Source organism: Acomys russatus, chromosome 32, assembly GCF_903995435.1.
Source record: "Acomys russatus chromosome 32, mAcoRus1.1, whole genome shotgun sequence".
Taxonomy (NCBI): domain Eukaryota; kingdom Metazoa; phylum Chordata; class Mammalia; order Rodentia; family Muridae; genus Acomys; species Acomys russatus.
Window position 1 is genome coordinate 15,055,667 of NC_067168.1, and position 71,456 is coordinate 15,127,122.

Below are 71,456 nucleotides of genomic sequence, written 5' to 3' on the forward strand. Positions count from 1 at the left end.
GAGAGAAACACTGCAGAGAACAAGAGAACATTTCGAGGTTCTGGGTTCTGGCCACTGCAGTTGTGGTTGGGGTCACTTTTGCTGAATTTCTGGTTTGCACTTTAACAGGTCATCTGGAATCCTGACAACTAAGCGTGAAATTGCCCCCAAGGAACTGAATCTAAAAAAGTCTACTTTCACTGTTCCCATTAACCTCTTTTTCCTCCTATCTAGGGTAGGCGGGTTGGAAGGGAAGTATACTTATTAAAGAACCCCAAAGTAGGTTTGTAAAAGATCAAAGCCTACAGATGTTCAATACTACCCACCCTAGAAGCACAATGTAATATTACCTTTTTATTGACAGCCTTTCTCTAAAAACTCAGTAAGGCGGACATTGAAATTATCTTGTTTACTTATATATAAAACAAGTCAGGGGCATAAATATCACAACTAGTGCTACTCACTGTGACTCATACTGTCACCACTTAGTATGGGTGATCACTATATATGGGATACGTCACTCTTATTGGATCTGTCTGAGGTGCCCAGGATTAACATTAACTTCCGGGTTTGCCATTGCGTGCTTTATCGTATTCCAGACCCATATTCACTTAGAAGAGCCTCCAGTGTCCTTCATGCCAGGATAAACCTGACACACAGAAGGAGTGTATGAGGTGAGTTAACGGATAAATCATCTCAGGGAGATTATTTAGTATTCATCGAGCAATACGAAATTCTGAAACTTAGGCATAGGAAAAAGAACAAGGGAAGAGATGGGACCCACCAATCAGACCCAGCCTATGAAGGGAGCTCTGAGATGGGGGAACTCTGTAAGCCTGTGTAGGACAGCGGACTCCAAACAGCTGTTGCCAATATTCCCCCCACGATCTTGTGCACAATCTCTGACCTTTTTCTCCTGCAGAGAAAATGTATCCCCAACACATACATTGAGGACACAATGTGTGCATCTTTTTGTTGTTGTTACAGAAGTAGCATTTTTAAGACAGAGAAGAAATCGACTGTATTTAAATCTTGTGAATAAAGACGCTGAGCTGGGGAGATATGGGCCAGAATTTGGATCCCCAGAACTCAGGTGTAAATGCCAAGTGTGTCTGGTGACATGCCTGTAGTTCTGGCACTGGGGACGTGAAGAGAGGGGACGCCAAGGACAAGCTCTGGGTTAGACTGAAAGCCCTTGACTTCAAGAATAAGGCAGGCAGCTGAGGAAGACGGCCAGTGTCAGCCTCGGGCCTTGGCACCCCCACGCTTGCACACACATGTAACTGCACACATGCAGACACCCATTCACACACAGGCTCACCACACTTAGATATTCATGAGGTAGGCTAGCAGAGTGAGGCAGGGCACAGGCCTGGGCTCGAGTTGAATCAGGTGGGTTGGGTGACTTTGGGCAAGTTCTCCTAAGTTTGTGCTCAGTCTCCTGGAAAATGGAACTGAAGTCCATGATACTATCTGATTAACTTCACATGATAGTGAAGGAAACAGAAAAGATTAATTTGTATAAGACACTTATAGCAAATGCCATATAAATGTGCATCAAACTCAAACAGTTGTCTTTGAGGGAAGGAAGCTAAAAATGTTACGATGTGTGTCAGCCACCAAGGCCTCTTATTTTGCTGCAAACAAACATGCTATATTTTATAACTTCTTTGGGGGTGTACAGAAGTCTATCATCTCTATCTGAGATTCCCAGAAGCATGGTTTATTTCTGTGAGCCTTAAACCTGGTAAAGAATCAACCTTCTCTCGCCTGGCGAGACATCTGAAAAGAAGCCTGCAGTTGATTACTCGTGGATGGCTTCTTTTCATCACAGCACTGGTGGAATATCCACTAGGCACCGAAGAGTCTTTTCTGCAGTCAGCGTGGCCAGCCTTTTGTCTGCCTCCTGGGCTAGAGAGGGGAACTGGTTTTCAAACCATCTAGTTTTTATCTGTAGGCACACATGGCTCAGCTCGGTTTATGAGCGAAATGTTTTCACCTGCTCCCATTAGGGAACGGACAACTCATCCAGTCTCTCATCTCCATTCTACAAATAACTGTTTCTGGTGGGCCCAGCAACTGCATGAGGATTCATATTCTGGAATCAACAGACGTCCACGCTTCTCATGGACTCGGTTGAGACTAGCGGGGGCCGGCTCTCCTAGCTTTGTGAACTTGGTTTTCTTCTTATAAAGTAGGTATCTTGCTGAGGTTGAACCCAGAGGGAACTAAAGTGACATGCGAGAAGATGAGCAGAAAATAAAAGTGATTGGAGTCTGAGGATAAAAATATTAACAACGTGTTCTGGTGGGTCAGAGCTGGAGTGTGTGGCCTGCAGGCTGCCGATCCATACACGACCAGAAAACAGAATTCCTACCTGGATGTCCTGGATCCCTTGGATCCCCTAGATCTCACAGATCCAAAGTTTGTCCACCAGAAGCAACCCAAGGCCGCTTGGTGAGCACAGCTCAAGCTTTCTGGGAATCTGCCAACAGCAATGCCATTCTTCCTTCAGCTGGAGATTTGTCACCGGCATCTCAACATAACGATGAAACAGATCATCTTGGTCTTAGTTGCATCTCTGTTTCTGTGATAAAATACCATGGCCAAGGCAACTTATAAAACAAAATGTTTAATTTGAGGTTACTGTTCCAGAGGGCTAGAGTCCATGATCATGACGGCAGGGGTGCATGGCAGCAGGCAGGGAGACATGGCAGCAGGCGGGGGCGTGGCGGCAGGCAGGGGCGTGGCAGCAGGCAGGCAAGCATGATGCTGGAGCTGGAGCTGAAAACTCACACCTTGTGACACAACTACCCACTGAAATGGCGTGAGTCTTTTGAAACCTCAAAGCCCAACCACCCCAGTGACGCAACTTCTCCAACAAGGCCCCACCTCCTAATCTTTCCCAAACAGCTCCACCCTCTGGGGACCAACTATTGAAATATATGAACCTATGAGGGCAATATCATCTAAGTTACAATCTCATGTTTTGCTTGGTTTCTTGTAAAACATGGCTCTGAGGTATCCACATAGCCTGCATATCTTATGAGAAGAAGACGTATATACCTCTTCTGCTTCAAGTTGTATGAGTCTTTCTCAAGCGATGAGCACTTGAAGGCAGAGTATGCTGTCATCTTTTCATTCACTTCTGTCTTTAAATGGAAACCTGCCATAAACCCGCCACAGAAATACACACCACATCTCCCTTTCTTAATTTCCAAGTGCTAGGAATGACCTTAATGTTGAAATATGACTCATTGGCATAACACAGTCATGTGATTATTATGAAGCACTTGTAAGGACCAGATTTTAGTTGAGAAAATACTGAAATATACTGGAAAAACAAACAAGCAAATGAAAGAAACCCTACAAAGTTCTCAAATGTTTTGGAAAGAAGATGAAACCAGGGGGGTGCTCTCTGGATCAGCCAGCAGAACTTTCACTCACCCCCTGCCTAAACCCACCCCCACCTAAAGCCTCTAAACAATTTTCCTCAGGTCCTCAGTTCAAGTGTTTGATGCAGATTTCTTGTGTCTAGACTAAATGGAATGATTTCTCATTCATAAACTTATGGTCCTAATTATATTTCTGGTTAATAAGATAGGAAGATATTTATTGTTAAATACATAAACACTTACTAGTATGTGTCTTCTCCTATGCAGTAGCCTCTTGCTTGTGAAAGTGGACAGGGCTGGCCCTACTTATTGGCAGGTGCCTGAAAATGCCGACAAATATAAAATAAACATGAAGGGATGGAGAAAATAACTACTTTGTATTTTCTCATAGATAGCATTAAATAAGATAAACACCATTTTAGGAATGCTTATGATGGAAAAATCTGGCATCTTCCTAAAGTTCCACCAAGAATGAGTTAAGTGGATCATCGTATATACTCAGTGAAATATCACCACTATTCAAAGGTTTTGTTTCCCTGGCATGGTGCTATACACCTATAATCCCTGAGTCAGAAGAATTGATAGTTTGGGTCCAGCTTAAGCCATATAACATGACTCTATCTAAAACAAAACAAAATTAAACCAACAATAAAGTTGGTTGTAAATATTATCTAGTAAGACATAAAATACAGTAGAGTAGAATTTACATGAAAAATTAATAGTCTAATTATGGCTGCCATATCTGCACTGTTTAGGCGCTATGAAAATGGTCCTGATGCACAGTTGCCTAAGACTAATGAGAAAGCTGCCTGCCATTGGTGAGCTTGTGACAGTGAGGAACAGGTGATCTTTTTATCTATTAAAACTTGATGCTATCCTTAAAATAATAAAAATTTTCAATGTCTGTATATTTAATATAACTGAGATTTTAAGCACACACACACACACACACACACACACACACACACACACACACAGAGAGAGAGAGAGAGAGAGAGAGAGAGAGACAGACAGACAGACAGACAGACAGACAGAGACAGAGATAGAGTCATCTCACTGTTACCCATCTTATTTACATTTGGTTCCACAGAACAAAGACGTGCATTCTAGTGAAGAGCCATCTTAGAGAGAATTTGGAGAGAGGCAGAAGTGTGGGACTGCTTTTACCAAACTACATAGGCCCCTGTCCTTGTAAGCATTAGTCCCCCCTTTGCATGAAGAGGAAAATGATGAAATAGTTCTTTAAATAGCTAGCACCTGTTTGCTAGGAATTCTGCACAGTGTGGAGCAGTTCAGAATGCTATTGTCTTCTGGTCAAATTTAACTGTAAAACTGCACTGTATTAAAGATGTGTGTGTGTGTGTGTGTGTGTGTGTGTGTGTGTGTGTGTGTGTGTGTGCACATGTATGTGCACATGCGTGAGTGCAAATTTGAACTGTCAAGGGAGGTCCAAGGAGGTCACCGAAGACAATGGCTAAGGCAAAGGAGTCAGGGCAACTGCCCAAAGGTAATTGTTAAATACATTTCTGCTCCTGAGGGCTAGATAGGGAGGACCTGGACCTTAGATCAGACTGGCTGTGCTAAGGCACGTTAGGTGTTTGGTGGTGGCTCCTGATTGAACTTTACAGGTGACATTTGGGGACTGCAGCTGGATTGGTGAGGGTTTAAGATGGCAGAGGTACAGAGGACGGGTCAGAGGCTAAAACCAGAAATGAAGAAGCAGCCTTCCTGTGAGGGTGTTGAGTACAAAGGAGGGAAGGTGGCTTTATTCGTCTCACAGCTAGTGCTCACCAGGAAAGCCTGCTGACATGCAGGGAAGACCAGGGGTATAAACACACATGATACAACACCCATCCAACTCCTAGTGTTGGCTGGAACCAATTGAAATTTCCATTTCGGAGTAGTTCCAGTGTGCCTTATAATTGACTGTGATGTAATGCAAGGATTAACACAAAGGGAGAGCCAGAACAAGCCAGGCCGTTAGCCATTCTCTGTCAGAAAGCAGAGGAGCTCGGAGTCAATACACTGAAGTTTCCTCATTACTGTGTGATAGTAAAGAAACTAACTCCCAAAAAACATCCCTCTCTTCTCCTCCCTTTCTGTCCCCAACCGTGTGTGTGTGTGTGTGTGAGAGAGAGAGAGAGAGAGAGAGAGAGAGGAGAGAGGCGAGGAGAGGCGAGGAGAGAGAGAGAGAGAGAGAGAGAGAGAGAGAGAGAGAGAAGAGAGAGAGAGAGCGAGAGACAGACAGACAGACAGACAGACAGACAGACAGACAGACAGATGACAGGAGAGAGAGAGAGGGAGAGAGAGAGAAGAGAGAGAGAGAGAGAGAGAGAGAGAGAGAGACAGAGACAGAAGACAGAGACAGACAGAGAGAGAAGAAGAGAGGAGAGAGAGGAGAGAGAGAGAGAGAGAGAGAGAGAGAGAGAGAGAGAGAGAGAGAGAGAGAGAGAGAGACAGGGGGGGGGGCGATAGTCTACTTGCCATTTCAGAGCTCCCAAAGCTCCATCTTCCTGTCTGAATGTCAAGTATGAACAGAAAGCCCTCAGCTTTTTTCTCTACCTGGGCTACACTCTGTGGATAGATGTCTGTGAGGTTCTAGAGGAGGAACAGCAGGACCAAGTGCAAAAGGGAGAGTTTGGGTAAATGCCCAAGCATCAGACAGTAGGGACTGAGATTCCCAGGACCTATGTGTAAGCTCATGCTGGGTTATAGCTTGCCCGGATGTGTGATCCTTAGAATTAAAAAGACACAGCTTGCAAGTGAAAGCTAAGAGCTCAGACTTGGGGATGACTGTGCTGATTTGAAAAGAGCTCCAGAAAACCAAGACAAGGCAAATTAAACTCAATTTGAGACAAAAGTAATAAAAAAAATATTATAGTAAGTGGTAACCTTGAAATTTGTTAGGAAAAACAGGGTTCTGCAGGAAGAGGGCGGGACATGGTCTTGATTGACAGGAGGACACTGAGCCCATGCTTCTTGCAGTCTAATTTGGGTTCCTGGAATGCTCACTCTCTTGCTTGGCTTCTGAAACCCCATAGACAGCAGGAGGGAACTGTCCTTGAGGAATGGCGTTTTGTTCTCTTGGGTGACTTTTGCTGGCAGTATATGTAGATGTATGCCTTTGTGCTAGCTAGATGATAAGAGTATCCTGTTCTGGAAAGAAAACAGCCACGTCAGAGCAGTAAATGTATTGTTTTATGCATCCTAAGATCTGGGAGCCATAGCAGTGTTTCTATCTCACCACTCCCTTTAGCCGTCCTTGCCTCGCTGTTGAACACATTGGAATACAGCCAGGTTGCCTGGGCCAGACACATTATTTGTGGTGTATCCTCTGAGACAGGTGTCGGTTTTACTGCTTCCTCCTGGGCTGGCTGACATAGGTCTTAATCAACTGGAAAATAAGCCACACCAGCAATGAGCCCCCACTTCTGGCATCCTCAGAGCTGTGAGCTGTGCCCTGCCAGCAGGCCCAGGGAGAGTCCTTTTCCTCACATTTCCTGCCTCCCCTTCTCTTCTCTCTACCTCTGCAGTGATGCCTCTGGGTCATCTCCAGGTTCATTCTGTCTTCAAATCATTTCTTGTTTACTTGGATGCTTGGGTACATCCCTGCTGTGTGTCTCATTGCTGGTTTGTATTCTTATTTTACACACACACACACACACACACACACACACACACACACACACACGGAAAAGACCTTCTTAATAGATATTATCACCTTTAGCAAACAGAAAGGAACAAACTGGATGTTTTCTTTCATATCCATCTTATCTCTGCATAAAAGTTTTTAATCTTCAGGAAGGCAATAAATAATGCCCACCATTGAATGAATAAGTAAGTGGAGGCTCAATTCTTCCCACAGTCTTCTCTTGATTTATTTTCATATTCATTTTTGTCTAGTGTCTTATTTCAGTAACTGTTTTCTCCCTTGATTCTGTCCTCTAGTTCTTTCTTCCTTTGGGAAGGGTTGCTCTCCATCCTTAAAAAATGTTTGTCTCTAAGCTGAAAAGAAAAAAGAAAATGAGTAAAGAGCTAAGTAAGCGCAGCTCAAGCTGACACGTTGCATCTCGTTCATCTACTCATCATGTTGGCTGTACCTACTGTGTGTGTCTCTGGCATTGCTCCTGGTGCTGGGTTGAATTAATGAACTATGGCCATACACCAAGGCTAGGGCATCAGTGTCTTTATTGGAAGACCTGCCATTGTATTCCTTCCAGTAAAATGACTTAGCTTGGTGACCTGCCCTCCTTAGGCCTGTGGTCCTGTCCTCTTCCTTCTTTCCAGCTTCCTTGTAAGGTTACCCTGTGATCATATGACCAATTCCTTACCAACAGCAGTCAGATGGCCACCCTGCTAAGGCTCATGGGCTATGATCTTCATCATGTGTCCTTGATTACCCATTTCCCCATATATTCTAGCATCTCTCATTTGCCTCCTGTTTCCCTAGCTGCTCTTTCTGACATCAGGCCTCGTCTCACTTCTGTTTCCAGGCATCAGTTTCACTAATGCCTTGCTCCAGCCACTCCACCCCTGCATCCCAAGTTGTATTCAGATTTCCATTCCCATAGCCCTACAACTGGTTTTTCAGGAGCATGTGAGCAGTGTGGTGGTAGAGGGCTCTATGCTCACACAGGCCAATTCCTGGAGACTTAAGGCTATTTGACTGTCACCTTATGTTTCATAAATACATTATTTTTGAGATATGGATTGGTGCTCTGTCCATTGGTCTCCTGGGTCTGACCATAACAAAATGCCACAGTCTAGGTAGCTTTAATAATAAATTTATCTCCCGCCCCAAAGAGACTGGAAATTTCTTTAGAGGGCCACAGACAGAGCTGTTTCAGATGTCTTCTCTTGACTCCAGATGACCAGTCTCTTCTTGTCACATGACTACTTTTCTATGCTCATATGCACCCACTGCTTCTCTGTGTATTAATTTGCTCTTCTCGTGAGAACACTGGTCCTATAGATTAAGACTTACCCACATGACCTCATTTAACCCAATCATCTCTTTAAGGCCCTACTTCTAAATATTCTGAAGTACTAGAGATCAGGACAGATGAGTCTGGGGATGCATAACTTAGCAGTTAGTGAAGTCAGATGGGGCAGTGGAGGAATCCAAGCACCAAAGGCTCAGTGTCTCAGCAGACTATGGTCCTACTGCCGGCTCCCACTGCATGACAGGTCCTTGGCTATTAGCTCGCTGACGTACCTTCCAGCCTCACTTAGGAAGGACTGGTGAGGTGCTGGAGGGTCCAGCTATTCTTATTCAAGGATGACAGGACCACTTCATGTTTGCAGGCATCTGGCAGAGCTGAGCCCTTCCACAATTCAGGTGTCCTGCATATTCTGAGTGATGGTGCAACTCATTTCAAGAAGGAATCGATGTCCCATCCATCTGGCCCCAGGTCATGTAGGATATTTGAAAATCCTCAGTGGACCTTCTCCACTGAGAAGATGACATGCGTAGACATAATGACTTTTCACACACGTTCAAGGATGATGTAGTCCGTGAAGCATTTCATAGAGCTCTGTGATCTGGCCCTGCTGGCTTTGCCAGACTCATCTGCTGTTGCTCACAACAACCGCACACCCCCTGCCCTCCACCCCCTCAATCCTTCACCCCTACTCCATCCCCAATAATCAAAGACAGCCTCCAAATTCATCTCACTCACCCAGCCTCTTGTTCTTGCATATGTCCCTCCTCTCCCTTCTGCAGTTTTCTTCAGTGTCCATGGTGCAGCAAGCTTTTATAATTCTGTCTTCTCAGTGAATCCTAACTGCCAGCTCCACTTTCCGAACACTGTGGGCGAAGAAAAGAGTTCCTTTGAGCTGATTTCTTTCCCCATCTTTCCCTTCTATTAGATCCTGAGGGTAAAATCTATGCGCTCATTATTGCAATTTTCCTGGCAGCTGTTACAGAGCTGAGGCAAATAATTGTAAATATCTGTAGAAAGGACAAATGAATGAATGATTGGGGGGGTGTGAGCTCCTGGTGAAGATAATTTACACCCTTTGAGTGTGAATACCAGCTGTGCCACTAACTAGAGTTGTGACCTTAGGGGAATGACTCTCGAGCCTTAGTTTTCCAATCTCAGGGTGGAGTAAACATTTTTTTACCTCAAGACAAACTGACATCAATTTTTATTGATAATGGCCATCTATAGCTACATGCACCTTAGCCTATCACTAACTTTCATTGAATTGGAAAGGTATTTTTGGAGGGAAATGATGGAATTAAAAGACCGTAGATGTGTAGCTTTGCAGATCCATTTATTACTTGTAATAAAAGCACACCCATTAAATGCCCACTGTATGCAAAACATGATCTTGTATAGCAACTGTGGGACAGGTCTCTAAGAGGCATTAGGGTATGCTTGCTGGACTCTAAAGTAGAAAGGGAGACTTGCTGTGAGAGAGGTTTCCAATTTTAACATAAGGTAGTGCTAGGGAGGTAGTTATTTTGTAAAGTGCCCATTGTGCAAGCTCAAGGACCTAAATTTGGATCCAGTAGCATGTGTCTGTTATTCCACTCTTAAAGTAAGATAGGGCACAGTGCAGGCCCATAGATCAGCGGCCAATGACAGATCCTGTCTCAGACAGGGCAGAAGGTGAGGACAGATGCTTGAGGTTGTCCTTTCACTTCCCCACACTCACTGTGGCATGCATGAAGCTGCATGCACACTCGGCACACTCAGTACACTTGGCACACTCATAGCAGACTGGTGAGGGAGGATTTCTCGGAGAAGTGATCCAGAGGGAAAGGAGAGAAGATGTTAGCGACTCTGGGGAAAAGAAGGGATGTGTGTCTCAAGGGACAGGTAGACTTGCCTAGGAGGGGCATGTGAGCCTCCTTACTCTCCTAATAGCATTGCTTTCTGGTTTTGGCTTCTGAAACTAAACGGTTAGGCACCTGCCTTTGCCCCCAAGCACAGTGTTCCTGGAGTGAATCCCTGGCCCTCTAACTTGGTAAAAGGCCACCTTCTGTCCCCAGCTAAGGTGGACACTGGCCTGTTCAGTAGATAACACTCAGTTCTGAGTGGCAGTTCTGATGCTGTTCTGCATGGTGTGACCAGGCTCTGACAGTGGTAGAGGTGTCATTGCTTGAGTGATGGGACACATCCCCAGAAACAGAATTCTGCAAAGGGAATGAGTCAACGTATGGTCTTGGGAGCCACTGACAACTCTCAACCACAGATGTTAAATTGCATCATTTAGATGAAACTGCCTGCCAGTGAGGCAGGAGAACACACTGAGATGCTATAAAAAACAGTGAAACTACTTTTTAAAAAAAGCCATGGATCAGATATCACCAATATCATTTCCAGGAATCCGTTCCTGGAACCAACTTCCCATGCAGTTCTCCCTCTCCCTCTCCCTCCCCCTCTCTCTTGGTTTTCTTTGTGTAGCTGTTCTGGAATTTGTTCTGTAGACCAGATTGGCCTTGAACTCAAAGAGATCTGCCTGGCTTCATCTTGGTGCTGGGATTAAAGGTGCACCACCACCGCGGCCGCCGAGTTTGAATTTTCTTATTTGTAAAATTGACATGGTCATGGACCTTTCTCGTGTGGTACTTACAGCACAGACAGATACACACACACACAGAGAGAGAAAGAGAGAGAGAGAGAGAGAAAGAGAGAGAGAGAGAGAGAGAGAGAGAGAGAGAGAGAGAGAGAGAGAGAGAGAGAGAGAGAGAGAGAGAGAGAGAGAGAGAGAGAGAGACATCTTAGTGTTAGTGCCTGCTAACTTTTTGGAATCAGTCTGGCGGATGCTTGATGATGCCCCTTGGCAACTGTACCTATAGGCTGGAGAAGGCACTCAAAACCCAACAGAGTAATTTAAGTGGTGTGTTATGGAGGAACGTGAACCCAAGGCTGAGAATAACTGGCAAGCCTCTGTTTCTGAGGCCCATTTCCTCTTGTTCAGCTCCTGAGAGCTTGGTACCCAAAGCTGGCCTAAGAGAGCCACTACACAGTCAGAGAGGGAAAAGTATCCGTGGGCATCCTTTTTCCTTTCCTTTCCTTTCCTTTCCTTTCCTTTCCTTTCCTTTCCTTTCCTTTCCTTTCTTCTCCTCCCTTTTCCTTTCCCACCCCTCTCCCTCCCTTCCCCTCCCCTCTCCTCTCCTTTCCCACACTGAGGGCCAGCTGAGGGGTTGGAGAGGCACCTCAAGAGCTCAGCCCCAGGCTCCCCGTGACCAGCGCCGCCTCCGCCTCTAGAGCGCGAGCGCGCGTCTCCACCGCACCGCGGTGCAGGGCGCGACTCCCACCGCACCGGCCAGTAGCTGCGGAGGCGGCGGCGGCGGGGGCGAGGCTCGAGCACCGAAGGAGCCGGACCGTGTAGAGCCTGCGGTAACCCAGGGCAGAACAGGGCGTGGGGCTAGCCTGGGTTTCGGGTCCCTTTCGGTCTACACCTCGTTGGGATCGGAGTGGGTGAAGATGGGAAGGGCCGGAAAGAGCGATCGGGGTTCAGACGGTACCGAGGGCAGCTTGCAGGCCTCTTGAAGGGCTTCCAAGTTAGAAGCTTGCCCTGCAGCTGAGGTCAGCCCTTCCAGATCCAGGGGTCAGGAAAACCTGGATACAGCTCAGCGGCCTGAGCTGAGCACGCAATAAACGCGAGGCACCACGACCCGGCCACACCCTCTCCCGCAGGTGAGAAACTTTCCCGCCGCCAAAGGGTCTGCAGGTCCCCTGGCGCATCCACAGAGCCTCAGGGGTTGGGTACTTGTCCCTTCGGACCAAGGGCGTGGTCCCTTTGCCCTAGATGTGTGCCCCTTGCAGTAAGTCTGTTTCTCAGGACTAACGTGCGCTGACAGGTTTGTTCAGACTGGGGAGAGGGTCGTGGGTCACCTTACTGGTGAGGCGGCAATTGCAAGTCCCTCTTGTATTCTTCTCTGCCCAGTTCTGTGTACTGAACTGAGAAAGGCCTTCGGAGAGCATGTGCGACAGAAAGCTGTTCTGATGTTTCGGTTTCCACAGCGCTTTAGATGCCAGGAGCCCGGGATATTGTACTCGATTTAATCTGGCACCCATGAAGCAATCGGGAATGTTCTGAGAGCAAAAGAAAGCTTGGAAGAAAGTATCCTTGCGGATCCAGGGAAGAGAGAGCCAACTGCCGCACATAAATTAATCCTTACCAACTGGCCCCTCCCCAAAAGTAAGTAGCACTATTTCCAGCGCACAGGTGAAAAGGAGACATTTTCCAACCGGTCTCCACCAGTTAACAGTTGGGGCGGAGGTTGATCTGGAAACTAATGCTGTGATTCCAGGAGTGGAGCACAGTGGCAAAACCTGGTACAAAAGAATGGTCTGGGCTCCAAGGATCTAGGGACAGTGTTTATAGCAATGTTTATAGCAGGGAGGTGATGGTGACCTGACCAGGGTGGGGGTGGGTTGGGATAAGCAGCTCCTTTGGGAAGGCAGAGAAGCCCAAACCGCTTGGGGAGGTGTTGAAACCCCGAAGGGGACTACTTGAAGCTTGCATGACCAGCGAAAGCACTTTCGAGTCACCTTTGCACAGATGTGAGGGAGGAGAATAGAGCCAGGAGACTTCTCAAAAGGGGGAATCATTGCCTCCCAGATAAACGCTTCTAAAAGACCACCCAGGAAAGCACTCCCAGAGGTAATTTATGACTAGCTGAGCTGTGGATTGGGAGTGTGCCATCTCCACACTTTATACAAATGTGAGTTATGTCTCATTAGGATAATGATGCTTAGCCTAGTAGGTGGCAACCAGCACTTTGAAGACATGAAACTCAGTATAAGGGACGGGAAAGACATTAACATGAGCCAGAGCCAGAGTTGATCTTGACTTGTGAGCGTGCTCTGTGCGCATGTGCGTTCCTGAACATGCTTCTGTGTTGTTTATCCTGCTGTTTCTACAGTTTTAGCCCTGAATACTCCTAGCCTGCCTTCTAGTCTGACCCCTCTCTGCTCACCCAGGGTCCTCTATTACTTTGTAAATGACGTCATCCTCATAGTCTCTCAGTCTCTGTTGGCTGACAGATACTGGGACATTTGATCACTCAGAATCCACTTCTGAATGTTTTTGCATTTGTCAGGTCTGCAGGGTAACAGTAAGTTGCTGAGGTGCTTCTTCGTGTATGGTCTCCTTTAGCCCTCAGGCCGAGGTGACTGTTACTTCCGTTTTACATCAGAGGACGTACAGATGCGTTGGAGTCACCGACTCTTAACCATGGTGGACAATAGAAAGCGTTCTTGGCTTTGCAGAATCATGGAAGGCAGTCTCCTGCTATGTCAAAGGACAGGGGTGGGGGTAGGGGAGAGTGAAATGAGTAGAGCTCTGTCTCTATGCCTTCTCTCTCCTGGTGTCACTTACTGGGGCAAAGATATATGGTGGTGGGAGGCACTGGCTAAAATTGCAATGACTATAGCTCCAAGGGGAGATGTGTCTGCAAAAGATACAAATCCTAAACCGGGTGTGGTGGCGCATGCCTTTAATCCCAGCACTTGGGAGGCAGAGGCAGGTAGATTGCTGTGAGTTCGAGGCCAGCCTGGTCTACAAAGCAAGTTCAGGACAGCCAAGGCTAGCACAGAGAAACCCTGTCTCAAAAAACAAAACAAAACAAAAAAAGATACAAATTCTAGAATTTTGGGCTCACAGTCAGGCTGAAGCTCTAAATCTGCACTGAGGTTCAGAGACAGGTTTAAAATAGAGGACAGAGGGCTGGAGAGATGGCGAGGTGGGTAAGAGCACCGGCTGCTCTTCTAGAGGACCTGGGTTCAGTTCCCAGCACCCTAACTGTAATGCCAATCCTAGAAGATCTGACACTTCTTCTGGCCTCCCTGGGCACTGCACACACATGGTTAGGAGAGTACTTGTCGGATAAGAGAACTGAATTGGGATCCCCGACACCTACATTAAAAAAAAAATGTCAGCTGTGGTGGCTGTAATCGAGTGTTACAGTGGTAGAGACCGGTGGGTCCCTAGGGGCTTGCTGGCCAGCTTGTCTTTCTGAATCAATGAGCTTTGGACTTGAGAAAGACCCCGTATCAAAAAGGGGAGAGCAATAGAGGAAGATGCCTGACACAAGTCTCTTGCTCCCCCCGCCCATGTGCATGTATATGCCCACCCCCCACCCTGCACATGGCCAGATGAGCCGGCCATGACTGTAAAATCCATTGCTTAGGAGACGGAAGAAAGAGGATAAGTTTGAGGCCAACCTGGGCTCCACAGTGAGGCCTTGTCTCAAAGAGGTGGGGTTGGGGCCAGAGGTAGGAAGAGAAGAGATGAGATTACAGGATGCTTCCTCCCTGATGAGCTATAGTCATGTGAAAGACATCCTCTAACAAATGAAGAGACGGAGGTGCGGAAGAATAAGGGACTTGTCCCATGGTTGCAGAGCCAATAAATATGAGACCTGACCATGGAACCACCACCAGCACCTTTTCCCTCCACATGGTGTTAGGGTCGGAGGAGCCTGGATCTGCTCCACTCCACATTCAATTCTGAGAAGCGCCTCTTTAGAGCCTAGGGGCCACTTGAAAGAATCTGGAGGAAGGTGGCTTGTGACAAGGATCTAGAGAGTGGCTCATGAGAGGAGCAGACATGAACCTGGCAGAGAAGAGCCCTAGCCAGCATTTGAGCCAGTCCTGATGGAGATGGCTAACGAGCAGGACATGGCCTCACATCTAAGATCAGTGGTCAGGACTGTGTAGAAGAGGAGTTCCCCGTAGGATTAGAGGGCGCTGGTTTTGGTTTTCTAATGCGCACATTCGATTCTGTTAGAACACGTGAAAAAGAATCGCAAATTAGCACCCAATCACAAAAACTTGAATCTAGATGAAGTAAGGGCACCAAAGTAAGCTTTTTTGACTAAGGTGCGCACTCTCAAGTTCTGAGAACTTCCAAGTGAAAGCATTCAACTGCCAAGAGAAAATGTTTGAGGTCGCTATCTGAAAACTTCTCAGCAAACAGTGAACCCACTAACCACTCCCAGAACACGAGGGTTGAGCTGGGGGCGATGGCTCCGTTAGCAAGGTGCCCAGCCTTGCAAACATGAGGACCGGAGTCTGAGCCCCCAGAATCCATGGAAAAGGCTAGGTGCAACAATGGGTTCCTGCTACCCTAGTTCTTAGGGTCAGGATGGAGGCAGAGTCTGGCAGATTCCTGAGGTTCATTGATTGGCCCAGCTCAGTCAGTGAGCTCAGTCAGTCAGTCCAATGAAGGCCTGTTTCAAAAAAAAAAAAAAAAAAAAAAAAAAATCAATGTAGAGAGGAATAGAGGGAAGACACCTGACATTGACCTCTGGCCTACATGCAGACAGACAGACAGACAGACAGACACACACACACACACACACACACACACAGAGTGCATACCCACAGAGGAGATGGGGAGAGAAAGACACGCAGAGAGAGAGAGAGAGAGAGAGAGAGAGAGAGAGAGAGAGAGAGAGAGATCCATAATAAACACTTGAAGAGATGTCCCCACAAAGATACTGACAATACCAAGTGTGTGCATTCATCTATTGTTTGTGGTTGAAAATGACTTTTGCATACATTTTATTGTCCTAAAATTGTGACTTTTCTTCAGACAGCAGCATAGCAAACAGCTGGGGTGGGGCAGGTGGGAAGATGCATTTTCCTTAGGTGATAGAACACAGTTAAAAGTTCGTTGTCTGGGAAGAATTAGCGTCCTCTAAGATGATGCTGATACAGTCTAGGGGCCTGGAGTCTGCGTGGAGTTCATTTTCTCTGCCAGGCAAAATCTGAAGCATAGCAGGTGGCAGCAGGGAAATCTGAGATTCCACAGTCAAAATCAGCAGTAGAAGAAGAAAGGTGTTTATTGAGCAATGAGGAAGCGCATATGCATCAGACACACAGAAAATGACGTTCTGCAAGGCAGTAGGGTGGCAGAGGGTGGGGGGTGGGCAGCCAGAGCCGCAGGTCTCTTCTTCCCCTACTTTACCATTGCTCTGTTTGTAGACAGGATAGTTGATTGGTCCACAACTGTTGAATGACAGCTCCTGACCTGGCCTTGAACTTATTGAGCCAGTCCATCAGTGGAGGCGGGGCGTAGGGGGTGGCCTTGCTGGTGGGACCCAAGAGCAGCCAGGCTTTTGTCTCAAGTCAGGAACTTGAGGAAATTCACCGCCCTCACTTCTTAGCCATAGCCCTGCTCCCTGTCTGACTGGGAGCCTGTCTAACTCCTAGGCTCTCAGGGATGTTATCTTTGCCTTACACCAAGATACAGAGTAATTTTTTTCCCCTACCTCTAACTGGAGTATGAAAAGTGTTTATTCCCAATAGAAACAAAGTGGAAGTATGTGAGACATCGATATTTGCTTCCCCTTTCTTGTGAACATGCTTGTCTGGTCCGTGACAATGTTGCTTAGATGTGAGGTTAAAAAAAAGCAGAGGTTGAGAATCTCTTTATGAGAAATGAGAATTGTGGGAGTTAAATGCGGGTTCAATTGTTACTTCTGCTACCAAGACCTATATACAATTACTTCCCTGACTAGAGACCATTACTAAAATGTCAAAGCCCTTCAAGTGAGATGGATTTACAAGCTTTAAATAACCATCCCTTCAAAGGTGCCTTACCTGTGTCCTTGTAACAGCAAAAGAAATGTCATGGGGAGGCAGGGCTGGCTGAGGGTGCTGCTTCCCATGGGTGGACTCAAGGCTGCCTGGTGGGAATCAAGAAAGAGACTTGAGGCGATAAGTGAGAGAAAGTGACCATAAGCCTTTCCTCTCTTCCCCTGAAACCCACCCATGATCCTACAGAAAAAGCAGACATTGGAGATGGAGCTCTGGACAGTATTATACAAACCTTTGTCATATTCAAGCCAGTGTTTGTTTTAAAAATTTGTACACAGCCCAAGATTCAGGGAGAGTTAACTGTATCTCTGGGAGGCTGAGGCTGAGCTCTGGGTACCAGAAGCAAGTTTATGGCTTCCACGGCCATTCACTTCCTGTTTACAGTTACCCTTGCTACGTGCAACCACAGAAAGCAGCCCCCAACCCTGAGTCAAAGTGACACCGAAAGGAGATGAGCTAGGTATGTTTGGCCACCTGGTGATCCCACGTAAGGGGTGAGCCCTACTTTCCACCCTTCATTTTGCAAGGCTGCTCCTTGCTCTCTTCTGTCCAGGCCATCTCTGCAAGATGAAGCAGTAGGCTGCTGGAAAACAGCACTGCCTTTCCTCCACCAGGCTCTGGCTTGCTTCCACTAAGGTGGCTGAGGGCCAGGCAAATGGAGACAGTAAGCCATGAGAGGTGAACTCCATACCAAGAAGATGATCCTTGTGTTTGAGTGTGTCCACTTCATGGTCTCAACGTCTTACATTCACAAGAGCTGATCCCTTCCCCCTTGTACTTGACCATCAGTGGAAGGGTTTGGCTCAGGAATGGTGTGTGTTCCTTGGAGATGGATACCACTGGAGAGAAATATCAAGTAAGCTGCTTTTGACAAATTACCTTTCAAGTGATTTAAGATACAGCCTGTTCCACTTTAGTCTGTGCCAAATGTTTCAAGAACTCCAATAATTAAAATGTACAGAGTGGGTCCCAAGAGCCACGCAAATGGCCTACGTCTAAAGTTTTATTTCACCTGGCACAGAGTTTTAGAGCTGCAGCTATAGAAATCAGCATGAGTACTTGGTGAGCGACAAGCTGATCTCTTGGGAGTTGGATTCATGCCATCTGTATTAGCTGGGTTTTTTTTTTTCCGTTGCAGTAATGAAATATTATGGCCAAAAGCAACTTAAAGAATAGAGTTTATTTGGGCTTACAGCTCCAGAGGGATGAGAGACATGGCAGCAAGTGGTAGGTATGGCAGCAGGACTTCCATATTTATTTATTTATTTATTTATTTATCTTTTCTTAGGAGTTCCACCTTTAATAGAAGATGCAAAGTAGAGAAAACAAACTAGAGAGAAGTTGAGCGAGGTAGTATAACCAAGTGGCATACTTCTTCCAGTAAGACCATACTGCCCAAATCTCCCCAATGAGAAAATAAACTGGAGCCCACGTGTTCAAATACCTAATTCTATGGTGGACATTCCTTATTCAAACCAACACACCCTCTCATAAGGAAGAAATTTGAGTAATTCATCATGAAATTTGAGAAAAGAGTCCTCGTGTGCTAAGGTAGTTGGGCAGAGTACCATGGTAGAGTAGAGGAGGTGCTATGCCCCGGTTGCGTGACTCTTCCTGGGGAGATGTAACGCAGACCTCTACTTACCTCAGGTAGGAGACCCACAACAGCTCAAAGAACAGATACCACGGAAGTCCAACTTGGTGAACCAGTGAGTTGTATTGGGGTTACTTACAGGAGCAGAAATGACTCAAAGACAGCTACATCATCAAGGTATACAGCAAAACTGGGAAGCTGGGAGCACACTGCACAACCTACAAACAACTCAGCAGGTTGGAGGGTGTCCTTCCCACGTGACTCCGGGTTACCCCACTTCAAGGCAGTGCAGGTGTTTTCTGCTTCTTCCAGGCACCAGGTCTGGTCTCAGATCTTTGCATCTTGGCTCTCTATGGTCTGAGGGTGACCCCTCGCTTTTATCGTTTACTCTGGAAAGGAGGCACCGAGTGAATTGGGTCAGTTTTGGGGACTTCCTGAAGCTATTTTGAGTTGCTTACCTTCCTGTACAAGGAGCTTCCCTGCAGGATAGAATATTTCAGTCCCAGAGGAGGAAACTGTTTCATGACAACCCCATTCTCTAGGGAAAGTAAGGTCAGAGTGTGAAGAGGGGAAGATCAAAGTCCAGCTTGGAGGGAGGAGGATGGGGAGAAGCTTTGAGGACCATCTTTGATTATGCTAAGCCTGGGTTCCTGTACTGTACTGAGACTCTTCTAAAAGATGCTCTTGTATGTGCTGTCTGTGCCATAATGCTGTCATGATGCCCTTTAGCCTGTGTGTGTGTGTGTGCGTGTGTGTGTGTGTGTGTGTGTGTGCATGTGTGTGTGCGTGTGTGTGTGTGCATGTGTGTGTGCGTGTGCGTGTGTGTGTGCGTGTGTGTGCACGTGTGTGTGTGCGTGCATGTGTGTGTGTGCGTGTGTGTGCGTGTGTGTGTGCGTGCGTGTGTGCGTGCGTGTGTGCGTGTGTGTGCGTGGGCGTGTGTGTGGGCGTGCGTGTGTGCGTGTGTGTGTGCGTGTGCGTGTGTGTGTGTGTGTGTGTGCGTGTGTGTGCGTGTGTGTGTGTGTGTGTGCGGGTGCGTGCGTGTGTGTGTATGTGTTTGAAGGTAAAGGTCAGCAGGGGTTAGAACAAGTCTATATATAAGCCTGAATCCTAGAGTGGACAGGCATGGACTCTTTGATCTTTACTAGGTCTCTGATGGTTCATCACTGTGTTTTGCTTTGAACTTTCTCCTACTAATTTTAACTTGTTTAGTACAGGCACTCCTTCTTACAGAACGTCCTTCTGGGTACTTTTTGTACCTGTTGAAGTTGGCATGGAACAGGGTGGATTAATAACAGTTTGGAAATAGCTTGCTTTTCAAAGGTGTTTCTTGTTTCATTGCTGGTAGAACAGTTGGGATAAAATCAGTCAGATATAATGGACTTTCAATTCGGGTTAATTCAGTTAAATGACAGTTTCGTTTCCAATGACAGTTTAATTCATCAAAGAGAACAGTGTTTTCCTCAAATAAATTCAGCGCTTACGTAAGTTTGCTTGCACTACAGAATACCTCAGGCAGGAATGCTTCAACAGCAGACACGCACAATTCACTGAAGGCCATAAGGAAAGGCCCTGTCACAAGCCTCTGTCCTTGACGCCCTGGTGGCTGCCCTTCTGTTGTCTGTTCACACGCAGTCCCTTGTGTGCTCCCATTCTTTCATGATATGCATCAGATGGCCTCTGTTCAGCCAACCCCTTTCTAAATGTCATCACATTATGAAGTGTGAGGGGTTAGGCATTTGATGTTCAAATTACAAGGTGGTCAATATTCGCTCTATAAGTGTCATATCTGCTTATTATTTATCTATGTACCATGTCTATCTCTTTCATCTGTCTGTTGATCATCTATCGGTCATCTATTCGCTGTCATCATCTATCAACTTACTATTTATCACCTAGCTGTCACTATTATCTATCTACTGTCTGTCTAAATATAGACAAACACTCATGTGCAGATGCTCACATACATACCCATAACTATGGCAAATAGATACACATGTAGAGTTAATGACATAAATAAAGAGTAATTTAGTATTCCGTCACAGAATAGTCATCTAGAAGGAATTTCACCAAATCCTTTTAAGCCCTCTACATTTGCTTTCAGCGCAGATGAGTACTTAAGCCGTAGGAGGCTATCACAGGAATGCAGTAGAAGCTTAAAAATAAAGATCTTAAGAATCCACATGTGGTGGGCTGGAGGAATGGCTCAGTGGTTAAGAGCACTATCTGCTCCTCCCGAGGTCCTGAGTTCAATTCCCAACAACCACATAGTGGCTCACAACCATCTATAATGTAATCTGATGCCCTTTTCTGGCCTGTGGGTGTATACGCACGCAGGCAGGGTACTGTATACATAGTAATAAATAAAATTTTTAAAATCTACATGTGTTTTCAGAACTGGTCTGGTCTGGTCTGAGCACAGGTAGTCCCCAGCTGTTCATGACTCTCCCAGACAGAGAAAAGGGATCCCCAAAAGACTCCCCAACCCCGAGCTCTGGAAAGAGGCTAGAGTGTGTAGCATGTGGCCCAGGGGCTATGCAAGGTAAGTGGTTGGCTCAGCATTGCCCACCATTCCCTGGGCTCCTCTTGCTTTGGAGAGCGCTCAGCCTCCCACCCACAGACCACTGATTTGCCAAGTACTTCTTACCGTTACTATTATTATTTATTTTTGAAAATGTTTTCAGGCTTTTCTCCTTTAAGGGAAACGGGGCTTACCCCAGTTTACAGTTCAAGGGCATGCATTCCATCCTGGAGGAGAAGGCTCTGCTGCAGGAGCAAGAGGCCAAAGGTCACATTGTTGTGTCAACATCTGGGAAGTGGAGTGAGCAAGAAGTGGAGTCTCTACAGAAAGTGCTTTAACCACTGAGCCACCTTACTTACATCTTAGTCTGATCTCGATGTTAGTACAAAATACCTTGGGCTTATAAACAACCGGCATTTATTGCTCACAATTCCGGAACATGGGAAACCCAATGTGAGGGCAACAGCACACTCAGTGTCTGGCAAGGACTCTCAGCTTCATAGATGGTGCTTTGATGCTGTGTCTTCCTATGATGGGGACAGGCAGTACACTTGGGATGCTTCTATTAGGGTACCAATCCCATTCGTGAAGATTGAGCCCTTGTGACCTAATTACCTCCTAAACAGTCTACAAACTCTAACTATGGTGTAAGGTCAAACACATGTGCTTGGAGAAAACTAACATTCAGAACACAACGCGTAGGTGACTTCAACTCCAGCTGTGAGCAAAGTAGAAGAGACCGTTGTCTGATGGCTTACAGAAGGAGCCAGAGGGAGGGATCAGGTCAGTGGGGAGTAGCGTGGGGGATCAGACTGGTTAGCTCAGTGGAATCATAACCTTTCCTGTGGCGTTCTAGAAAGGACTGCCACCATCTCCATAAGGTCAAGGACAGTTGTCATGTCCTCGCCCCTAGAATTTAGTTCAGAGGATTTCCTGCACGGAACTAGGGAGAACTACAGAGGCAGGAAACACTAACTCAAAACATTATTATCTGGCCTGTTCACTGCTATTAAGGTGCACCAAGCCTAATTGGTAGAGGGAATTCAAGTCCCCTTTGAGGCACCAGTTGTTACAGAAAGGATGTCCATATGTTCATCAATTCATGTGCTGCTTAGTATCTCTCTGGGTTACAATGCTAAGTTTGTTTGTTACTTGCAAGTTATTATATTGGTCCAAATGTTGATTTTTTAAGGGAGACATCATCAGTCTTGGGGAACACTTTTTATTCTATGGTGTACTCTGAAACAAGTCACAGCTGTACCCTGGCAAATGGGGACAGAACTGAAGGTACATCCTGAAAATCTGCTAGCTGTCAGTCACAGCATAGAGTATTTTGTACAAAACAACAGGAGATGGCATAAGACTTGACAGTGTAGATCAGTGGTTCTTAACCTATGAGTTGTGACCCCCTTTGGGGTCAAATGACCCTTTTGTAGGCATCATCTAAGGCCACTGGAAAACACATATTTACATTATGATTTATAACAGTAGCAAAATTACAGTTCTGAAGTAGCAACAAAACTAATTTTATGGTTGGGGGTCATCACAACGTTAGGAGCTGTGTTAAAGGGTTGCAGTGTTAGAAAGATTGAGAACCACTGGTGTAAATAAATGTGGTGAGGGTGTCCTCTTGAGAAAGGAGAACACCAGTGTGTGCACAGGCATACACAGGTATGTAATGTCATTAGTGTGACTTCAAAAGTAAGAGGTGTGCTCAAGTCAAAGCAGAAGACACAGCAGTCCCTGAAGCGTGACCCAGAATTGGAGAAAACCACCCACACTGAAAGACGTTGCTGACTTTAAACAACCACAGAAATATGTTCAATTGAACTTGGCCATGAGGATGCCTCCATATGGGATTCTGTGGCCTGCCTTGTTGGCACTTGCTTGGAAAAGGCTTCTATTTCTGTTCACCCTTAACAAGGAAGTGGAGGTTATCTAACTAGCCTGTTGGTGTGAGCAAGGGTGGAGATAACCTTTTCTTGGTTTGAACCATCGGGAGAGTTGCATGTTCAGGAGATAGAGAGAAATGCTTGTCCTTATGAAAGAGAGGGATGCCCACGAGGAGTAAGGGGAGCTGGCTTAGATGATAAAAGAGAGTCAGAGGAGCTAATGAAAAAGCGTTGATGTGTGGGAGAGAAAAGAGGTGATGGGTGGCTTTCCCTGTGTGGAAAGGTGTCTGGAGCCTGTTAATCCCGTCTTCCCACCATGGGTTGTTCTGGAACCACCTGTATGCACCTGAAAACGCTGCTTTTCCAGGGTAGTTTTAAGGTGGCGTTCTAATTGTTGTTATTGCATTCGTTGGCAACAGTGCTTTCAGCTGCTTAAAAGAACAATGTGTCTCTCTGCCACTCCGGCATCTTTGTTTGGGATGTGTTTCCTGACAGCAAGGATGTTTTTAAGGACTAATGGTGGGGGGGGGGGCAATCCGACCTACATTAGATACTTAGAGCATCTGCGCCCCAAGAGGGCTACCTCCTGATCCCTGTGTCTATATTCAGAGAGCCACTTCCAGCTTTTAGCTCCCCTGGTGTGAGTCCTGGTGTCAGGATGTCACTACCCCTGAGCCATCTCAGACAGACAGTCTCTGGGGTGGGCTTCCCAGACAGACAGGACGGCAATTTCCAAGCAGCTGACAGGACCAGCCTTTCTTTCAGCCAAGCTCTGAGACATCCCTGGGTGTCTATAATGGGCAAATGAAAATGCTGCTTTACACATCGCTTTACTTGTTTGTCCCCGTGCATCCAAAGGCTTAAACATTTTCCCTGGGACTTGGATGGAAAAGTCCCTGCTGGACTTTCCCAAGGTTACCTTGATGGCTTTCTAAAGAGGAGACCACAGGTTTTGCCCTCAAGTTTACCTTTGGGAGTCAAAGGCAAAAAGGAGATAGACAGTGCAAACAAGACCCTCATTTTTTTTTCCCTGAAGGCTACTAAAAGTGCAGCTGGATGGATGGGAAGGGGTGACTGGCCTTTCTTTCTGCCTCACTGCAAGGAGGTGTTGAGCGACGTACCCCTAAATAGTGTATTTAGATGAGAGTGAATAGTTGGCAGGAGAGAAGAGGAGCCAATCATACAAATATGCTGTCTGCACTGGACTTTCTGATACCAGACCACGGGCTGTGGCCCCGGGAGGGGGAGGTGGGGTGCCTGCTCTCAGTCCTGTTGGGCTCTGCTGTGTACTGCTGCTGGGCTGTGGAGAGAGCAGCTGTGCTTGTGATGTCCCATGAAGAGAGGAGAAACACACTCTCCACTTCTGTTTTCTTTGTTTCATGCATTTGCCATTATCTTCTTGTCTCGCTCTGTTTAGTTCATTGGCTGCAGCGTCAGCTTGCAATAGTCAAGGGAGACCTCATCTTAGTTTCCTTTAAAAAGAGATGGTTATTACTGTTATTTCTAAGTTGGGAAGTCAGTTGAGTATCAGAAACCCTAAGACATAAATGCTGGTAATTACAGCTTTTAAACATCTGAACGGCCATCATTTGAGTTATTTTTTTATTATAAACAATTTCTCTTCATGGCTTCTTCCTGCTCACTCTCCTTTTTTGTAGCTCCAAGGACTGATTGCAGGGCTTCCACACACAGCAGGCAAGCACTCAGCAACATCCCATATATGTTACTTTTAATTTTCTTCACTTGTCTAAAACACATAGATTTGTTAACCACGGGGTAGGTTTGGTAGGAACTGGCTGGTCCAAGGAGTTGGTGACATCTGAAGAATACAGGGGCTTTTCTGTCCCAGGGGTCTTAGGTAATAGTAACAGTTTATGCTACTGTTTCCTAATCTTACTCTGAACCATCATTGTCTTTGTGTGTTTATGTATGTGTATGTACATGTTCATGTGTGTGTGTACATGTGTATGTCTGTGCACGTGGAGAGCAGGGGTAGACATTAGTGTCTTACACAATTGCTCTCCACCTTAGTTGTCAAGACTGGAGCTCACCAGTTCAGCTAGGCTGCCTGTCCAGCGAAGCTCATGGGTCCCCCTATCTCTGTGTCCTCAGTGCTGGGGTTACAGGCATAAGCCCTGTACCTGGAGTTTTCCATGGGTTCTGGAGACTGACCTCAGGTCCTTATGCTTGCACGACAAGCATCTTACCAGCTGAGCCATCTCCCAGGCCCCTCACCGAGTCACCCTTCATACGCCATCGCATTCTTTCCAGCCACTTCGTAAAGTAGCAGTACGGAAATGGAGGCCCACTCAGGTTGGCAAATATTTCCTGCTGGAGATCAGAAAATACAAATCTTAGGCCTTTTGCCTATTTCTGTTGCAGTTAGAATGCTAGGGGAGGCAGAGAAAACACAGAAGAAACAAGTGGCTTAATTACGATAAAGCTTCTTTAAAAATTGATACTTGTATGGAATTTCATATTGTTTTATGTCACAGGATTAGTTCTTCAGTCTTCCGGGCATTCTTTTGGGCTGGGTTTGCTAACTCCTGACATGGATGCCCATGCCTGGAAGGAAGGAGTGTTGTGGGTGAAGGGAAGATGAAGAGCACTCACGTCACAGGGGACATCCTTTGTGCCGGTGGCATGGAGCATAGAGTATTTCAGGGGACTGTCAAAAATGCAATTTCCAAAATGACAAGTTCTGAGGTAAAGTAGCTCAAAGAGGAGCTGGTGAGGCCCATGTTCTGACCTTTGCAGTAGCTTTCTGTCGCTGTAACTACCTGAGACAATCAACTCATAGTGGTGAAAGGATTTCACTCCAGGTTACAATCCACCATTTCTTTGCCTGTTGTTTTGGGCCACTGGGAAGATGACGGCATCTCAGTGAGGAGCGCACACACACACACACACACACACACACACACACACACACACACACACACACACACAGGTGATGGCCAAAAAGTAAAAAGAAGAGGAGGGGGCGTGATCTCCATAGCTCACAAGCCTCCATGATTGTTATTCTACGAGGCCATTTGTCCCTCTGATGTCCAGGCACTGCTGAACACCTAGTCGGGAGGGAGCAAGGGAGCAGAGAGGGGAATGGATGGGCTCTGCGGGATCCCAGTCCAGCTAGGGTGGGGCTGTATGGGATGGAGAGGGGGCAGCTTTCTCTGAGGTTTTAGTGTTATAGCTCTTTTATATTGGTGGGCGAGTATGGCCCTTCCCCAAGAGAGACAAGAAAAAGAAGTGGAGCAGTTGGGGCACTGGCATGCAGCGAGGGCCAGAGCAGCATGTCTGTAGGCAGCAGCAGGAACTTGGTCTCCAGAGCTAGGAGCTAGAAGCTAGGCTCAGGTCTCCACTAGGCCAGTCAGCAGCAGGAGCTCAGGGTGACTGCAGTGGCTACAACAATTAAAAAGGCCCTGGTGGGAGCCTGACCAAGCAGGCAGAGAGTCCAAAGACGAATTTTTCAGGGAGAAAGAGAGCCTTTCTCCAAGTGTTACAGCTTGGTAGAAGCAGCCAGTCTCAGACGATCCTTGGTGAAATAGCTTGTATTCCTTTATTAGTGAAACGCCACAAGTTCCCCATGGTGAACAAGTAGTATACAAACCTTGGGAAATTGGGAAGGTCTTTGGAGGTGAGTACCTTAGATTGGTTGGGGCTGGCATGCTGGTGATGCTTTATTTGCTTCCAGGTGCCTGCTACGTGACTGACTACCGGTGACCAGGGCCAGATACATGTTCAGAGGCAGGTACGGCAGGGAGTGGTTCCACTCCTGCCAGTCTCAGGATGAGTTTTTAAATCTCAAGTTTGAGATTTCCAGGGTTTGAACATGCTCCACTTTGCCAACTCCATGCCAGTTCCTCTGGTGACACTGTCCACATACCCTACAGTCTGTATCCAAGATTTTCCCCGAGTCTTCTCCAACACTGTTGAGTAGCTGAGATCAAAGTATCTTTCAAGACTCAAAGCAATCTCCTAACCATGATGAGTTGCTGGAAAAATGAAACCCAAGTTGCCCTTTTAAAGCATACAAATGAATTCTAAAAAGGAGGAGTAGGGGATGACACAGTAAGGAAATATCGAACCAAAGAACTAAAATCCAGCCAGGTAAACACCAAACCTTCAGCCCCATATCAAACTGGGGCTTTTGGTGGCATTGGGTGGGCTCCCACAGCCATGTGTAGCCTCAGTTCTCCAGTCCTTCTGCCTGTAACACACACACACACACACACACACACACACACACACACAGACACACACACACACCCTCTCTCTTAAGATAGCTGAATTTTGTACCTGCAACTGTATGCTATCTAAAGCCCTGACATCTCCAATAGTGTGTGTGTGTGTGTGTGTGTGTGTGTGTGTGTGTGTGTGTGTTGTCCATCTGTGGGTTATAGTTCAGTATCTGTGTCCACTAGTCCAAGTGCCATGATCCACAGTATTCTGGATGAATCGCTATGCAGGACGGAAAGAGCGGCTATGGATATGAGAATAAGAACATATTTAAGGAATAACCTGGTGTAGATGTAGTGGTCCATGAAGGGTTTTGAGACTTTTGCATTGAATCTGTTAAAAAGAAGGAGTAAAGTGGGTGGAAGGCAGCACTCGGAAGGCTGCATTTTTGACATTTGAAGGTAGGTTAGGGGAGGTTGTGGGAAGGTCCTCAGAGGGCGAAGGTAAGTCCTAAAAGAATTGGGCTTTTATAGATGTCTCTGGAGTTAATTTTAGGACACACTAACACTAAGAGAAAGTAGTGGAGTCGCTATTTAAAAAGGCTAACTACTCCCACGATAATTTTAGCTTGGGGCCTGTAACGTCTTTCCCCTCCCCACTTACACATGTCCGTGGCTGGAGGGTTAACAGAGCATGCAGGGCTTGCTGGATTCCGTCATGGATGCCGCTTTTGGAAGCCTGTGGCTAAGCGCTGAACTTCTGTCTGATAATTATGAGGTTGGATAACCAGGAAGGCAGGCAGGCTTGACGGGAGAGGAATAACTCAGGGAAGAAATCCCTCATTGTTTTGGATCTGTTCACCACTGTGACTCAGGCTGAACCTTTTGGTTTTGTCCTTTGCACTCGAAGTAACACTTTCACGTGTGACACTTTGAAATTAAGATAATTAAAGCAGTATATTTTAAAGAAGCAAAAGTGGTAGGTGAAGGAAAGGTATTTGAAGTTAAACTTAAAGCGTGTGATTGAGGCAGTGGCTATCCAGCAGGTAGTCTCACCCAATAGGAAAACATATAAAATACACATTATAAATATTAGGATAGGCAGGCCAGTATTTTTTTAAAAAATCAATTATTTACTCTGTGACATTTAGAAATAGTGTAGGCACAAAGCACAAACAGTTTTAAACACATCCCAAGCTGCCAGTTTCCCATGTAGTCATTTTGGCTGAACAAAGTCTCTTAAGTCAGTGTTTGTAAACGTTACCGCAAGCAAATCAAAATAGCTGTCAATCGCTGAACACATGTCTGTGCTGTTTCATCTTTCACATGTCTCATGCAGTGCCGGGGAACTCACTGGGGCTCTCCAGACTTGACTCCAACCATCTTAGCTCAGGGTAAAGTCCTGGCTCAGAGACGCTCCTTTAAGAAGCATCTTCTTACACCCGGGAAATGTTTTCTTTCTTACTTTTTTTTTTTCTGTTTATTTTGTTTGTTCACATCATGAGACTTAGTAACATTAACTAACAACTTAATTTGCCAACCTACTAAAAAAGATTCTCTCCTTCAAATTAGGTCTGTAGCAAGAGCTATAAGAGCAATGCTAGTCGGCCGTGAATCGTGGATTGCTCTGTCACGAAGAAAGGTAGAAAAGCTGGTTGTTGGTCATTTTTTTGAAATCCTGAGGACTACTTTTCTGCAAAAAAAAAAAAAAAGAAAGAAAAAAAAAAGAAAAATATTACATTAAATTAAACTAGAATTTTTTGATAAGGCATGGAATATGTAAAGTATGTTAACATATTTGTCAATTCAGGAGGTTTGAAATGTCTGTTTTGGTGTTGGTCTGGCGATGACTGGAAACTGTGGGGCAGTCAGGGCAGCACACAGTTCCTGAGGCAGGAAACAGTGGGAAGGGGGAGTTTTCCATCAGAAAGAGTCAAGCCTCTGAAAGTCTGTACTCCCACCCCTTTGGAGTCAGTTAGCCAGAAAGCAGCTGTTACCAGCCAAAGCAGTAATGGCCAGAGGAGGTAGAAAAGAGATAAGCAAAGCTGAGAGAGAGAGAGAGAGAGAGAGAGAGAGAGAGAGAGAACACCTCGGCCATGGACTTTCTTTCTTTCTTTCTTTCTTTTTTTTTTTTTTTTTGTTTTTCGAGACAGGGTCTCTCTGTGTAGCCCTGGCTGTCCTGAACCCGCTTCATAGACCAGGCAGGCCTCGAACTCACAGTTATCCGCCTGCCTCTGCCTCCTGAGTGCTGGGATTAAAGGCATGCACCGCCAGGCCCACCTTGCCATCCAGGACTTTCCAGCCCTCATTTCGCACTCTTTCATGCTGAAGAGCCACAGGGTCAGGTTTCGGACAGCAGGCTCCAGTCTCAGCCTGCAGTGCCAATTTTCTGCTGTGACAAAACTCCCGACAAGAACAAGTTAAGGACAGAAGGGTTTTTCTTTTGACCCATAGTGTGCCTGTAGGAAAGACAATGGCAGGAGCATGAAGCCATTGCTCACACTGCATCCACAGTTAGGGGGCGGAGGCAGATCCACCCTGGAGCCTAGCTCTCCTCCTCCTTTTAATTCAGGCTGGGACTCAGCCTGTGGCCTGACATCATCTAACTGTGGATGGGCTGTCCCTCCTCAGTTAAGCCTGTTTGAAAACATCTTCATCCTTATACCCAGAGTTGTATTTCCATGGTGATTCTAAATCCAGCCAAATTGATAAGATTAACCGTGATGTGTGGTAATGGTTTTACATTGTTTTAAACTGACATGGGATAGGTAATTGAACATCTAACTTACATAAGGTTCAGTGTTCCTTTTAGCTTCTGGAACCTTCTTCCCCTGCGTAAGGGTTGGCATCTCTGTCTCTGCCTTTCTACAGTTGAGGAAGTGACTTAATTACCGACACGGGCAGGCATCTGTGGGCCCCAGCACCTTATGCTTTGGATATTGTGGCATTGGATACTGTGTGAAGGTCATGCTAACCGGCCCAAGCATAGCAAACATGACACTGACAGCTCTTGCCCTCACCTTTGCTAAACAGTTAGATCACATTTGTAAAGCTAGCCACCAAGGTCTAGTCCCTTATTTGGCCACTTCCTCAGGCCTGACTGAAACTCCAGGGTCCAGCTATCAGAACATCAAGGTCTAGTACCTTATTATTTGGCTACACTGATTATGATGTCAATCAGGACTCATCACTTCATCCTAGCACAGATTTCCCCCTTTTCTCATTAAAAACCACTTTCGTATCACACTCTCCACTCAACTGTGGAGAATATTCTGACCATTGGCTAGATCTGGGAAGGGGTTTAAAGTTTACCTCCTGTATTGTCCTTGGCTGGTGCCTTAGTTTGAGCGGGACCCCCTGGGCCCAAATCTGCCTAACATATTGTTCTACTTGTAGATTTCTCAGAGGAAGGACAGCAAGTAGCCAAGAAGAGACTTGATACCCTATGAGAATATATAGGGGGACGTAATCCCCCTCAGGAACAGTCATAGGGGAGGGGAATAATGGGAAAATGGGTGGGGGGGGGAGGAATGGGAGGATACAAGGGATGGGATAAACATTGAGATGTAACAAGAATAAATTAATAAAAAAAAAATAAAATAAAATAAATGATAAAAAAAAAAAAAAAAAAACCACTTTCGCAGGCAGAGACACTGGCTGCTGTCTTTGCCGGGTCCAGAGGCAGCCCTCAGCTTGTCCCCTTTGGGATAATAAGTCTCCTTTGTGCTGAGAATTTGGTGTTGGGGTGTGTTCTGTGCTGACTCCAAGGCCTTTTCACTGTGGGTCCCACATCTAGGGGCAGGGAGAAAGGGGGTACATGAAAGGAGAGATTTATGCTTTTGGGGCAGAATGGCGGGTGATGATTTTGCTTAGCTGTACCTGTGGCTGTACCCTAAAGTTGGCTGTGAATGGCTCCAAGCCCCTGACAGGCAGGAGAATGTAAATTCCAGAAAGGTCTTTTATAGACGGACGTGCAGTACTGGAGATTGCTTGGGGAATTTTGATTTTGACTGGTATTTTATGCAAAATTTCCCTTAGATGACTTCTGTTTATCCATTTGTTTGTGGGGTTCTGGTCTATAACTCTTGCGGTTCTGCCCCGATAAGGCAGGCTCACTTGCATTCGGCGTCCTCCAATAATTACACGTATGCAGCACTGACCACAGTTATGCCAGGCACACACCCTAATATCTCCCAAAGAAGATACTTAAGATAAGCCAATAATCAAAGAAAGGTATTTGGGAAAGCCTGAAGGAATGGCTTCCTCCAGGAGGCAGCAAAGGTGAGGTGTGGGCTTCTCCCGAGGGTCTTCCCCGCAGTGTGCGGTTGCTGTTGTCCACATCCCTGGTTCACCCCATTTCCTGATGCTTGGAGTGTACATCTGCATTCCTATACAGTAGATGCCCAGGACAGACTCGCTTGAAGTTCAGTTCTGACACTAATGTTATTTACCCCACCCAGGTCTAGGTAATGAAGGCTGATGATGTACATACACTTTCAGAGGTTTTTCATAGTCTTCCCTTCTTCTTTTCCCTTTCATCTCTCAGGAGTTCACATTAATTGTGTGCCAAAGCGTTTGGTACAGTGCACATGAGCACACAAAGACAGGGCATCTGATTTAATATATATCGTAGACTAGTGGGGGATGAGAAAAAAAAAACTGGCTAGATGGTATGAGGTAAGGGCAGCTGGTGACCTAGTGGTTAAGAACTAGGGGCTTCTGACCCTTAACTCGTGAATGTCATCCGAGATCAATTGGGGCAGCTGTGCATCTGTGAGTGGACTGGCGAATCTCACTTGCCTGTGTCCCTGTGTGCAGGATGGAGATGTCTGCCCAGAGGCTGATGTCTAACAGAACATCCCTGCAGTCAGCATCTAACTCTGACTATACCTGGGAATACGAGTACTATGAGATTGGACCAGTTTCCTTTGAAGGACTGAAGGCTCATAAATGTAAGTCTTGTGCTGCTCCTGCGGGGAGCTGTCCTATGCTTGTGTTGACCTGTGAAAGCCCCTGGGATTGCTTTTTGCTAACACTCTATTTTCTTACAGAATGGTCTTCTATCGCTAAATACAAAGTACCGTTTCACACAGTCTAATAGCTCTGGGGTGGTATGATATGGTAGCATTGGTAATCCTGATTTACAAAGGACTTAAAACAATACTCGCTTGGTAGAGGAGTGTGAATCAGTGTTTTAGCTTTAGGACAAACTTTTTTTAAAAAGGCACTAACTATTCCAGTTCCTTCCAGGCAGTGGTGGCTCATGCCTATCTACTCCCAGCACTTGAGAGGCAGAGGTAGGCAAATCTCTGTGGGTTCAAGACCAGCCTGGTCTACAGAGTCTGGTTCCAGAACAGCTGAGGCTACACAGAAAAACCTTGTCTTAAAAACAAAAACAAAACAAAACTCAGAGACAAACAAAACAAATCATCCCACAAAACTATTCCAGCCCCCTTAAAACATCAGTGTTTGAGTAACAGCAATAAAAATAGGATCTAGAGCAATTCCCTGAAGACTCTCCTTTTGTAGAAGTCAGTAGTAACATTTATAAAGGATGAAGAGATGGCTCAGCCCTTTAGAGGCCTGGCTGCTCTTCCAGAGGACCCAGGTTTTCCTCCTAACACCCACACGGCTGATTACAACCATCTCTAACTCCAGTTCCAAGGGTTACAATGCCCCCTTCTCACTTCATGGTCATTGTACACAGATGGTAAACATATATACATGCCAGCTAAATACCAATACACATAAAATAAAAATAGTTTTAAAAAACTTCAAAAATTCTACTGGCGCTGTGAAGAGCAGTCTCCCATCTGATACCAGGAAGGTATTAGGTCCATTCCTAGGAATTGGCGGGTGGGGCGAGGGGGAGATCTGCCCCAAAGCAGTGTCATTCTGTGAAAGGTTACTGTTGCACTCTCCCCAGACCCCATGCATTCTGGCTCACAGGAAGCACCTTTATTTGGGGAGGCAGAATTGATATCACAGGCAGGTACTGCCACCCACTCTGGGCCATGGTGTAACCATCTCTGCCATGTCCTGATGTTTCTAGTGGAAGACATGAATACTGCAACCATTTTAGACTCATTAAGATTGAATAATTGATTGTGTGTGTGTGTGTGTGTGTGTGTGTGTGTGTGTACTTCCTCCAGAGGCCAGAAGAAGGTATCTGTTCCCCTGGAGGTAGACTTACAGGTAGTTGAATTTCCTGATCTGGGGTGCTGGGAAACGAACCTGGGTCCTTGCAAGGGCAGAGAGTGCTCTTCAGTACTGAGCCATTTCTTCAGCCCTCCATTTCAGGCCAAGCCAGGGGCATATTGGGAAATTTGAGAGACCAGAATCACAGGCACAAATGTAGCAATTCCCTCCCTTTCTCCTTCCCCGCCTCCCTCCTTCCCTCCCTCCCTCCCCCGCTGGTAGTAGTGCTATGTTGCTCCCATTTGCTACAAGGAAGGATCTCTACTTTTCTTCCTTGAGCAAAGCCACTAGCTAAATCACATATCCTTCACACTTCCAGTAATAATGAAACACATTTCTTGTTCCTGTGTTGACATCTGCTCAGTATTTATGGGGATAAAGAGAGAGTGCATGAACCGCTTAGGATATGCTGTCATTAATTATCTGATGAAGGGGCTTGCGGTCTGAGTATGAAATCACCCTCCTCAACTCACTAAGTTCTCTAACCTGTTGTTTTTAATGGGATAACCTCTAGGAAAGGACACTTGTCTGTTATGAATTTTTGGTGGAAATCGGAAAGACTGGCAGAGTGCCACGTTGCTCTCTGTAATGCGAGCCTTTCCATCTGTGCCGTGCTCCTGTCTCTTTTCCTTGGTCTATGGGGCTCCACAGACAGCCCTGCTGCTGCAATTTTCATTGGCACATTTCCAGAGACAACTAAGGCAGCTCTCTTTTGACCATTTTTTTTTTTAGTAATAGAAATGATTATTGTTTAAAAAAAAAAAAAAGAACTTCTTTTAAAAACCAAGGCAGAGCTGTGGCACATTGCATACTTAATTTAATGACTGTACTATTAGTGAGAATGCTTTTGTGTCGACACTAACATCATAAAAATATAAAAATGCCCAGGTGAGCACTCACTGTTCTGATGTAAGACATATGAGCAAAGTAAAGGCTCTTGGCACAGGAACCTGACAGCATATGAGGCTGAGAGGAAAATGGAGCATAAACAGACATGCTCTCTTGATATGCAGGAGAGTAAAAAGTCCCGGGAATGTCAAGGGAATGCAGACATCTGTACGTTCATTGATGTCATTATTTTTATTTATTTCTTACTTTATGTGTATTAGTGTTTTGGCTGCTCATATGCCTGTACATCATGTGTGCTTAGTGCCTGCAGAGACCAGAAGAGGGTATCAGCTTCTTGTACGACTGGACTTACAGACAACTGTGAGCCATCATATAGGTGGTGGGAAGTGAAACCTGGTCCCCTGCAAGAACAGCATGTGTTCTTAATGGATTAGCCATCTCCCCAGCTCTTGGACTTCCATTTAAAGAAAAGCAGTAACCCTTACCTTTACTATGATATGCACTTTCACTGGGTGACCTATAAAGCTAGGTTGGCAAATAGAATGGCATTGTGGGCAAGAGTGACCATTATGGTCTGTTCCACTCCCTTTACTTGTACCACATTTGGCAAGAGCAAGTGCCTCCACAGATGAAGTTCTTCAGCCTACTGAAATCATTGTTGCTACTGAGAGGGGAAATTAGACATTTATGCCTTCAGTATATTTCCTAGGCACCCATTTTGCATGGCATCATGCCAGAGAGACAAGCAGTGAGCCCAAAAGTTCAAAGCCATCTCCTCTAACATCTGGGATTTGTGCAGTGCCAAGGGAGGCCTTACCGAAGGGGAGAGGTCCGAGTGAATGGTCTGGAGGAATTGGGAGATTGAGCCACATCTGGTGGAAGAAAAAGCCAGAAAGTGTCCCAGTGCTGGAATGAACTGGAACATGCAAGGACAAAAGAGATCATCCCAGTGCCAAGAAGGTGAATTCCACACAGAGTGGCAGAAACCAAGTGTAGAGATATCAAGGAGATCAGAGCGTGAGGCGGGGGTGGGGGGGGCACCGAGATCAGGCTAAGGCTTTTCTCTGAGAAGTCAATAAAAAGGTTTGGGACAGAGGAACAGCCTCTGCCTTGGATTTCAGTGGGGTTGCTGTGACTGAGATTGAAGTGGGCAAGATCAGAAGCAAAGACCAGTGAGCTAGTCCTTGTCACAGCCGTTGGCGTGCCAAGGTGCTGCCTAATGTGGACTGGGAAACAGCGTGTGCGTTTCCGATGTTTATAGATATGGGGTCTCCAGATTGTCCTTGGCTTGACATGGGCTTAAGAGAACAGGCAACGTTGCTTTGAAGCTTTTGTGACCAGAGTGACTCCCAGAATGGAATGGCATTAACTTGGAAGAAGTGTAAGAGAGAGATGGGTCTCAGAAGAGAGGAGCATCAGAGCTCAGTTGTGCAGCTACAAAACTAAGACACTAGCCACACATCCAAGGAGACATGGGGGAGAGCAATGAAGGTTTAAATGCCTTTCAAGGCTAAGAGGCTGATGAGTGGGTATGATTAGGGAACTGGTGTGTGTGTGTGTGTGTGTGTGTGTGTGTGTGTGTGTGTGTGTGTGTATGCTCCCATCCTAGGACTGAGCCCCGGGACACAGTTAACATTAGAAGGTAGGCACCTGTGTGGCTTTGTCTGTCAACTTGACACAAATTAGAGTCACCTGAGACGAGGGAACCCCAGTTGAGGGACTTACCTCCATCACATTTAGCCTGTGAGCACATTTGCAGAGCATTTTCTTGGTTGCTGTGGGAGGGCCCAGCTCACAGTGGGCGGTGCCGCTGCTGGTTGGTGGTCTTGAGTGGTGTAGGAAAGCAAGCTGAGCCTGAGTGAGCATGCTCGTAAGCACTGTTCCACCACCCTGGCTTCTTGCATCGGTTTCTACCTCCAGGTTCTGACCTTGGGTTCCTGCCTTGATTTCTGCTAGTGGTGCACTGCAGCATACAAGGTAAAATAAGCCTTTCATTCCCCCAAGTTGGTTTCAGTCAGTGTTTATCATGGGGGGGGGGGTGGGGAGGAAACTAGCACAGACATTGGTACCTGGAAAGTGGAATGTTGCTGTTTTGGTTCTGACTGTGGCTTTTGGAGGGTTGAGGAAGAGGATTTTGGAACTTTGGGTTGAAAAAGCCATTGAGTGCTCAGAGGTCAGAGAGCTAGCTTGGGGACTCAGGAGGGTTAGGTGGGCGGATGGCCGGCATGTGGGTTGTGACGTTCAGAGTGAAACAAAGACTCTAAGCAGGCTGTTTGTGCGTTATCCCTGAATTAAAACTACAGGAGTGAAACCTTTGTTGTACTGGGAAATGGAAGAAGTTTAGCTGGAGCTGAGGAATCAGCTGTGAGTGAGCCTGGCATCACTGAGGGAAAATCTAGGACGATTTCCTCATGGTCAGCCCACAGATGCTGTGGTCCAGAGGGCTCGAGGCTGAGATCCAAGTTGGCAGCTGAACTAGATAATGTGGAAGTCTCCCGTGTGCTACTGGTTTTGAAGGCATGAAGGAAGTGAGCAAGAAGAGGGCCGAGGCTTGGCACTGTGGGGCAGGCTTGGAGTCTCCTGCAAAGAGAGCCAAGGAGAGGCAATTAGTGACTATGTAGTCTCAGCTGTAATGAAAACCCCAGCATCAAAGGGGCCGTGGAGAGAAACTGAGGCTTGGCAGCAGGAGGGGAGGCTACTGGCGAAGGTGTGGCCTCACAAGTTCAGAAGGTCAAGCTTTCTCCACAAGTGCTTTTCTCTGCTGAACCAACCATGAAGTGCCCCGCCCCCACACTCCGCCACCCTTTACCTTTATGCCTTAATTCTATTATGTTAAAAGGCAGCCTGCTCTTCCTTTGGACTTGGGTTCAATTCCCAGCACCCTCATGGCAGCTCAGAGCTGTCTGTAACCCTGACACCCTCACACCAACGCACATAAATTAAAATTAAATAAAAATATTTTTATAAAAGGCAAGGTCTAAAGAAACTCCTATTTCTTTAGCACTTGGAATTAAGATACTAGGAATGAGACTTTTTTTTTTTTCTATTCAGAGTACCAAATTTACTATCTCAAATGTCTATCATGTTTCTGTCTGTCTGTCTATCTATCTATCTATCTATCTATCTATCTATCATCTATCTTATCAGTAGTACATGTATTAGGGAAGTGTGAATTACTGTCAATTTTTATGCTAGAAAGTTGCTGCACATATACATATAATATATTTACAACAATTATTTGATTTAAGCACACTTACTGCATAAGCTCTGGTCATTATATTTTAAAAGTTCTAATAATATTCACTGTATTCTTGAGTAGGTAATCCTTTTTACGATTAGGTAAGGAAATTTAGGTTGAAATGTAAAATGATTTAGCACTGTCGCCCCTCAACAGTGTGTGTGTGTGTGTGTGTGTGTGTGTGTGTGTGTGTGTGTGTGTGTGTGTCTGCACAACTGATTCTAATCCTTGTGGCCCAGACACATACAAAGAAGCTGTCTGGCTTTGACTTATGAAGGTATACATCCCAATAAACCTACTTTAAACTGGAAATGTTGAAGCTGAAAATGGCTTAACTTACCTAACCTAGTACACATCATAGCCCTGCTGTATACCGTGGTTTAGTACTGCTGTTCTTTCTGGGACAGAGTGGCACATTGGGAGTGGCAGCTTGCTGTCACAGTTCTTTATCTGGAGACAGCACCATACCTATGGTATCTTGCAAGCCTGGGAAAAGATGAAACTTGTGAATCTGAAGAACAGGTTTTCAGTAGGTCCATATTGCTTTCAAACCTCCTAAAATGGGAAACTTTTAATCAGGAACCATTTACAGCTGTGACTCTTCCTTGAGACAGGACCAAGGAAAGACCCGTTGTTAGAAGAAAAGATGAAATGCTGTGATTTAAGGAGGAAGGGAGGGAGTGGGGTGGTGTGGAGGATGAGCCCTGCAGGGCAGACTTTCACCAGCGCACCAAAGTGGTGAGAAATGCTTTTCAAGTGGTGGTGTGAGGAAGCTATAGCCAGGAGCTAAAGCAAGCGCAGGGACACAATGTCCCCAGGACCAAATGGGATTTAAAGTAGGAGTAAATTAGGATATAAGGTTGGCCATTGTGATGACAAAGGCCAGCCTGCAGGATACCTTCTCAGCTCCTGGCTCAGAGAAAGGCGGTCCAAAGTGGCACTTTCAGCCTCCTAATATGGGCCAGAGCTGCAAAAGCAAATGAGGTGGGTGGGGGTGGGGTAAGAGGGTGAGGGGAGGGGTAGGCATTCATTCATTTGTGGTGGTCAGGAGGCCATCTATCCGTCCTTTCCAAAAAGTGACCTAGACCTGAATTGTGTCAATGTGAACATGCGCGAGGTGGAGTAGAGTCCATTCATTTCAAATAACTCTGAAAATAGCCCAAACAAACAAACAAATCTAATTCTAGGCAGCAAAGTAAAAGACTGATGCTTGTGATGACCTGTGACTGTTTTCATACCCCCGTTGTGATGGCGGACCAACTTGTTATATGCTCTGTGCACCCTGGCCATCTCCAGAAAGCTCAGACTCCTGAAATGGGTAGGCTAATTCAAATCACGTGAGACGCTAATGTTACCTCACCTGTCTTGCAGACTCCATTGTGATCGGATTTTGGGTTGGTCTTGCGGTCTTTGTGATCTTCATGTTTTTTGTGCTGACTTTGCTGACCAAGACAGGAGCCCCACACCAAGAGTAAGTCTGGGCCGCCTTGTGCTTCACAGTTAACTAGACGGGAGCCAGTTCCCGCGTGTTGTCTCTTGGGGTGGAGAGGTGGGCGGGGCCTGATTGCGATTCCCAGTGCTGTGTAGGAGAGATCACGCTTTCTCCCCGGTCTTTTGCCTCTTGTTGCCCTCGTGAGATCAGGCATCTTGGTCCTGTCCTGCCGTCTTCATGCTAATACCAGGTCTCAGTTTTACATTGAAGTTAAGATGTGTTTTCTCCCTTTCTCGAAGAGGGCATCTATGGAAGAAATTGCAGGCAAATGGCTGACGTGCTTACAGAGTTGAGCCTGGCAGCAGTACTCTCCTGCCTGGCTCTCACCTTGCTTGGCCTTTCCTGCCCATTGTTGGTTCTTATTTGATGCTTCAACTATAATGCAGATTGCCAGCAAGAGGGAACTGCTCAGCCCATCACCCACTTTGCTTGAGACTCCAGGGACTAGAGAAATCCTTTAAATACAAGCATTCTAAAGGAGGGGTGAATGATGTTATGTTAATGTTTGTATAAGCTGGCACATGGTAGAGACCTCTTTAAAGCTACTAGAAATATTCTCATTGACTCTGTCTCCTTTTTGCCTTCTCTCCCTGCCCCCCGCCTCCTGCCTCTCAAAACCAACCTCATGCACCTTTGCTTTTCAGAGTATTGTTCTAGGAAACCCAAACATATGGTGTCGTTTGTAATAGTAAGAAAAGACAAGGATAAACAAACAAACAAACAAACAAACAGATTGGAGAGATGGGCTCAGCAGTTAAGAGCACTGACTGCTCTTCCAGAAGACCCTGGTGTGAGTCCCACACATCCTCCATATCAGATATTTGCATTATGATTCATGACAGTAGCAAACTCACAGTTATGAAGTAGCAATGAAATACTTTTATTTTATGCCTGGGGGAGGGGCAATCTCTACAGCACTAAGAACTGTATCAGAGGGTCACAGCAGTAGGAAGGTTGAGAACCACTGCTGGAGGGCATTGCAGTCCCCACCCCTCAACCCTCTTGTTGTTGTGATAGCATATAGTGTGTATGGGGGTAGTATGTGGTCCCCCCATTCTGTTCGTTAGCTGGGGAGTACTATGCATCCTTTCTTCCCTGCCACTTATTGGTCAGAAGTAACTCCGCCCACCCCACCCCCCCATCACTTGGGGGCTGGGAGTGCTGGTCAGCTTTCTGTCTAGAAGAGAGCCAGGTGTCTATGGGCGCGAGGAAGGAAGGAAGGGGCTGGAAGCAGAGATCCAGATATAAAGCTGGCATCTTCTTTCTTAAAAGCTTTTAGGCCCCAGAGCAGTTTTGATGGTGATTATTTTTCCTGTGGAGTAGTCATGTGTGGCAGAGAATCATTTTAGCTGGATGCCGAATAAGCAGTGAAAAGCCATTTTGTCCTACTTGTCAGCTGGGGAGACTGTGCGGTGTCTTGGTAGAACATCTCAGCCCATTACCACACAGCTGAATGAGAGGGATGGAGTTAGGGTTAGGGAGTTCTTAGACTCATTTTTATGTTAAATATTTTAGACTTCTTAAAAACAACAACAACAAAAAAAACCCCAAAACCCCAAGCCTCAGATTTCCACCACAAATGGCCTTCCTTTTGTAGCCTTTGCTAACTATCCTATCTCCTGCTAGGGGCAGCTTTTATTTAATGGTGAATACAGGCTTGCTCATGACCTTATAAAACTGGAAATGACATTTTGCCTCAAATTGTAATTTAGCAGACTCACTACAGGATGGAGTTTTGCAACCAGAGGAGACAGCAGGAAAATGTCAGCGCTCAGAATCATTGATGCTGACCACAGCCCAGGTCTAGCTGGCCGGATGCAGATGTGGTGGGTGGTTGCTAAGTAACCCCAGGATCCCAAGAAGCTGATGACCACTGTCAACAGGTAGAAAAGCTGGGTTGGGTCCCACCTACCAACCTTCACAGAGCTGCTTTGTTTTACCATCAATTAGGAGTTTTTACTAAGTGCAGTGTAGTTTGTGCTTGCCCAGGGCCATGCTAAGAGGAATTCTAAGGTGGCAGGATTTTTTCTTCCCAGATAGCCTGACATCTCCCTGCTAACCACCCAAACCTGTGACACAAAGGGCTTTCACCGAAATGTGTGCTTGGTGCCTCTGTCAGGGTGATTTATACCTTGTACAAACTCTTGGCGCAGGCTGTGTCTCCATGTGTGGTAGTTGGTCATTTTATCACAGAATTTCCCTCATAGGAGGACTTTTCTCAGCTTGGGAAAGCCCCAGGGAAGAGATTGCTGGAAAAGGCAGATGGTCCCATTCTGCTTAGCCCGTCATCTCCTTCCCAGAGCAGATGAGGAGGGTAATCAATATGCGGTGACCCAGCCCAGCAGCAAACATTTCATTTTTAGGGAAATCCTTAGCGGCTAACTAAGGGCATAGCCTGTATTGTGCTCTGCAGGTAGAGGTGTGGGTGTATGGGCCCATTTTCCTGGCTTCATTTGGTTTTCTGTCATGAAAAGATGAATCTGGGGGTGGGCTGTGTGTCTCACAGCAGTTGGGGGTTTGGACAAGCCTGTAGATAGTGCTTTGCTGTGTTCAGTGTTTTGTATAGCATCTACTGAGGCCCAGAAGGTCATGTAAGACCTTTTGAAGGACAGAAATATTTACCAGTTTGCACACCTGTGTATAGGAATGAAAGACCTGAGGAAAACAGCTCTTACAGAAAGAAGGCAGAAAAGCATGAACTGTGAGGGAAACCAAAAAAAGATGGCAGGAGAGGCTAGGTGGACAAATGGCTTCCTCTTGCCAGATCATGGAGTCTTGTCATGGAGGCACTGACCACATAAGGGCACGGGTCTGCTGGTGGATGGACGCTTCAAACAGAGGCACACAGAGAGGCAATCAGGTCCACTCTAGCTAGACTGTAGAGTGAGTGTGGGGGATTGGTGACAGAGATGACATGGGAGGGAGGGGAGTATGAGGGAAGAGATCAGGGATATCAGACAGGGGGTGCTGGGGAGCTGAAAGTAGGTGTTCGGACTAGTATGATTCAGAACCTCAAAGACCAAGTTCTCAGCACAAAGGAGACTTTTTTTTTTTTTTTTTTTTTTTTTTTTGCTCCTGAGCGACAGAGGGCAGGGGATAAGAGGCAAAGACAGGAGATAGAGGATGAGGGAGAAGAGGAAGGGGACTAGGGGGAGGGGAAAGGGGTATTTGTCCCCAGGGGACAAAGGACAGCCTCTGGATAGAGACACGCATGGCACAGAGGAAAATGGAAGTTTATAAAGGTACGAGGAAATCCCATGTTAGGATGAGGTGTTTAATGTTGACAGGGCATGTTAATTAGGGCAGAAATGGGGCTTTTGATTGGTGGACTTCAGTATTTTGACAGCTGGACCTTGGTAGTCAGCCTCAGGAGGAAGAGGGAATAGACCCTGGTGGCTGGCTTTAGGAGTGTAGTCTAACAGTTTTTAACAAGGCAGAAGGAATCGGGGAGAAGGGCAAGGCCTGCTGGAGCCATGTTCAAGCTGGCTAGAGTCCCTTCAAATAGAAAGGGGGGCATGGCAGATAAGGACAGTCACTGCATGGGTGAGAGGCCTGGACAGGCCCTTCTGGGAGATGCTGTCAGTTCTGGTGCTGATAACTCAACAGGCCCGGAGAATAGCATGTGCAGCCTATGGTGGGGAAAAAGTCAAGGGTCAGAGCAGTCAGGTTAGGGGAACAGGATGTTGGAGATGATTAGGGAAGTCCAAATTAAAGAATACACATTCTTAAAGAAAATGATGAGAGAACAGGTCCAGGCTTCCAGCAAAATAAACAGGCTTTGTTTCTCAGCCCTTAGGATGATGAGGGAGGACATCAGCACATTCCAGCCAGTTCTTGGCTGCAGAACACACAGCGAGTACAAGCTGCGAGAAATGAGGAAAGGTGCTAGGATTCTTGGGGATAACAATTTGTGGCAAATATTCCTGAAGTGCTCTTTTTATGATGCCCGCCCTTTCAAGGGTCAAGGTCTTGAATCTTGAGGCTTCTGGTTTCAGATGTAGTTTTAACTAAGGTAGAATTTAAGATGTTAGGGCCATCACAGGTATAGCCAGAGCTGTAGAAGAATCATCTGGGTTTAAATGTCTTTTTACCTGCTATTATAGATGTTGGGACCTTTTAGTTTTCCCCATGACTTCCAAACTTGAGAGTTTGAAGCTGCAGATGGCCCTCCTCTGTCATAGGGGCATAGAGCCTGTGGAATGGTACCCAGGCCATTACAGGCACACATTTTAGGTATCCTAGCAACAATGCATGTGTTTCTTTCCTGAAAACTGAAGGCAGGGCTCAGCTTCAAGCTCTCTACTGCATCATAGAGAGCATCTTTGGACTGTTACTGCATTAATTACTTAAGAATGTTGATAGGTATGACTCAATAAGGGCTAAGCTGGTTTAAGACCCACAAGCATGCCTGTGTGAATTGAGGCCTATAGGCTATATGGGGCTGAATATTGCTATGTGGGTTGCCCACAATATCAGAAACTTACTTAAAATGTGTATATATATATGTATATATATATATACATACATATATATATATATATATATATATATATATATATATATATATATAGTAGCTTGAGGGTTTGTTTGTTTTGTTTTGGATTCTTGAGACAGGGTTACTCTGTGTAGCCTTGGCTATCCTGGACTCACTTTGTAGATCAGGCTGGTTTTGAACTCAGAGAGATCTGCCTGCCCCTGCCTCCCAGAGTGCTGGGATTACAGGTGTGTGCCACCATGCAACTTGAGGGTTCTCATTAAAAATTTACATATGTATATGTATGTGTGTATGTCTGTATGCCATATGTGTGCGGGTGACCACAGAGGCTAGAAGGCATCTGATCCTTGGATGTGGAGTTACAGGTAGTCCTAAGCACTCAGATACTCTGGACAAACAGTCGGTGTTTGCTTTTGGCTGCTGTACCATCTTTCTAACCTGTAACCCAAGGCCCTTGAATGTGACCTTTGTAGACTGCAGTGCTGTGCTGCAACACTGGCCATAACTGCAAGGTTTTCATTACCCTCCACAGGGGCCATTCTTACTAATAACCAGCAGGAAGATAGCCCTCTGCTGCTGTGGCATCTGAGCCTATGCAACCATACAGGCTGACTAATTGTGGAATGTGCAAAGTCCCAAATGGTCTGTGCTTGTCAAGCACCCTGGGGAGGAAGCCCTGTGGCTGACTATCATTGAGCAGCTCTTGGAGAAGTGGGGAGCAAAACCAAGGTGGTTTCCTGCAACCAAATACAGAGAGACAGAAGCCTGCATGGAGTTGGTTGGTTGGACTTCCAATATCACTCTCTTTGGAGTCTGTACGTAGCTTCAAACATCTCTCCATTCATGTTCATCTGCTTCTAGTTTTAGGCCTTAGCTGAGTGTGCCCTTGAATTTATTTCCACCCTGGAGGATCTGTAGAAGAGGCATCTTGCCAACACCATATTTGTTTTGATTTCAGACATCTTCATTACCCATGTGTTCATTCATTTACCCATCCAACAAAACCATGCTGAGCCATTAGTATAAACCTACTGGGGATGTAGGCAAGAAGTGCACAGTCCCTGCCCTGGAGAGCTTACGTAAAGGAGGTGACAGAGAAGTGGAGAAATAGGCATAACACAGAGAAGAAGATGAATAAGGAGAGGCACCCAGTGTCCCCCAGTGTCCCTGCAGAGCAAGGACGCCAGATCAGAAGTGTTGGAGGTTTCTTGCGGAGACGGATCCCAGATGACAGAGGGGCTGAGAGGAAGGAAGCAACTTGGCAGATATTGACAAGGCTCCCAGAAGGAACTGCTGGAGGCCCGTGCTGTATGATTTGGAACATCATTATTGGAGAGTCTATGGAGAAGCTGATATTGAGTCTCTCTCCAGAGATCCTAAAGGTTTGCAAGGCAGGACTTTCCTTCAGAGGCACCTAAGTTGACTTTGATGCAAGGCTGGGAGATAGCCTTGTTGCTAAAGTTGCTAAAGTGCCAAGTTCGAGGACCTGGTTTTGTATCTCCCAAACCCATATAAAAACCAGTGTGTAGTATGTGACTGCAATCCCAGTCCTGGGATGGTAGAGAGAGGCAGGAGGATTTCCTGGTTCTTGCTGGCCAACCAGTCTAAGCTAAATCCCTGAGCTCCAGATTCAGTGAATGAGACTGTCTAATAAAAGGAAAGGAAAACAACAACAACAACAACAACCAAACAAACAAACAAAAAACTAAGGTGTAGAAACAATCAAAAAAGACACTGAATATCAACTTCCAGCCTCCATGAGTACCTGCACACACATTCAAATACACACAAACACGTATACACATGTACCCCAATACATAAGCACAAAATAAAGATTAAAATGTGATTTCAGTTAAGGAGATCTAAGGATCTGTGGTGATTACTGATGTGCTTACAGGATGCTGGGGGGTTCTGCACCCATCTGCCCTCAGGAGAATCCAGGAGCATTCATCTGGAGGTCTTTGCCTTGGCCGTCTGTGTTCAGAAGTGATGATTCTCGCTGCTGGTGCTAAGCTGCGTATCTGAAGGGACACCCAGGAGGTTCTTCCATGGCAATCTCCTGGCATGCCCTCCATGCAGGACCCCATGAGGCTGTAGGCCAGTGAGCTGCAGACCTGTGACTTCTCCTTCTTGTCTTTATAGCAATGCCGAGTCCTCAGAGAAGAGGTTCAGAATGAACAGCTTTGTGTCAGACTTCGGGAAGCCACTGGAGACAGACAAGGTGTTTTCTCGTCAGGGCAATGAGGAATCCAGGTCTCTCTTTCACTGCTATATCAACGAAGTGGAACACTTGGACAGGGTGAAGGTTTGCCACCAAACCACAGCCATTGACAGTGATGTCCAACTCCAGGAAGCCATCAGAAGCTGTGGGAGGCCCGAGGAGGAGCTAAGCAGGTTTATGAAGTTTGACATCCCAAACTTTGTGAACACGGACCAGAACTCCTCCTTTGGGGAGGATGATCTTCTGATTTCGGAACCACCTGTTCTTCTAGAAAATAAGCCACTTTCCCAGACATCACGTGTAGACCTGGACTGAGAAACACTTGTGGGTGCCTTCCTGGGGATGTGTTCTGTCTGTGTATAGCAAGAAACCTCAAGCCACCCAGTGTGTGTGTGTGTGTGTGTGTGTGTGTGTGTGTGTGTGTGTGAGAGAGAGAGAGAGAGAGAGAGAGAGAGAGAGAGAGAGAGAGAGAGAGAGAGAGAGAGAGAGAGGGCAGAGCGAGAAGAAGTGAAGAGAAGAGAAAGAGAGAGAGGAGAGAGAGAAGAGAAGAAGAGAAGAGAGAGAAGAGGAGAGAGAGAGAGAGAGAGAGAGAGAGAGAGAGAGAGAGAGAGAGAGAGAGAGAGAGAGAAAATGCAACAACGCTTAAAGGTTTTGGCCTAGGCTAGGGTTGGGACTTAGTGATAGAGGGATAGAGTTTGGAGATGGAAGGCACCATTTTGTTGTTTTTGGGGGGCATGATTTTTTAAAATTAGAAATGCATTTACAGTATTAAAGCTTCTTTATTGAAACAATTGACCACATATGTAATTGAGCCCTCCTGAGTAGGAGTTGGGTCACTGCATTCTAACCTAGCTCATTGGCACCATTCTCTGCCTATAACAAGCTGCTTTACTTCTTTGGGCTGCCATGGCTTTACAAGTTAAGGTGGCCTATCTGGAGTAGATGACCCATCCCAGCTCTAGTACTTTGTGACTTTCAGACTTAGCATCCAAGACAAGCTAAGAACTATATCAGAAGTAAACAGTAGAACATGGCACCCTGGCTCTCATCACAGGGTCCCCAGGCCTTGGTACCCTCTCTCCACTCAGTCCTTCACTGAGTGGTACTTTAGCTGGGGGAACTTTTACCAGGGTACCAGGAGACTCACACAGAAGACAGTGTTTCTGCTGAGTTACACTGAGGCAGTTTCTATGAGGAGCTTTAAACCTGGGACAGCTTTGACCCCAGTGAATCCCAGCCTAAAGTATGGCACAAACACTTGTGCTCTCAAAAAATGGTAGGGCGTATTGCCATCCGGCTGATGGTGGGTCCCCTCTGGGTGTCCCCGTTTGCATCCCTGTGCTCATACTGTTGAAGTACTTGGCTTCAGAACAAGACGATACCATTTGCCATGGTGCCTGGCTGTCTGTGTGTACTTGGGCAAATGTGTAGGTATTGGCTGCCTGGTTTGGGGCTGAGAGCGCAGTGGGTTACCACAGTAACATGTTCAGGATGGTGTGATGATGAGAGCAGCATGGTGTTCATTTCATAGAGGAATCAGCCCTTTGCTGGTGCTGGAGACAACTCGGTTTTACACACTGTGAGTTACATGCATGGCCAGCTGCTAATCTCTTCTGGGTAGCATCTTTATGAATTTATCCATCAGTTGTCTTGCTTAAGTTGCAAAATAAAAGCATTTGACTGCACAGGAGTTTTGTCTGGTTTAATTTTAACACAGGCAAGTTTTCTTTTCTCTAAAAAGCTGACCTAGGCTGTGTCTACAATGCTTCCTGATTTCTGAGAGTGTGTGTATGCTGACAATGTTTCAGGGATCCTAGACTCAGAGCCACATTAGGAGCTTTGTTTGGGAACAGCTCTACCCAAGGGAATTCCTTTCCATAAAGTCTTTGAAGGGAAGTACTATTTAAGAGACTAACACAAAAGTAGTAGAACAAAACATGGAATATTTAGTATTATATCACTAAAGCCACTTTAATAAATTCTTACAGATGGAGACATGCTACCTTCATGTATACTTTTTATTCAACCAATGAGACTGATATTACTAGCTTGCGTATTAATTTTTTCAACTAAATATAAATCATGGGCTGCTTCTTAATTATGTTTGAAAGCTATTTGAGAGAGATTACATTGTGAAGTTGATTAGCCAAAAGAGGATTTGGAGTATTAAACAGCAGGAAGAATGGTCCTGAGTGTATCATAATTTTAAGTACTAACTGTTAAGAAGCACGAAAAAGCTAACGCTTTACAACGTCTCACAAGTTAGCAGGCTAAGCTCTCTCAGCTTCCAGCAGAATTAAGATTTCTGAGCAAGACCAAGAACTTCATTTTGGCCCAGCAGGCTGCAGACATGTCATATAGATGTTGGTTCTGAGTTAATTTTCCATTGATGTTATAATAAATCAGGGCAGACAGTATTTTTTTTTTTTTTTTTTTTTTTTTTTTTTTTTTTTTTGGAGACAGGGTTTCTCTGTGTAGCCTTGGCTATCCTGGACTCGCTTTGTAGACCAGGCTGGTCTTGAACTCAGAGATAGGTGGCGCCCAGCTGGCAGACAGTTTCTTAAAGTAACACATTTATTTTCTTACCGTTATATACATAATAAAACCAGTCTCAGACAACTAAAACCAAAATATTAACATGGTTGTGTTCCACCTAGAAAGTTGTAGTTTGGACTTGAAATGTCCTCTTTGGGCTCATGGGTTGAGGACTTGGTTCCCAGCACAGAAATGAGCAGAGGTGGGATTCTGGAAGGTGACTAGATTATCAGGGCTATGAGCTTATTATGCATTAGTGAATGCATTCTTAGTTTAATGGACTAATGGAGGTGACAGAAACTTAGGAGGTAGAGAACCTAGTTGGTGGTAGGCTTTGGAAAGCTGGGCCTGTGGCTGGCCCTTCTGTTCCCGGGCCATCATGAGGTGAGCAGTCTCCTCCACTATACACTCTTGCTGTCATATGCTGCCACAGGCCCAGAAAGGATGGACCAAATGACCACAGATTGAGGCCTCCGAAAGCATGAGCCAAAACCACACTTTTTCTTAATTTCCTCCAGGTATATTGCACAGCAAGAGAAAGCTGATTAACATAGGAAGCTGGAGGTGGTGGGTATCTATTATCTTGCCTTCGTCAGTCTCCACAGGTGGCTCAGTCTTTGGATATAGACCCCATGTCACTGTGACCTCTTCTTCTGCTTTCTGTCTCCTACTTCCCTGTGTCCTTCGTACCAGGAATCTGGTAGTTACCTTGGACTACCAAGGATAACCCAATTCAAGTCTCCTCTTGATCTCAACTGCCAAAGTCCATTTTGTCATGAAAGGTAACAGAGACGAGGATGTGGACTTGCTGAGAGGCAGTAGACTTTCCTGTCATCTTGGCCCAGCTCATCCTCTGTGTAAAATATAGTTATCTCAAAATGCTGGAGTTCCAATCCATTACAACATCAATCCAAGCTGCATATTATCATTATTTTAGCCATCTAATCAGGTGTTAGTTAAATCCTGGGAAAAAAGTCATCTTTAGCTACAGACCTGTAAAACTAGGAAATAGTTTTGGTCCTTTGGTGTTACATGTCTAAAATACAGAGTATAAAATTTCTGTTCATGGGCCACAGATCCCAATAAATTTCAAAACTCAAGGGTGGCAATTGCATTAGGTTTCAAGGCTATAGCTTGTAACTGTTATGTCCTCTCACCTAAGAAGTAACCTAGCCCCTACTTAGGGGCACGCACTTAGAATTGTTTAGCTCATTGTTAATTTCTCCAGCTTTGCTGTCTTTATCACTGATGCTGCATTTTCAGAAATAATGGGATAATTATTTGTTAAGTACCCAAACTCTAACCAGCTAGTGATGATGATGTGTGGCTGTATCTCTGGGGCATCCCCTGTTGAAGACACTGTTTTTTTTAACTCTATTTTCATTTGGGTTCCTTATGTCTCTATCTCCCTTCCAACCTCTGACCCTGGGTAGGAGAGAAACAGGTTAGAAGTGACAGGGGAGATAGACTTTAGCCTTAGTTCTGGTTGGTTAGGGTGGTTGGCTTCTTTGGGAAAACACCAATCTCAGTAGTAGGACAAACAAGCCACCTTCTTTCTCCTCTGTCAATCTCCTTGAAGTACCTGCCTCTCTCTAGGCTCTGGTATTTATACTCTCCCAGTCCTCAGAATTCCACTAACTGGCTGGCAATGACTGTGCCTCTCATGAGGCAATTATCAGTTGTGGACAAACTAAAGCAACCCAATATCCCACACTTGGGATTAAAACAAAAACATGTTTACATAACGTAATTGAGTTTTTTAAAAACCAAAACTTCCATTATACCCTGTCATCACTGTACACTTGGAGGAATCAGATCCTTAACAATATCAATAGGTAGGGGTACCTGCCTCTGAGCTACTATACTCCTTCCTAGGCCTGTTCTGGCCCTCCACTGGGAGCAGCTATGGGTGTGCCCCTGCCCCTAGTGGCTGCTGCTGTCTGGAGTTTGGGTCATCTTTCCCAGTGATGTAGCAATAGGGATGTGTTGAGGCTGCCTTTTGTGGAGCTTAGACTATGTATATTGATTACAGTCAACTGCAGGAGGTTGCATTACCGCAGGAGAGAACCAGCCTTCTCACCGTGGTCTGTGACACTCACCTGGGTGATGATTTCTCCTGTGAGCCACGTAAAGCTAAAGTCACTTACAGGTGCCTCGCTGCCTCTGTTTGTGTCACTAACCCTTAGAAAGGCAGCCTGACTATTTAAAGGCTGTGTTATGATTTGTCAGAACGGAGAAGCACTCCCAGAACTTTGTCCTAAATAGAACCTGTTAATGGTTTGAAAAACCCAGAGCATTTTGATTTTAAATCCGGGCATGGTGGCACACTGCTGTAATCCCAGCACTCGGGGAGGCAGAGGCAGGCGGATCTCTGTGAGTTCAAGGCCAGCCTGGTCTACAAAAATCAGTCCAGGACAGCCAAGGCTACACAGAGAAACCCTGTCTTGAAAAACAAAAAACAAAACAAATGCAGAATGGCATTGCCTGTAACCCACCCAGCATTTAGGAGGCTGCGGCAGGAAGAATGCCAGGAGTTCAAGGCTAACCTTGACCACATAGCAAGATGCTGTTTTGAAAAAGCCAAATCTTATACATATAAAACAATTTTATAAAACACTACAGCAGAGCAGTCACTGGCTTGAAGCCACTTTTCCAATGAGTTTCTCTTATGAGTCATGACATTATTAGGATAGTTAGAAATTGAAGGTCATGCAGAATGACCTCATCAGGTGCCTAATCTGTGCCAGGGCCCTATCTCCCATGCCCCAGCTTTGCAAGTGATGGGGAGGGAAGGAGGGAGGAGGAGAGGGAGGGAGAGGAGAGGAGAGGAGAGGAGAGGAGAGGAGAGAGAGAGAGAGAGAGAGAGAGAGAGAGAGAGAGAGAGAGAGAGAGAGAGAGAGAGACTCTGTAATTGCTGCTGCTTATAATTTATAATACTAAAGGATAGAGAAGAATCACAATGCCACCAATGTCACTCCTTATAATTTAAAATGCCATAGAGGAGGAAGGTGGAGGCACAAGGGCTTTGCTGAGGCCTTCTATACATGTAGGGCACAGTGGTCTCCTGGACCCTCCCAGTATATTAATAGTTAAGTGCCAATTACATGTTGAGTTCTTTCCCTAAATGACTCCAGCTTGCTTGCGTGATCCATGTTTCAGCCAAACAAACTGTTGGGAGCCCTTACTAACTCCTTGAGATGCAAATTCAGTTTTCACACAGGATCTCCCCTAGTCTACTACCAGGGTGTGAATCCAGGGCTTGAACCCAGAGCTTTGTGCATGCTAGAAAAGCACTCTTGTTGAGTGAGCTACAGCCCCACCCAATGAGCTCTTTATTCAGAACCTCTGCTTTTGTGGGTGCATATCAGTATGTTTGGTCTGATCCCACATATGCTTTCTGCCTTAGGGTAAGCAAACATTGTGTGGCTCAGCATCTGCCTTACCCAGGAGATGTCACCTAGGAGAGACCATTACTGTTCAGTCATTGAGGATAATCCCCTCTCGTGGTGAAAGGCGTCACTGCCAACCCACTTCTGCATAAAGAGCTCACTCACTGAGTGCTTGCCTAGCATGCACAAAGCCCTGGGTTCAAATCACAGCACTGGACTAGATGAGTCCCTGTCTCAAAACTAAAACACCACCACCACCACCAGCAGCAGCAGCACCGGGAACAAAAGGCACTCTTCAGAAGCCCATGTACATAGGCTAGCACTGAGGATACTGAGGCAGGAGGATTTCAAGTTTGAGTTAAACCTGGCCTATGTAGGAAGACTATCTCCAAAAAAGAGCTCACTGGAATTTAGCAGCTCCACATCCCAGCTGTCAGAGCTCTGACCCCATGTCACCCCAAATTGTAGGGCCATATTTTCTCCCCAGCAACACCTCCATCCTATCACTGTTATCATAAACCTGTGCTCTGTGCTCTTTACCAGTCCCTCACCCTCGCAGGCCACCTTGGTATCTAAACACAAATGCATCAGCAAAGCTAGGAGGCCTCCACCCAACAAGAGAAGTAGACTTTTAAGGATCACTCAATAATAGGAGCACTGGAACCCCATCGCTTCACCAGGAGCCATGTGTGTGTTATGCCATGCCACCCTCTCTTGTGTGTTCTCTGAACAGCTGCAGCTGCCCCATCTTACAAGGTGGGAGCGGTTAATCTGGATGAAGTGAGCAGGGTTGTAGCAGCACTTGGATATGCTAATCCCCGTTCCTCAAGGCAAAATGTTGTGCAGGGCATATGCACAGTCATAGAAATAATGCATTTGGACTTGGCTTAACCTACCAAGTCCAACCTTTTCTGCAAGTTGTGTTTTAAAACCAGCTTTGTACTTTGGCTCATATACAGAATCAGTTAAAAGGACAGAGGGGGATGGGAAACTATGTATTCAGAGGCAAATGTACTGATAAATACAAACATCTAAATAATGAAATAAACCATTTGTATTATAACTTTGAAAACATTGAAAATGATGCTTTTTTACTCCCATCTCAGAAAGAAAATACATTAAAAAATGCTGGCATTAAGACAACAGTTACACTTTTCATATGAACAGGTGCTGTACTTCACAAGCTTTGCTCCTGAGTTCACTAAGACTTGCTCATATGTCCCTTATGAAGCATTCTTCTTGGAAGTACTACCTCAGAATTGCACTTACTGGCATGTGCAGTTGGAAGGTAGTCCAAATCAAGATGTGCTATTAATGTAAAATATATTCTGAAGAATAAAAATATATTCACAGTTCCTTTTTTTATTTTAAACTAACTAAAATTAAAAATTCACTAGCAGCACTTATCACATTGTCTGGAGCTACTAAGAGCATCCAGGTGTCCTCATGTCACCTGCCTGGTCCACATGGATGCCCGGAAGCAGCTGGTGCCAAGTCTCTCCATGGACAGCTCAATCTCCAGCAAGGGGCTATCTTTAGGACACACTGGGAGAGGCACTTGAAAACAAACTGGCTGTAGCTTTGATTTACAGAACTCTTACACATTTCTGACCTGCTTTTAAAAATGGGATTATAAAATAAACTAGCTATCTTATAGCAAATTTTTATTTTTTCTTATGGACATAATATTCCTTTTTCAACAGAAATGGTAAAACTTCTTATATTGTTTGTAAAGTTAGAGCTGCCAGAAATTAGGACTGTCATATACTAGACCTGGCCTACAGTAATGAACCCATCAAACTGTGCCATTACTTGTCACTTTATATCAGGCCCCAAAAGACCGAGAGAACTTGCTGTTTCCCTGTGCAGAAGTTACAAGTGTCATCTATATGACTGAGGATGCGCTACAGCTCAGCTGACAGGTGACGAGATTGTCCCCAGCATGACACGCTCACATTCATCTACCTGTTTCATGAGAAAGGGCTGATTTTCTGTCACGCAGAAAACGAAAAGTACATTTAAACTATAAAATGTGGCCTAGGATGTGCACATCTCCTCTTCCACTGTGGCCTGGACCCCAGCCTTCTGCAGGAAACCTTGCTAGTCACGGTCTTCCTACATCACAGACCTGTTCGTAAATTATCTCAAATGTGGTTAGTTAATGGTTTTCAGTAAAATACACCATGATGTATGTTTTTTCCTTGTTGGTTCAGGGCAGTTTATTCTGACATGTTACTCTGGTGGCATTCACACATGGCTGTGTGGTGGAGCCGTTTGTTTGAAAAGCTGTCCCAACAGTGGCACGTTTTCATCTGTCTTCCGGTGAGGTCACTCAGGTCCAAGTCTGACTAAAACTCTGCTGCGCTCACTTCCTCGGCGAGAGCAGCCGGCACGACCACACCCTGCCGGTGCAGCTCCCGCAGGACGTCGAGGATGGAGTCTAACTCTGTGTGGAACTTGTCCAGCTCCCGGTTTTTTAACTGCGCAAGTCTCTTCCATTTCTCAACTTCCTTGTTCTGTTCGGTTTCTACTACTTGGCGTGTTTGCTGTATTATCTGAAAATATGAAAACTTCCGATTATTGATCCAATTCATAGTGGAAATGAGGACTATTTAACAGTTTTAAAGAGCAGGACAGTTTTGAGTAGGTATACCCAGGGCTTCTTGGAGAAATCTCAGATCAACTTAATGTGCTTTTCTTTTTTTTTTGGTCTTTAAAGGTTGATGTAATTTTCTCACTATCTGTTATGAACTCAATCTGCCATCACCTCCCCCAAGACCCACATGCTGTAACTAACCCTTAGAGCGAGGGAATATGTCAATTAGGTTGTACTGATGGGGTCCTGAGCTGATAGGACTAGTGCTCTCCCTAACAAGACACAAGCAATTTTCTTGCCTTAAGAAAGGCCATTCAAGAATGCAGCCTGCAAGCCAGGAAGACAGCTTCACTAGAAAGCAAGTCAGCCAGAAAGCCTGACCTGGAGCCTCCAAAACAACTCTGGCTGTTCTGACCATACACTCTAGGAGGCTTCTGTCATGACAGTTTGAGCAGGCTAACTGTTGTAGAGTAAAGCTGAGCACTGGCACCAAGACCAGTCCTAAAACATCACGTTCTCTATCATGAAATGCAGTTAGCCCGCTCCTATTGCTAGGTATGTAATAATCAGTAGTCATCTTTTCACATAAACTTTATAAATATTTTAAAGCTGTTTTTAGACATTTAAAAAATTAATTTTTATGTATGAGTGTTCTAACTGCATGTACACCTGCATGCCAGAAGAGAATATCAGATCCTAAGCCTAACCCTCAAACCCTAACCCTCTAACCCTAACCCTAACCCTCAAACCCTAACCCTCTAACCCTAACCCTAACCCTCAACCTAACCCTCTAACCCTAACCCTAACCTCTAACCCTAACCCTAACCCTCTAACCCTAACCCTAACCCTCTAACCCTAACCCTAACCCTCAAACCCTAACCCTAACCCTCTAACCCTAACCCTAACCCTCAAACCCTAACCCTCTAACCCTAACCCTCTAACCCTAACCCTAACCCTCTAACCCTAACCCTAACCCTCTAACCCTAACCCTCAAACCCTAACCCTCTAACCCTAACCCTAACCCTCTAACCCTAACCCTCTAACCCTAACCCTCTAACCCTAACCCTAACCCTCTAACCCTAACCCTAACCCTCTAACCCTAACCCTCAACCCTAACCCTCTAACCCTAACCCTAACCCTCTAACCCTAACCCTCTAACCCTAACCCTAACCCTCTAACCCTAACCCTAACCCTCTAACCCTAACCCTCTAACCCTAACCCTAACCCTCTAACCCTAACCCTCTAACCCTAACCCTCTAACCCTAACCCTAACCCTCTAACCCTAACCCTCTAACCCTAACCCTCTAACCCTAACCCTAACCTCTAACCCTAACCCTAACCCTCTAACCCTAACCCTCTAACCCTAACCCTCTAACCCTAACCCTAACCCTCTAACCCTAACCTAACCATCTAACCCTAACCCTCTAACCCTCACCCTCTAACCCTAACCCTCTAACCCTAACCCTAACCCTCTAACCCTAACCCTAACCCTCTAACCCTAACCCTCTAACCCTAACCCTCTAACCCTAACCCTCTAACCCTAACCCTAACCCTCTAACCCTAACCCTAACCCTCTAACCCTAACCCTAACCCTCTAACCCTAACCCTCTAACCCTAACCCTCTAACCCTAACCCTCAAACCCTAACCCTCAAACCCTAACCCTCTAACCCTCTAACCCTAACCCTTTCACTAACTCTAACCCTAACGCTCTAACCCTAACCCTCAAACCCTAACCCTCTAACCCTAACCCCTCTAACCCTAACCCTAACAGATGGTTGTGAACCGCTATGTGGTTGCTGGGAATTGAAATCAGGGCCTCTGAGAGAGCAGCCAGTGCTCTTAACCTCTGAGCCATCTCACCAGATTAAATTTATAAATACTTGAAATTATTTAAATATGGAATATAGTTCCCAGAAAAATAAACGTGAAACCTATTAGGTACCCATCAGGGATAAAGGACAGGATATACATTTTCTCTCTCAAAATATATAAAAAAAAACATATTAAATTATTTAAGATTTTAAGTCTCATTTTTTTCTTCAAAGCTATACTTTTAATGAGCTAAAAAGATAATGGGGGAGGGGAGAGATGCTGGAGAGGTGACTGAGTGGCTAACAGCACTGGCTGCTCTTCCTGAGGTTCTAGGTTCAATTCCCAGCATGAGCAGCTCACAGCTGTCTGTAACTGTAGTTCCTGGGATCCGATGTCTTTTCTCAAGTGCAGACATACATGTAGACTAACTATCCATACACATAGCTTAACAAAGATAGTGGGAACAGCCGAGGAAGCCACAGCCATAGAAGGCCTTAGAGTAGAGTGCTGCAGTAGTGCTCACCCTGCCTTACCTGCTGCAGTAGTGCTCACCCTGCCTTACCTGCTGCAGTAGTGCTCACCCTGCCTTACCTGCTGCAGTAGTGCTCACCCTGCCTTACCTGCTGCAGTAGTGCTCACCCTGCCTTACCTGCTGCAGTAGTGCTCACCCTGCCTTACCTGCTGCAGTAGTGCTCACCCTGCCTTACCTGCTGCAGTAGTGCTCACCCTGCCTTACCTACTGCAGTAGTGCTCACCCTGCCTTACCTGCTGCAGTAGTGCTCATCCTGCCTTACCTGCTGCAGTAGTGCTCACCCTGCCTTACCTGCTGCAGTAGTGCTCACTCTGCCTTACCTGCTGCAGTAGTACTCACCCTGCCTTACCTGCTGCAGTAGTGCTCACCCTGCCTTACCTACTGCAGTAGTGCTCACCCTGCCTTACCTACTGCAGTAGTGCTCACATTGCCTCACCTGCTGCAGTAGTGCTCACCCCGCCTCGCCTTACCTGCTGCAGTAGTGCTCACCCCGCCTTACCCGCTGCAGTAGTGCACACCCCGCCTTACCTGCTGCAGTAGTGCTCGCCTGCTGCAGTAGTGCTCACCCCGCCTCGCCTGCTGCAGTAGTGCACACCCCGCCTCGCCTGCTGCAGTAGTGCACACCCCGCCTCGCCTGCTGGCAGTAGTGCACACCCCGCCTCGCCTGCTGCAGTAGTGCACACCCCGCCTCGCCTGCTGCAGTAGTGCTCACCCCGCCTCGCCTGCTGCAGTAGTGCTCACCCCGCCTCGCCTGCTGCAGTAGTGCTCACCCCGCCTCGCCTGCTGCAGTAGTGCACACCCCGCCTCGCCTGCTGCAGTAGTGCTCACCCCGCCTCGCCTGCTGCAGTAGTGCTCACCCCGCCTCGCCTGCTGCAGTAGTGCACACCCCGCCTCGCCTGCTGCAGTAGTGCTCACCCCGCCTCGCCTGCTGCAGTAGTGCTCACCCCGCCTCGCCTGCTGCAGTAGTGCTCACCCCGCCTCGCCTGCTGCAGTAGTGCTCACCCCGCCTCGCCTGCTGCAGTAGTGCTCACCCCGCCTTGCCTGCTGCAGTAGTGCTCACCCCGCCTCGCCTGCTGCAGTAGTGCACACCCCGCCTCGCCTGCTGCAGTAGTGCTCACCCCGCCTCGCCTGCTGCAGTAGTGCTCACCCCGCCTCGCCTGCTGCAGTAGTGCTCACCCCGCCTCGCCTGCTACAGTAGTGCTCACCCCGCCTTGCCTGCTGCAGTAGTGCACACCCCGCCTCGCCTGCTGCAGTAGTGCTCACCCCGCCTCGCCTGCTGCAGTAGTGCACACCCCGCCTCGCCTGCTGCAGTAGTGCACACCCCGCCTCGCCTGCTGCAGTAGTGCACACCCCGCCTTGCCTGCTGCAGTAGTGCTCACCCCGCCTTGCCTGTTGCAGTAGTGCTCACCATGCCTCGCCTGCTGCAGTATGCCTGCTGCAGTAGTGTTCATCCTGTGTTGCCTGCTGCAGTACTGCACACTCTGCCTCGCCTGCTGCAGTAGTGCTCACCCTGCCTCGCCTGCTGCAGTAGTGCTCACCCTGCCCTACCTGCTGCAGTAGTGCTCACCCTGCCTTACCTACTGCAGTAGTGCTCACCCCGCCTCACCTGCTGCAGTAGTGCTCACCCTGCCTTACCTACTGCAGTAGTGCTCACCCTGCCTTACCTGCTGCAGTAGTGCTCACCCCGCCTCACCTGCTGCAGTAGTGCACACCCCGCCTTACCTGCTGCAGTAGTGCTCACACTGCCTTACCTGCTGCAGTAGTACTCACCCTGCCTTACCTGCTGCAGTAGTGCTCACCCCGCCTCACCTGCTGCAGTAGTGCACACCCCGCCTTACCTGCTGCAGTAGTGCTCACACTGCCTTACCTGCTGCAGTAGTGCTCACCCCGCCTCACCTGCTGCAGTAGTGCACACCCCGCCTTACCTGCTGCAGTAGTGCTCACACTGCCTTACCTGCTGCAGTAGTACTCACCCTGCCTTACCTGCTGCAGTAGTGCACACCCTGCCTTACCTGCTGCAGTAGCGCTCACCCTGCCTCGCCTGCTGCAGTAGTGCTCACCCCGCCTTGCTTGCTGCAGTAGTGTTCACCCTGCCTTGCCTGCGCAGTAGTACACACCCTGCCTCGCCTGCTGCAGTAGTGCTCACCCTGCCTCACCTGCTGCAGTAGTGCTCACCCTGCCTCACCTGCTGCAGTAGTGCTCACCCTGCCTCACCTGCTGCAGTAGTGCTCACCCTGCCTTACCTGCTGCAGTAGTGCACACCCTGCCTTACCTGCTGCAGCTCCTGCTCTCTCTGCTTGTGTCTCACTTCCATCTGCTTGATCTTCCTTTCTAAGCCCATAAAATGTCTCATCTCTGGGGTGTGGTTTTCTTTGGCTTCTTTCAGTTCTTCCAAGAGCTTTGTAATCTGAAATTTAAATAGGAATTGAAAAAACCACAACCACAAGGAAACAATTATTTTCAAATAGGTAAATCTTTAAAATCAAGAATATTTGTGTAAGATTTCTTGAGTGGCACCTTGGATTCATCTAGAAATTAATAGCTTCCATCCTCATGTCCAAGAAGCAAAGGGTCATTGCAACTGAGCTGACCTTACATTCTAATTGGTTCCAGACACCTGGACGACCTTTCTTCCATGACTGTGATGGGACCAAGTGAGCTGGGTGCTTTCTCCGGCTTCAAGGAGTTAGTGACTGCTTTAGGATTAAAAGTACAGCTCAGGCAGGCAGCACTGCACTGTGTCCAATGCACAGAAAGAGCTCAGTAACTTTATTTGTAATTCTCTGGTGACTGTATACTACTTTATAATGTTGGTAATTTGCTCAAGAGATAAAGGTTTGCTTGCCAGAAGAGAATGAAGCAAGGGTGGTGGTGGTGGTGGTGGTGGTGGTGTGTGTGTGCGCGTGCGCGCGCGTCTTTCTTAGGTGACTGATCTTTTGGGACCCCAGGATGCAGACAGATGAAAGGCACAGTCCTTGCCCTCATGGGGTTAGTCACTATTAGCATCTCTGTTTTTTCACCACAGAGAGAACAGAGATATATTTATAGCACAAGGATGAAAATGGAGGGGGTTTGAGAGACTTTTATATTAGGCTTAGTAAAGCAATTGACTGCATTTTTTCTATCATATACTAAGAAGTTCTATCAGAGATCTGACTTCACTAATTGCTACAGCAGAGACAATAATAAGAAAATGAAGATGGATTTCAATAATGTCTCATATAAAATACTCATTATCTAATAAAAATATGGCTCCCCCAACCTCACTTATATAAAAGCATATTAAAACAGGGGAAATAAAAATATTTTAAATGAGAAACATCCCAATGGAATCACAGTCAGCACAGGAACATGCAGCCTTGAGCTGGGGTGGTCTGCAGACAGTGCAGGCAGAGGTTCGCTGCTGGGCATACAAATGGTATACACTATACAGTGACTAGTAATAACCACTTAGGGAAAACCCAAGGCACGATGCCTGAGGAAGAAGCTGACGGAGTCATGATTATATACAGAATGGGTGGTCAAATATTCAGTTTCTGTAAACTTATTCATGCACCCTAGTGTAACCACTTTACCTCTGAGCTATGTCACTAGTTCCTCATAAATTTTTTATGGTTGGAAAGTGGTTTTGTTATTCCAAGTCATTGCTATCTTATGCAATACCTGTAGTCCATTCCTGGTCTTTTGAAGCCAACAAATAAATGAGAGTTCTAACACAGCCAAGGAGCTGTAGGGTGGGAGAACTCCTAAGAGGAGGTTGGCAGGATTCTTAAGGCAGATGCCACTGACTTGAGTCTCAAAGGAGATGTCAACGGACAAAGCAGAGTGAGTTCGTGCTGGGCGCACTCTAGACAGCAGCCCCAGTTATTACACTTATATCTGTTAACTGTCTGATCCACGAAATGTAAGGTCCACAAGAGACTTTCCTTTATCCTCAGTATTTGTAGAATCTGGATTTCTCTACTACTGATGGTTTCAATGCTAACATTTTTCATCTTATGCTGGGTAGTAACAATGGTAAAGTTGTTTCATTCTCTTGTTATATATTTCATCTTTATAATGGGAAAAATAGTACCCATTCCTTTAGTCCATGTACTAAACAATATGTACTTGTTTCTACTACTGTCAGTCTTGTTAAATGGTGTAGGAAATCGCTGATGGAGCTACATGCCGACAGAAAAGTCCATTTAAATATCCTTAGGTAAAAAAGACAGACTTCTAAACTCTTAAAAATCATACGCATCCATACTCAAATGACTACCTCCACATTGTTTGTACCCCCGTGTGGCTAGGAAAGGGTGTAGTAAAATGGGTGCAGTGGGGCTATAGGTACAACTTCTAGTTTCTAAATCTAATATTAGCATAAAATAATACACTGAATATTTAACCCATGCTCGGTAGGAAAAAAAATATCAACAGTAGCCTCAGTTATAGTAATAACTGACAGTTATTTTACTTCAGGAAGGGAATGCTCCACCCAGACCGTGTCACTGAAGGTGGAGTTACAGACGTCTGTGCGCCACCATGCGGGTGCTGGGATTTGCACTCAGGTCAGGAAGAACAGACAGTGGTGTTAAGTGCTGAGCTATCTCTCCGGATCCTAAATGGTGACTTTATAACCTGAAATTTTACTAAATTCCTTAAAATCACTTTTAATATTTTTTTAAATGGAAAATTTAGGGTTTTCAACATATATTACTTGCAAATAGAGATCACTTACACCTTTTTCCTTTTCAATCTGGATGACTTCTGCTTCTTTTGCCAGATTATTATTACTAAATAAGCGTGGTGACAGTGGCTATCTCCTTTTGTTTTGTTGTCCAGACTTTAACACTTTCATTCTGTGGGGTGTCTTATCATGTCCGTGGCCCTAACAAGCCAACCCCTTCTTGCATGTCAGGCAGGAGTTTCAGTTGATTGCTGTGCATGAGCACTGTGGCGTCCTCTGGAGTTCAGCTTGCTACTGTTCTGTTGAGAATTTCACGTCCACATTCATCAGAGATACTGGTCTGTATTTCTTACATCTTGTCATCTTTGCTTTCAGTATCATGGTAATGGTAGCCTAAAGGCTTAGCCAAGTTCTTGTCATTTCATTTCTTGGATTAATTTAAGAACTGGAATATTTATTTTTAAAAAAGATTTATTTAATGTATATGAGTGCTTTATCTGCATCTACACCTGCATGCCTGAAGAGGGCATCAGATCACATTATAGATGGTTGTGAGCCACTATGTGGTTGCTGGGAATTGAACTCAGGACCTCTGGAAGAGCAGGTGGCGCTCTTAACCGCTGAGCCATCTCTCCAGCCCTAGAATATATTTTTTAAAAATAATATTTTGTAGAAATCCACAGGCACTGGGTTTTGGATTTTAGACAGTAGACTAAATTACTGCTCCAATTGTATTACTATTTGCTGTTTACTTTTATACTTCTTAATTCAATTTTAGTATGTTTGTTTATAGGATTTTATTCATTTCTTTTGGGCTTACTGGGTTCTCATATAATTATGCACAAACCATTTCTTATGATCTGTTATAATTGGGTTAGATCAGTAAAAATCTCTCCCTTTTCATCTTTGAATATTATTTTTCTTGACTGGTCTAATTAAATGTTTGACAATTTTTTATTTCCAAGAAAGCACCTCATGAGTGTTTTGTATTGGTTTTTATATGTTTTCTTTCTGCTTCCTTTCTGACACATACATTTACTGCCATCCAAGCCTCCCAATGTTCTTGGAGAGTACCCTACAGACTTTCAGGGTGTCCTTTCAACTTTTTTTTATTAGTGCTTTAACTTCTTTGATTTCAAATGTATTATTTGGGAGCATGTTACTAAAATTCTACATTTTGCAAATTTTCCATTGTTCTTTTTGTTGACATAGTTTTATCCTATCTGTCATCTAAGAATATACAAGATTATACTTTTTGAAAATACTGAGACTTGACGCGTGGCCTAATGTGTCACCTTGTTCTGTTGTTGGATGAAATGACCTGTGGATATGTTACACTTTGCTTCATAGTGTTTCATGTTTCTCTGTTGGTCTTCGTCCTACAAGATTTGCCAGCACTGGAAGTTCTTACCATTACTGCAATGGAGTCTGTCCCTTTGCAGGTGACACTGTTTGCTTTGTGTATCTCAGTGTATTTGCTGACTGCCCATACTTACAACTGCTGTGCCTATGATAAAGCATGGCTCGTCTTGCTTGCTTTTAGCTTCACTTGCATATCGTATCCCAGTCCTTCATTAATCTAGTCCATTTAAGTCAAGATTATTAATTATAGGTATCAACATCGTCCTGTCATTTTCTTAACCGTTGTGTGTATTCAGTTCTACTTTCTTATTACTGACTTTCATGGTTTGGTGATTCTCTTTTAGGTATCTCTTTTCCTGATAATAAGGTTTGTGAACGTGTATTTTCACGATGGCGACTATTACTCTTTTTATGTTAAGTATCAACCATTTCCTGTACGTTTCTTTTGGTAGTGGTGAATCCCCTCAAGTTTCTGCTTACCTAAGAAAAAACCTTTTTTTTTTTTTTTTCATTCTAAAGGGTAGTTTTGCTGAGTATAGTGGTTTTTTTCCCTTTCTTTCAGCAATTTGAATATATCCTCCTGTTCTCTTTCTGCCTGTATGAGTTCAACAGAAATATGGACTCTATCTATTGGGATCACTTTTAAATGAAATTTGATGCTTTTCTCTTGTGGAACTCAGAATTTCAGAACTTTCTGTTTTGTACTTTTAATACATTGACTATAAAATGTGTCAGTGAAGATCTTTGCTGTTGCTGAATCCAGTTGGGGATCCTTTCAACTTCTTACACTGGAATGTCCATTCTCTTAGAAAATTTGGGAAACAGTTGGACTTAATGCCCATGTCTTTTTCTCCTGTAACTCACATGATGCCAGCCTTCGTTTTCTTAGCGGCGTCCCATGGCTTCCTAGACTTCCTCCTCTTTCATTTACAATCTCTATTTCTTTGGTGAAATTTCCATTCATCACTGGAATTGTTCTCATTTCTTTGTTCTGCTTTCCTATATTCCCTTTCATGAATTTCCTTAGGATTATTAGTTTGAGTTATTTTTCAGACATTTTATAAATTTCCTACAAGATGGGATTTCTGGAGCGTATTTTTAGAGGTATACTATCTCATGTCTCTTATGTTCGGTATTGATGCCTCTGTCCTCACTGTACTTGTCTTCCCCAAGTTTTGAGAGTAGCTTTTATAGGAAAGCTTTTCTATTTCCTACAGTTAGATGTGATACAAGGAGTCAGTGGGGTAGATGATTTGGTTCCTGTTGCAGATGAGCTTAAAGCTGAGTCTGTGATTTCCTTGTCAGAGACTGTCAGCATTGTCCATGAGCACTGCCACAGTCTAGACTGAAGAGTCACGAAAGTAGGTTAAGTTCTGTGAAGGCTTGTGCCTGTGCTATTTGTTCTGTGCCAGAGCTACACAACATGGATGGGGTGTTCTCAGGTCACCTGGGAAAGTGCTGGTGGGGCTGGCATTCCTAATAAATGGGACACGGATAGGAATGTTGTCAGGTCCAGAGGAACAGCTGTGGGGTGAGTGCAGGTGGTGGGGTTTGGGTTCGCAACACCTAAATTCTTATATTTGTAAGATCAGGATGGAAACTTCTGGTGGTGAGGGGCAGCTTCAGAGGATAGTGGGGCAGTTTGGACCATCTGCTCCACCTGTGGGCTGTAGTTACTAGGGAGGGCTTCCCTAGTTCTGGTATAGCATCCCTGAAACTGTGAGACACAGATGGAACCTTCCTCAGTCCTCGAGGGTCAGGCAAAGGTGATGTCAGGGATTTCTGAATTATAAGCAGCAATCCCAAGGCTATGGCACTGTGGATTATGGGGAAGAGCTCCTCTAGTTCCCATGGGACACGGTGGGGAGCCCCTGTCATGGATCTGCAGGACATGGAGAGGCCTGTTCTCTTCCATAAGAAGCAGGTGCAGGCACCGGGCTTCATCTGCTAGCTCCTAAGGCAGGATGGTATCTAGGGTGGCTGATGGAGCAGGTTGGCCTCTTCAGTAGAAGGGCTACCCAGGGAGAGCAGAACAGTTATTCTTAGACTAGTCAGCTGTCCAAACAGAGTTACCACCTGTGAAGACTATGGGCATCTAGTGAGAACTGCCAGATGCACCCATCATGGGGGTCGCTGGTGCTTTATCATTTATTGGCAAACCCCTCATGGCCAGGAAGCCAGGCTTAAACTTGTAGCCTTTTTTGTTCTCTAGGTTGCTTTCCAGCTCCAATACTGTTTAGGGTATCTCTTTCTCCCTGTTCTAGACCTCTCCCTAACCCCTCTTCTAGAAATACAGTTTCCCTCTGTGCTCTGGTTCTCTGATGGGCATTCTGTAGCTAGGAGGTCTCTATTAAATGGATCTAGTGAGAAGTTGAGGTTACTGGGAGGTTATGCCTTGCAGGGGATTGTGGGATTCTGGCCTCTTCCTTTCTGCTTTCTAGTCACAAAGTGACAATCTCCTATATGTGTGGACTTCCTGCGGCTCTCTATTAGAGCAACTGCTCATGGAAGAGGCTTCAATAATCATTTTTCTCATTAGCCAAGTGTCTCACCATAAACCCCATCCCATCCCACTTGCTCAGGAAGTAACTGGCTCTAGGATTTCTGAGACAAGCTACAGCAAGCACAGTAAGGTTTGGCAGTTTTTTATAGTGGGCCTTAAGAGTCCCTAGGATCACGTTAGATATGGTCTTAACTGGCTTCTTTTTCCGTTTGTTGTTTTTTTCAGACAGGGAACTTTAAAAAAAATTAATTTATTATAATTTATTCAGATTACAGCTAATTGTTATTCCCTCACTTGTATCTATCTATTCCCACTCTCCCTCCCCCCCCCCCAGACCTCTGACAGACAGGGATCTCCTCTCCCACCATATGACCACAGCCTATCAGTCTCATGCAGATAGCCTGCTTCCCCTTCCTCTGGGTGCCTACCAGGCCTCTCCACCAAGCGGAAGAAATCAAACTGAGGGCACCAGAGTCCTGTCAGAGGCAGTCCCTGCTCTCCCCACAACTGTGGAGAATGAGCTGCCCATTGGCTTGATCTGAACAGAGGGTTTAGGTTTACTGCATGCATTGTCCTTGGTTGGCGCAACAGTTTGTGCAGGTCCCCCTGGGTCCAGATCCGCCAGCCTCGATGGTCTCCTTGTGGGATTCCTGGACCCTCTGGGTTTAGACAGGGTCTTTAGTGTAGTGCAGGCTAGCTTGGGACTTGAGGTGGCTCAGGTGGAGGATCATAAGTACTGGGATTACACTCAGGGATTACCAAGCCCAGCTTGGTTCCTAGGAAGTGATTATATTTTCCCCCATGGTGACATTTTAAATCAGTGAAGTACATACACTAACTGCAAAGGGTAGTTCCGTCCCTCATCTGTCATTAGGGCATCTGGATAGGTTCAAATCCTTTCTCTAATAATTCCAGGGCACAAGGATATAAATGAACTGAAGACTTGAGTAGCCCCTGAAATTTACAATGACTCCTAAGTCAAAAAAGATGAACTTTTTGTTAGGAGTAGCATAAATCCCAAGGCAGGAGCTAATATGTGCCTCCTCTGCAAAGACTGATTAAAGATATCGTAGAGGTTGACTAAAAGGTCTACACCCCTGACTTTAAAGAGCTTTGTGGTTTGAAAATATTTTAGATAAAAAGGCTTGGGACAAATATGCTGTCTATAGAAATGCCCTTTCAGACCAAGGACATTGAGGATATTTTCTTTAACTCTATTTTGAAATCTTCCAAGTCACAGCTTTCTTATGGTCCTTATAAAATATTTTTAGAAATACAAACTAGGAAAAGACCCAACAGTGCATATTGCCCTGTCATTTGTGGCTCTGCAAATCTGTCCCTGAGTAACTAGAATACAAATTAAAATGCATCAGTAACTGCTTTCAGATGCTGGGTAGCAGCTCACAGGACTGTGACTCCTGAGCTCTGTCACTGCCCAGGTTAGCATGGCAACAGTTCAGCTTCAGGAAATGGAGACACTTAGATAATTCCTGGAGTTGAGAGGTGGAAGCTGTTCCCTTTCCATCTGAGACGGAACGCCTCAGTGTACACAAGCCTCAGGAGCAACACGTCCGTCAGTGGCGGGCCTGTCCTAGCCATGCCGCAGCAGCTCCTCTAAGTGGGCTCCATTTTAAGAAGAGGACATCCAGACTCGGACAGTGTCTCTATTCAGCAGAGAGGGACATGGCTTCCACACACACACGGTAGCTCTTTAGCTATCAGCGAGTCCTCCCTAGTGCACGAGTGGCCTGCAGCTGTGACGGGAGGAGTGTGTGTGAGTTACCCTGGAAATCGGCTGTTAGAAATGCAAGCTTGGCTGGACAGTAGTGGCGCACGCCTTTAATCCCAGCACTTGGGAGGCAGAGGCAGGCGGGTAGTTGTGAGTTTGAGACCAGCCTGGTCTACAAAAGCAAGTCCAGGACAGTCAGTCAAGGCTACACAGAGAAGCCCTGTCTTGAAAAACAAAACAAAACAAACAAACAAAACAGGCCATCTCTTGCCCTTCTACCTTTTTTAGTGGGATAATGCAGTATAATCTACTGGCATGATATCTTTGGACATTTGAATTAACAATGTTTTTTGATAAATTATCAAGTTTCAGGATGCTTTTATAACAGCAGAAAACAGTAAAACTTTTCAGTTTTCAGATATCTTAGCTATTCTTAGACTAAGAATTGCCTTAATCATCACTGTGTCGATAAGTTAACTACACAATAACTGATCTTGTTTTTTTGTCCCTGCAAACATGAATATACATTTTCTGTAATTTCTTGTTCTAAAAGCTTTACTTCAATTCTGTGAGATCTTATAAGCTTAATGATTACGGTTAACAAGACAAGGTTCTGTGTGCATCTTAAGCACTGAAATATGAATACACACACACATACATATACACACACACATACACATTTTAAACTTCTTAGAATCAAAGGGACCTTAGGCCAATGAGCAGTGGTGGTTTTCCAGAGGAGCCTTGGTCTAATGATATTATAGCTGGCGACACAACATGACTGTCAGTGATGCAAGAAACCACATGATAAAATGTGCTTTTTGACATGTTTTTCAGTCGACAATAATATGACACAGCAAACAGACAAAGCTCTCTATGAACCTTTCTGTCTAAGGCAGAAACACAGTCTTTTACTGTTTACTGATAGAAGCGTGTCTGGTATCAGCCCAGAGAAGAAGACAGCAGATGAGTCTGAAGTCAAGCCTCACTTGCAAAGTGTTCTCCCATGTACTCCTTCCCACAGTCCCCTGCCTTTGGAACTCGATGGCTTTCCTGCGTCCTGCTGTGTGCACATAGGTTTACTTGCTGAAGGCAGAGCTCTAAGCCACTGCGTAGTCACACTCTACTGAGTCTTTTCCTGCTTGGTGAGAACTGTGAGTGTCACTCAACTTGTTTGCTTTTCTCGAATTTAACTAATCTGTTGTTTGTTACAGGAGTCTGTCCCAACTAAGAACTCACAGAGCTGAGGATCTTTATTTTCCTTGACAGTTTCTAGAGACTCAGACAGGGCATTCTGGGAAAGCCAACTCTTTCTGGAACCTGTGGATTGGATGCTAGGGAAGCTGGTAGCAGCCAGTATAAAAAGAGTTCTCACTAAAACCCATTTCCTCTGTCTGTCTGTCTGTCTGTCTGTCTGTCTGTCTGTCCGTCCGTCCGTCCGTCCGTCCGTCCATCCATCCATCCATCCATCCATCTATCTATCTAATCTCTCTTTCTCTGGCTTTTTTTTTCTCCCCAAGACAGGGTTTCTCTGTGTAACTGCTCTGGTTGTCTGGAACTGCTCTGTAGTCCAGGCTGGCCTTGAACTCACAGAGATCTGCTTGCCTCTGCCTCCTAAGTGCTGGGATTAAAGGCATGCACCACCACTACCCGGCCTCTCTCCTGCTTTTTGAAACAAGGTTTCACTCTGTAGCCTGGACTGGCCTCAAACTCATGCCTCAGTCTACACATCTACACAGTGCTAAGATTATAGGCATGAGCCATATGCCTGGCTCCCCACACGAGAGAGGAAGATAAAGTCTTTCCTTGTTCCTTCCTTTACAAAATCTGTCAGGAGGAAAACAAAATGTAAGACTCAGTTCTTTACAGAGTTTAGTTGCATGTGGTTATTGGCTGTATATCTCAAGGTTACTAGAGAGGCCACTGTTTTTGGTGTCTTTTTGCCATCTGTTGGAGGAGACTCACAGGTAGAGCACACACCAGGTCTTATAAACCTTGTTGCTCAAGTCAGGGTAAAGGACTGCAGAGTTAACAATTTTTACTAACGGATACATTTCTTCATTTTTTCTCATGTTCTGACAGCTTGGCTTTTGTGACTGGTGAGAACACTGGTCTCTGCCAGCTAGCAGGACATATATGCTGGGTTGTGTCAGACAGTTTACTAGAGGGACTAGGGATGGACCAGCAGGCAGTATTCTGTGTGCTGGCTTTGGCTCCACTAGGGGCCTTTGCTGCTTGGTTGGTGCTGCCAAAGTCCCACGCAGGAATGGCCGTGATTGCTCTACGAGTCTGACAGAGTCCGCTACATTCCACAGTAACTAGAAGCAGGACTCCGGTAACGCCATTCCCACCAACCGTGCAGTTACAGGTCATTGGTGTCTCAGGCATTTTGGGAAGGAACTTTGGATTTTGAGGGGACTGCACCTTTAGCAGCTTTGCTAAGGAAGCCTGAACTATGCCTAATAAAGCTACAAGACTCACCGGTTAAAGTCATATTAAGGCTGTATTGTGTAAGTCACATTAAAACAGACTTGGGTTTTCATTTTTAAACTTAATTACATTTTAGAAAGCAGACTTTACATTAAGTTACTAATGATTTTTCCGTATGTGACAGAGACTTCTAGGTCTGTGTGTGTGCATCTGTTTGAAAAAAAAAAAAAACTACATATGAGCATAATTGAAATTCCCAAGAAAACTTATTTAGTACAGTATTTTGGTTATTTCTTACCTGTTTCTGTAGGATTTCTTCTCGAACTTGAGAAACTGCAAGGGATTCCTGTTTAGTCTGCAGCTCATTAACTTGACCTTGATAATGTTTTATAAGTACCTAGAGAATTATGGCAAATAGCGTTAGTCTACAGTCACACAACCCCGCGTGCACTTGACTGCATCTGATCTTGCACACTGAGCGAGGCCGGAGAATTATTTCGCTAAGAAGGCTCCTCCTTGAATATGATGTAGATCATATAAGAAAGCCAACCCAGGGCTGGAAAAAGCCTTTAGAAGTAAACCTCGGTCCAGCGTAAGCTTCGGAAACGGACACGATTACCCTCACACTTTGTGATTAAGTAGGATGTTAGTTTTTTTCTTAATTAAAAGATAACTAACTAAAAAATAAGTTATAATACCTGTGAACTAAAAACGTCAAGTTCCTAATTTTAGATGAAGGAGTTTAGACTCCATAAACAGACTTCCGTCAGACATGCTAAGAACATGTGCAAGGCCCACTCTCTTCTTTGTGACATGACACCATCCCTGTTATAATGAGCATATGGAACTCTTGAACTTAGGACAATGCGCTATGTGTTACTGCGGCATTAGAACCCTGCCCTCAGTGTCCCAGACTCCCCTGTGGATCACTGTGGTGCAGTGCCAACTGCCTCCTGACACCTGGAGAGGAGCCGCAGGGCCACCTCAAGTGCTACTTTGAAAAACACTTCAGGAAAGCATTTAAAATACTTCTCACTACATCATGAGAACTATCCTGACTTCCAACCTCTAAGTGCTTCAACATGCACCTCTGCGTAACAGGGCTCTTCTTAAAAGGTGTAACAGCATTTTTGCATCTGATAATTTACAATGGTTTAAAAATACTTAGTCCATACATGGTCCTTGGTTGGTGTTTCAGAGACTGGACTTTGAAAGTGTTTGGATTTGTAAACTTTTAAAGTTATTTATGTTTTCTATTATGATATTAATATTAATGTGCTATCTTGGGAATAAATGAGAAAGAAAAGGTTCTAATTGAAAAGTGATGTTCGTGTGCCAAGTTGACAAGGGGTCAGTAGTGCTGGCTACTTTTATGTCAAGCTGACAAAAGCTAGAGTCATCAGAGAGGAGAGAGCCTCAGCTGAGAAAATGTTTCCACAGGGCTGGCTGTAGGCAAGCCTGTGGGGCATTTTCTTACTTAGTGATTGATGTAGGAGGGTCCTGCCCATTGTGAGCAGTGGCCCTTCTGGGCTGCTAGTCCTGGGTTCTATAGAATAGCAGGCTGAGCAAGCCATGTGAGCAAGCCAGTGAGCAGCACCCCTCCATGGCCTCTGCATCAGCTTCTGCCTCCAAGTTCTTTCCCTGTTTTTGATGATGAACTGTTATTTAGAACTGTGAGTGAAATAAACCCTTAGGTTTCCTCCTAGGGGGAAAAAGACAAAAAACAAACAAACAAAAACCCCTTTGTAACCTGTCCCTATTTGAAGTTCCCCAACGAAGGATTTATTTGTTTTTTTGAGACAGAGTTTCTCTGTGTAGAACTGGCTGTCTTGTAGACCAGGCTGACCTTGAACTCAAAGCGATCTGCCTGCCTCTGCCTCCTGAGAGTGCTGGGATTAAAGGCTTGCGCCACCACCCCCGGCTTGCATTTTTTTTTTTTTTTTAATGGTAGGACGTGGGTACAGGTGGGAGAGATGGTCAGCAGGCAGGAACTTCTTGAAGCCTCTCAAGCTTGTCTTATGAAAATAAAAACCTTTAGGAAGGATGAAGAGCAAACACTTAGCTTCTTCATTCACCGTTGCTTATGTTTCCCTGCGTCTACACTGCTTTAAACTATGTTGTAAATAAAAGTTCTATTTTTATCCTCACAGTGCCGAAAATGGCAGCCATTTTTTAGATATTCCAAGTACATGTACCTGTTATCCAAGAAGGACAGTGATGGAAGGAAGCGCTGAGTTGTCAGCACCCCCGGCACAGCTGTTAGAAGGCTGTGCTTTCTATGGGCTGG

General features: G+C 45.6%; 2 protein-coding genes across 2 annotated transcripts in view; one reads left to right on the top strand and one right to left on the bottom strand.

Annotated features, from left to right (window-relative positions):
- Positions 1 to 12,320: 12,320 nt before the first annotated feature.
- Mrap2 (melanocortin 2 receptor accessory protein 2) lies at positions 12,321 to 46,000 on the top strand. Its single transcript, XM_051140250.1, has 4 exons — positions 12,321 to 12,530; positions 31,937 to 32,070; positions 38,775 to 38,874; positions 45,533 to 46,000. Exons 2-4 carry the CDS (start codon positions 31,938 to 31,940, stop codon positions 45,924 to 45,926), a joined length of 627 nt encoding a protein of 208 aa, XP_050996207.1. The 5' UTR covers positions 12,321 to 12,530; position 31,937; the 3' UTR covers positions 45,927 to 46,000.
- A 7,838-nt stretch (positions 46,001 to 53,838) lies between these two features.
- The window catches only part of Cep162 (centrosomal protein 162), a 70,858-nt gene continuing 53,240 nt past the window's right edge, over positions 53,839 to 71,456 (bottom strand). Inside the window, exons 24-26 of the mRNA XM_051140196.1 lie at positions 69,468 to 69,566; positions 58,749 to 58,883; positions 53,839 to 54,090 (exon numbers count right to left, since the gene is read on the bottom strand). Of these exons, the coding sequence (XP_050996153.1) occupies positions 53,884 to 54,090; positions 58,749 to 58,883; positions 69,468 to 69,566 (441 nt within the window). The 3' untranslated portion in view covers positions 53,839 to 53,883. The remainder of the gene's footprint in view (positions 54,091 to 58,748; positions 58,884 to 69,467; positions 69,567 to 71,456) is intronic.

Excerpts from the sequence above, each read along its gene's own strand:
- Mrap2 (XM_051140250.1), top strand. The coding sequence starts at position 31,938 with ATGGAGATGTCTGCCCAGAGGCTGATGTCTAACAGAACATCCCTGCAG. Across the intron at positions 32,071-38,774 it reads AGGACTGAAGGCTCATAAAT|ACTCCATTGTGATCGGATTT; the intron begins GTAAGTCTTGTG and ends CCTGTCTTGCAG. Across the intron at positions 38,875-45,532 it reads ACAGGAGCCCCACACCAAGA|CAATGCCGAGTCCTCAGAGA; the intron begins GTAAGTCTGGGC and ends TTGTCTTTATAG.